Source organism: Hyperolius riggenbachi, chromosome 6 (assembly GCF_040937935.1).
Source record: "Hyperolius riggenbachi isolate aHypRig1 chromosome 6, aHypRig1.pri, whole genome shotgun sequence".
Taxonomy (NCBI): Eukaryota; Metazoa; Chordata; class Amphibia; order Anura; family Hyperoliidae; genus Hyperolius; species Hyperolius riggenbachi.
This window is the reverse complement of record NC_090651.1, coordinates 335912222-335984310: the sequence shown is the minus strand read 5'-3', so window position 1 is coordinate 335984310 and position 72089 is coordinate 335912222. Positions and strand designations below refer to the sequence as shown.

The 72089-nt window shown below is 47.3% G+C and overlaps 3 protein-coding genes across 3 annotated transcripts; all 3 read right to left on the bottom strand.

Moving 5' to 3' along the window:
• Positions 1-3214: 3214 nt before the first annotated feature.
• LOC137522225 (E3 ubiquitin/ISG15 ligase TRIM25-like) lies at positions 3215-4723 on the bottom strand. Its single transcript, XM_068242257.1, has one exon. It carries the CDS (start codon positions 4721-4723, stop codon positions 3215-3217), a length of 1509 nt encoding a protein of 502 aa, XP_068098358.1.
• A 26508-nt stretch (positions 4724-31231) lies between these two features.
• Positions 31232-35489, bottom strand: LOC137522224 (E3 ubiquitin-protein ligase TRIM7-like). Its single transcript, XM_068242256.1, has 2 exons — positions 35444-35489; positions 31232-32268 (listed from the first exon to the last, which is right to left on the bottom strand). Exons 1-2 carry the CDS (start codon positions 35487-35489, stop codon positions 31232-31234), a joined length of 1083 nt encoding a protein of 360 aa, XP_068098357.1.
• A 6462-nt stretch (positions 35490-41951) lies between these two features.
• On the bottom strand, positions 41952-43511 carry LOC137522223 (E3 ubiquitin/ISG15 ligase TRIM25-like). The gene has a single exon (XM_068242255.1). It carries the CDS (start codon positions 43509-43511, stop codon positions 41952-41954), a length of 1560 nt encoding a protein of 519 aa, XP_068098356.1.
• Between the last annotated feature and the right edge of the window lie 28578 nt (positions 43512-72089).

Below are 72089 nucleotides of genomic sequence, written 5' to 3'. Positions count from 1 at the left end.
CCCCCTCAGAAGTACTTAAAGCCATTAAATCTTTAAAAAAAAATAAAGCTCCAGGGCCAGATGGCTTCATAAACGAATACTATACTCTATACTCCCATACTCTGACCCCCCTCATAACAGACCTATTTAACTGTTTCATGACAGGAACCCCCATACCCAAAGAATACCTTCAAGCCACAATAACGGTCATCCCTAAACCCGGGAAAGATCCCCAACACCCCAACAACTATAGGCCAATCTCCCTCCTGAATACGGACACAAAATTATATGCCAAAATGATCGCAAACCGGTTAATGCTCTTGACACCAGAACTCCTCTCACCGGACCAAGTGGGTTTCACAAGAGACAGACAAGCTCCAGATGGCACAAGACGGATGTTAAATATCCTGAGACACATAGAGCTCTGTCAGACGCCTTCTCTGCTCCTTACATTGGATGCGGAGAAGGCGTTTGACAGAGTCCACTGGGGTTTCTTAAAAGCCACTCTCTCCAAATTTGGATTTCAGGGCCCAATACTACAGGCAATTATGTCATTATATTCTAACCCCTCAGCCAAAGTCAATGCAGCAGGTTTCATGTCCGATGCCTTTGACATAACTAATGGCACACGCCAAGGTTGCCCCTTATCACCCATTATTTTCGTGTTACTGATGGAAACCTTGGCACAAAAAATAAGGTCAGACCCAGGAATACAAGGTATCTCTATTAAAAACAGTACACACGTAATAAGCCTCTTTGCAGATGATGTAGCTCTGGTGGTTTCTAAACCCCTCGAGTCACTACAGCATATACTCAAGGTAATAGCAGTATTCTCTGCAGCATCCTATTACAAGCTTAATCAAACCAAATCATATATTCTGGGCCTAAATATTCCTCCAGAATTAAAATCGGAAATACTAAGCAGATTTACCTTCCCTTGGGCAGACAAAGAAGTACAATACTTAGGAATACGTCTGACGTCAAAGGCATCGGATATTTTCAAGTATAATTACATCCCCCTCTTGGCAAACCTCAAAGCTGAATCCCAATCCTTTAGCAAACTCTCACTATCGTGGTCAGGAAGACTGGCATCTTTTAAAATGTTCTTACTCCCAAAAATATTATACCTATTCCGAACTGTGCCAATACCCATCAAGAAGTCGTACTTTCTGGAATTAAGGAAGATCACCACCAACTTAATATGGGCAGGGAACAAATCCAGAATTGCTTATAATACTATGAAATGGCCAAAGAAACTGGGGGGCATAGGCCTTCCAGACTTGGAAACGTACTACTATGCATGTAATCTGGACTTTATCAAAGCTTGGTGGTCCAAACCCAAAGGGAAAAAATGGGTGTCTTTAGAACAAGATATACTATCAATGTGCCCAAGAGACCTACTCTCAAGCATGTTACTAGGACACAAACCACCCAAACACCTATTTCCAACCATTACATCCACACTCCTAGCTTGGGAGCTATTTTTAAAACATCCCCCACATGAAGGAATTTACATCTCTCCTAGAATACCAATGACAACGATACAAGCAATAGTACCAGATATCAATACATTACCTCTGAGATTGGCAGGTCTTACACACCTCAATGACTTATATTATGGTGACACTATCAAACCCCTCGTAGAACTGAAGGGGAAATATAAATTTACTGAAGCTTCCCAATTTACATACCATAGGATTGCTAGTTTCCTAAGATCCAACAAAATGAATATTCCTGAAATGAACAGCCAGATCCTTACAATGCTTAACTCTAAAGTGCCAGTCAAAGGAGGAATAGCATTGTGGTATAATGAGCTGATATTGAGCAGTCACCCTCCCATTGAAAAATATATTAAAGCATGGGCATTTGATCTAGGCATTGACTTATCAATAGCACAAATCATAACATCAATTAAAAAAATATCAGCAATGTCTAAATGCAATAATCACTGGGAACAATATATGAAAATCCTAACTCGTTGGTATATAACACCTAGGAAACTAGCAACCTTTTCAAATAAGCATACACCAATCTGTTGAAAATGCTCACGCTTCATAGGTACAATGCTCCATATGTTATGGGAATGTCCAATTATCGCAGAGATGTGGACATCAGCGGAAGCATATGTTAGAAAACAATGGAATCCAAATTGTTATTTAACACCCCAAATGGCAATATTATGCATAGACATAGAGAAAATTGATATAACATATCGTATGCAACTATGTCACCTCTTGATGGTATCTCAATACCTAATAACCAGTAACTGGAAAGCTACAGATAAAATAGACTTTGCCACTCTCATTGCAATGTATAAACGAAATCTCACAATGGAAAGATATATAAGGCCAGAGTGCCATGTAGAGTTCTGACTTAATAAATACACGTATATTGGTAGACTAACTTACTTATATTTTCTAATGTAATTACTACTCTCAACACACAGAATAAGAGAAACCACAAGTTCTGTTAGTGACCTATGTTTTATGTTTTAAGTTCCAACCCCGTTATCGACCCCAAGAACTATGTCTAATGCGAGGTTCACACCAATTCACCTCGTGTATAATAGATTCATAAGACCGGATGCAACCGTTAGAAAACAAGCACAGCGACTACAGCCATAACAAGTAACGCTACCTTATACTGAACCATCATTACTAGTCTAGTGAAGTAGGACCTAAGGTACAACAAGAATTGGGCTTGTAAGCACCAAACCAAAACATATAACCAATTTCAATTGACAGGTCTATAGACCGCTGGGTCAATTGGAATTCACAGCTGGGGAAATACCCAACGACCAGTCAGCCAGGAATGGTTAGAAATTGACTAGATTGGTTGGCCTATACCCTAGCACCAGTCAAACCAAGGATGTAAACTAACTGCAGTCAACTTTCTATCAATAGACTGAAATGGAACATTTTGATAATGTCTATGTACAATCTAGATATGATTGAACAAATGTATCCTACTACATATATTATGTTACATGTTATGTGCTATGTTTTTCCTCTGCGCATCTAAACAATAAAAATTATTGTTGAAAAAAAAAAATGGATTGGAAAGTGCTCTGCAGTGTGTCTTGGCCCTAAGAGTAGAAGAGAACCATGGTGAAGCCACACACTACCACCATATTGGTACAATTTACTGGAAAATTTCTGCTGATGTTTACTTAATTAGTTAAATGACTTTAGAAAAGGATGGTGGAGTAGTGTTGGGCACTTCTGTCTGGACCTGATTATTCATATAAAGTCCTGAGTCTGGCAAAGCTTCTATATACTAAAAACGCAGCATGAAGGGGCTCAGTGAAGGTGGTGGTGAAGGTGTGGATATGTCTTATGGGATTACACAGCTCATAAAATGATAGTCGCCCAGCCTCATAATCCAGATATACACCAAAACTGGGTCTGTAGGCCGGTGCAGCAACACTGATCTCCTCATTGTTATGGACAACACTGAGCTTGTTTCCAAAGCATCGCAAACACCAAGACTTCTTATTATCCCCAATCATTCTCTGATCTCCTCTTCTGTCTGTGCTTGAATAAGCGACCCCCAATCTCCAATTCCCCGTTTTACCTGTTTCCACTTCCCAGTAATGTCGCCCCGATGAAAAAACAGTTTTACTTAAAACCTGATTATTGTTAAATCGTGCCGGATTTTCTGGATAATTACTAAGCTGCTCTGCATAAGACACCGTTTTCAGATCCTTAGAGATGTTTACAAGGTTTCCAGCTGTATCTCTGTCCAGTACAATGTCTGTATCAGTCTGTGCAAACATATCTATATTAACTTCCCCCATAATACGGGACAGGCCATGCAGCAATGTTATAAAAGTCTCTTCTTGATGGAAATGTCTCACACCAGTTGCTGTCCCCTCTAACTCCAGATGTCCCTCTGTTATAGTGTCATTGTCTTCTCCATGCTCCTGCAATACATTTAATGGATCTGTCATACTGCAAAGTTTCTCAACTTTCATTATCTTCTTGGAGAATGTGTCCACTTCTGTTTCCAGATGTTTGATAAGATCAGATACAGAGCTGGAGACCAGCCCTTCCTGTAGATATATTTCATGAAGGATCCTCTGCTCCAGATCATCCAGCTTTTCCTTAATGTCTTTGAACAAGGTGGTGATTGCCTTTTTTACACTAGCTGTATCCTTTTTCACTTTACTCTCATGGTCAAGAAGTATCTGAATATCACTCTTGGCCTGTGCTTTTTGTGAGGACAACCCCTCGAGCCTGTTTTTCAACCTTTCTCTCTTCTTCTCAAAAGAATCATGTATGGACTCCACTGGATGCCCCTTATGTTCTCCATCCAGCCTGCAGGACACACATATGCACACAGAATCCTTATTGCAGTAATACTCCAAGATCTTCTTGTGGACAGAGCACTTCCTGTTCTCCAGGCAAGTGGTCGGCTCTATCAGTACATGTTCTGCTGCTTTATTGTGGACTTTCACGTGACCCACACACAGAGAAGCTTCACAAAGCACACATGTCTTTACAGCAGGCACTGAAGAGTTAATGCAGTAGTTACACAAGATTCCACTTATCTCCTGCTCTGCAATATTAGGCTGGAGGCTCTCTGCAATGTTCTTTAAAGCGATGTTCCTGTGCAGTGCAGGACGCTCTGCAAACTCTGTACGACATTGAGGACAGGAATAGAAGCCAGATCCTTCTTGTGCATCCAGCACATCTCCTATACAGCTGCTGCAGAAGTTGTGGCCACATCTTAGCACAACAGGCATGGGCGTCCGCACATATGGCAAAACCGGGCATCTGCCCGAGCCTGGCCGCCCGCTGCCCCCCCCTGGCCGCGTGCCCGTGCAGCCAGCAGGAGGGGAACACGCAGAGAAGAGAGAGAGCGCTATGGGCACAGTGGGGAAGGGCGGACGTCTCCCCCCCCTTCCCTCACCTTAGGGGTCTCTCTCTCCCTCGCTGTCCCCTCCGGAATGAAGTGTGCAGCGGCTGGCAGCGGTGGGCGGAACTTACCTCCTCTCGCTCCTGCGCCGGAAGTTCTGGTGCCGCACTCTGGTCTGGATCAGGCCAGAGTAGCGGCTAATCCATCCGGCGCGTGCGACGAGAGGAGGTAAGTTCCGCCCACCGCTGCCAGCCGCTGCACACTTCATTCCGGACTCCGGAGGGGAGAGCGAGAGAGGGAGGGAGAGCCCCCTAAGGTGAGTGCCCATAGCTCTCCCTCTTCTCTCCGCTGCTCCCCTCCTCCTGCACACATGGGACATGGCCACTTTTTCTGGGGACATATCCCCCTGGCTACATATACCGGGACATATACCCCTGCCTACATATACTGGGACATATACCCCTGCCTACATATACTGGGACATATACCCCTGCCTACATATACTGTCTGGGACATATACCCCTGCCTACATATACTGTCTGGGACATATACCCCTGCCTACATATACTGTCTGGGACATATACCCCTGCCTACATATACTGGGACATATACCCCTGCCTACATATACCCCTGCCTACATATACTGTCTGGGACATATACCCCTGCCTACATATACTGTCTGGGACATATACCCCTGCCTACATATACTGGGACATATACCCCTGCCTACATATACTGTCTGGGACATATACCCCTGCCTACATATACTGTCTGGGACATATACCCCTGCCTACATATACTGTCTGGGACATATACCCCTGCCTACATATACTGTCTGGGACATATACCCCTGCCTACATATACTGTCTGGGACATATACCCCTGCCTACATATACTGGGACATATACCCCTGCCTACATATACTGGGACATATACCCCTGCCTACATATACTGGGACATATACACCTGCCTACATATACTGGGACATATACCCCTTGCCTACATATACTGGGACATATACCCCTGCCTACATATACTGGGACATATACCCCCGCCTACATATACTGGGACATATACCCCTGGCTACATATACTGGGACATATACCCCTGCCTACATATACTGGGACATATCCCCCTGGCTACATATACTGGGACATATACCCCCTGCCTACATATACTGGGACATATACCCTTGCCTACATATACTGGGCACATATACCCCTGGCTACCTGTTCTGGGGACATCTCTACCCCTGGCTACCAGTTCTGGTGACATCTATACCGCTGGCCACCTATTCTGGGGACACCTATAGACCTGGGGCTACCTATTTTTGGGGAACCACTGCTGTCAGATTGAGTGTATTTTGGGGAACTGCTGCCAGGTGAGAGGTGTCTACATATTAAGGGGGCATTCTGCCTATTTATGTGAAAAGCTGTCTATTTATGTGCCTCATGACTGCTGAATTTGTCTTGTTGCGGGCCTCATGGTTACTGACTTTGTCTTGTTGGGGGCCTCATGATTTATTGGGGGCCTCAAGATTGCTGAATTTGTCTTGTTGGGGGCCTCATGATTGCTGAATTTGTCTTGTTGGGGGCCTCATGATTGCTGAATTTGTCTTGTTGGGGGCCTCATGATTGCTGAGTTGGTCATGTTGGGGGCCTCATGATTGCTGAATTTGTCTTGATGGGGGGGGCCTCATGATTGCTGAATTTGTCTTGTTGGGGGTCACATGATTGCTAACTGCGAGACTATGGAAAAAGCTGAATCATCATCATATGAGACAATAGCATTAAACCTACTTTTTCTGCTTTTTAAAACAGAAAATGAAACTGGGAGGTTCTAAAAAAAATGAATAATTTTTTTCAGGAGTACGATGGATGAAATTGTTTATCTTCACAGTTTATTTTCAACTTAATTTTCCATAATGTTCATGTATGAGTTAAAACGTTTGTATTTAGTTTAAATTGCTGTTGGCACTTTGTGATAGTAAAGTGACTTTGCAGTTTGGACACTCGACCTCCAAAAGGTTCGCCACCACTGTCCTAATCTAATGTCCCACCATTGCTTAGTTCATGTAAACTTGTCTCCACCCACGACCACACCCACATTCTGGTTCATGACCACACCCATTTTTCGGCGCGGCGCGCTACGCGCGCCGCATGACGTAGCTCCATTTTTTGGCGCGCTACGCGCGCCACACAACACCAGCCCAAATTTTTAACTCCCCACTTTTTGCCCCCCCCTGGAAAATTTTCTGCGGACGCCCATGACAACAGGATCCTGGTAGACATTCAGGCAGATGGAGCAGCTCAGTTCCTCGCTGACATTAGCAAACGCCATTGCCTGGAACCAGGTAGTAGGAAAAAAAAAGAAACAAGCTTTGCCAGCCAGTGTTTGATATGTGAGCTGAAGGGGGCGTGGCCATCTAAGTAAGTTTCAATTCCTGACTTTCTATGATGAGTTTCCAAAACATAACTTCTGTAATAGGCTGGCTTTATTTCTTACAGGCTTTATGATTTAAAAACACTGGTTACTAAAGGAAAATTAAATATTTTTTTTCATAGGAAACAATATTTAGATTCTGAACCAATGACCAGGTCCATTCCTCAGCAACTATACTACCTATACTTGGGGCAACTATACTAACTACCTGTACTGGGGCAACTATACAGGCTACCTATACAGGGTGCAACAATATTGGCTACTTATACTGGGGGGCAACTATGCTAGCTACATATACTGAGGCAACTATACTGGCTACCTACACTGGGTGCAGCTATACCTGGCTACCCTATACAGGGGGTAACTATACCTGGCTACCTACCTACCTATACTGAGGGTGAAAATTGTCGGGTGCTGTGCGACCACTCTAAATGGGGCAGGGGTGCACATCCTCACAAGTTTGCCTCAGGCAGCCACAAGTCTAGAACCAGCCCTGCCAATGACTAAGGCCAAGTTTACACTGCACTAAAAAAATTCAGATTAGCGTAACTGAACGGAACGTATTGGCACAGATGCTATGGAAAACAACAGGGACCATTCACATTAGTCCATTTGAATCAGGACTGCTTGGTCTGTTCCAGAAACAGAACGCAAGTTGGGTACCGCATACATTTTCTGGATTGGCCAGAAAAAAAAGCGGAAGCTGACAAAATCAATAAAACCATTTTTAAAGAGACTCTGAAGCGAGATTAAATTAGTGATTTTATATTGTATTCAGTGATGCTCGGATACCCCCCAATCATGGATCCGCATGCGGCCGTGATTATTGGAGCCGCATCCGTATCAACCCGTGATCGTGTCCCGTATTTTTTTCCGCAACCGGCTCGACCCGTCTTTACCCGTGTTTAGTATTATTGAAATCCGCAATGTCGTGTCATGAGCAGTCGTAACCCGTAATGTTTCATGCGTATCGCCATGCCGCCATGTGTAGAAATGTACGTGTTGAATAGCTGAGATTGCGCATGCGCAGGCGTATCAATAGGCCATGCGGACATACAAATCCGCATGTATGTACGTGTCGTATTGTTCAATGCGTAACAGTGGGTACCCGCAGTGGCGTAGCTACAAACCTCTGGGCCCCGATGCGGAATCTGGATGTGGGCCCCCCCGGCAACAACAGCCCCCCCTCCCCCGGCAACACCCGACGGACGCACACACATATCAAAATCCCTATAGCCAGCTATAGGTCCCCCCAGTATAGGTAGCCAGGCATAGGTAAGCCAGTATAGTTGCCCCCGGTATAGGTGAGATAGGCAGGCGCCGTCGGTATAAGTTAGATAGATAGGTGCCCCCAGTACAGGTTAGCTAGGTGGGTGCCTCTAATATAGGTAGCCAGAATAGTTGCCCCCAGCGTAGGTTAGATAGGTAGGTGCCCCCAGTATAGGTTAGTTAGGTAGGTGCCTCCAATATAGGTAGCCAGTTTAGTTGCCACCTGTATAGGCTAGCTAGGTGCCCCCAATACAGGTTAGATAAGTAAGTGCCCCCAGTATAGGTTAGATAGGTAGGTGCCCCCCAGTATAAATTAGATTAGGTCGGTGCCCCCCAGTATAGGTTAGATTAGGTAGGTGCCCCCCAGTATAGGTTAGATTAGGTAGCTGCCCCCCAGGATAGATTAGGTAGCTGCCCCCAGGATAGATTAGGTAGGTGCCCCCCAGTATAGGTTAGATTAGGTAGCTGCCCCCCAGGATAGATTAGGTAGCTTCCCCCCAGGATAGATTAGGTAGCTGCCCCCCAGGATTAGGTTAGATTAGGTAGCTGCCCCCCAGGATAGATTAGGTAGCTGCCCCCCAGGATAGATTAGGTAGCTGCCCCCCAGGATAGATTAGGTAGCTGCCCCCCAGTATAGGTTAGATTAGGTAGGTGCCCCCCAGGATTAGGTTAGATTAGGTAGCTGCCCCCCAGGATAGATTAGGTAGCTGCCCCCCAGGATAGATTAGGTAGCTGCCCCCAGGATAGATTAGGTAGGTGCCCCCCAGTATAGGTTAGATTAGGTAGCTGCCCCCCAGGATAGATTAGGTAGCTGCCCCCCAGGATTAGGTTAGATTAGGTAGCTGCCCCCCAGGATAGATTAGGTAGGTGCCCCCCAGTATAGGTTAGATTAGGTAGGTGCCCCCCAGGATAGATTAGGTAGCTGCCCCCCAGGATTAGGTTAGATTAGGTAGCTGCCCCCCAGGATAGATTAGGTAGCTGCCCCCCCAGGATAGATTAGGTAGCTGCCCCCCAGGATAGGGCAGGTAGGTAGGTGCCCCGTCCCCATAATGGAGGGAGAGGTCGGGCTGCCCTCCCCGCGGCTGCGGCTCCCCCCTACCAGCGCGCACGGGCCGCATGGCCCTCCAAACGGAGATGGGCCCCCCGGGCCCCTCCCCCGCCTCTTCAGGAGCCGGGCCCGGTCGCCAAGGCGACTGCTGCGACCACGGGCCCTACGCCCTTGGGTACCCGTACTCACTGACTGCGCATGCGCATGCTTATCAGTAGGCCATGCGTGCATAAAAATCCGCATGTAGCCTCCCCTCCTGTGATTGGTTGCTCTAGCCTGCGTCAGGAGCCTCTGATTGGCCCAGTGACATTTATTGGGAAAAATCCGTATCACGGCCGCATCAAGGCCGTGATTACGGGTCATGACCCGTCTTTTTGTACGCATGCCGTGATCCGGATTTGACGCGATGTTGTGATCCATGTGGATCATGGCATCCGGATCACGGCCTTCGTGATGCGGAAAAATGGCCGTGAATCACGCGTACCCGTGATCAAGACCATTTGTGAGAGCACCACTGATTGTATTAATGTTAAGCACTATAGGGAATGCTAAACCACCGCATCCCCACAGCTAAACAAGTGTTTTATACCCTCCAAAATCCCCTCTGCAAAATCCATGACTTTCTTGGTTGTGGATTTTGCTGCTCATGGAGGCAGAGCTATGAGCTGCAGCTCTGCCTCCATGCGCGTCAATCTGCCGGCAGATTTCCGCCTCTCCCCGCCCCTCTCTGTGGAGGCAGACAGAGGGGCGGGGGAGAGGCGGCGATCAGCGGGGATTGATGCGCAAAGAGACAGAGTTACAGCCATAAGCTCTGCCTCAAGCGGGGAGCCCAGGGAATTTGGGGGGTATAAACCCCTCGTTTTGCCACAGGGATACGGCGTTTTAGCACTAGCTATAGTGCTGAACATTAATACAAGGTAAAATAATTGATTTAATCTTGCTTCTTTAGATAGGTTAATGTATTTCCCCTTCCCTTCGACCCACCCAGATAGAATAAAGTAGACTAGTTTAATCCCTGTCCCTTCTTCCCCAGATAGAATTCAGTGGTGGGCAGATAATTTCCGTGATCACGGAATAGCCATGATTCACAAGCATTTTTTCACTATTCGACTGCTGAATCCGAAGCCGTGATCGATTTTCAATCACGGTATTCAACCACGAGGCAGCCGTGTTTACAAATATTCAAGCTGTGATCACGCTCGTGATTGCGGTAGAAAGCCGTGATTAGGTCGTGATTGGGCGGAAGCAACCAATCATAGGAGGGGTGGCTATGCCCTCCCCTCCTGTATATAAAGCGGTGGCCATGTTGAAAAGCTCTGTCCTTGCTAGACTGTGGCACTGAGAGGATCATCTCCAAGGCCATTTGTTGCTTCAGCAAGTGCGTTTTGTCCTAAAAACATAGCGTTTTTACTCCTAACAGTGCTCTTATACTGTAGTATATACTTGTATTCAGCTAGCTAGCCAGTGAGTGATTACTGAAGTTAGTTGTAGTCAGTGTAGTTCAGTGAGAGAGCGTACTGATTGCTGTGCTTAGTGCAGTGCAGGCAGGCAGGTTGACTGATTCTATCTAATACTGCTCTATTACTGACTGTATACTTGTATTTAGCTAGCCAGTGAGTGATTACTTAACTGTCGGGCATAAAATCAAAAATCAATTCTTTATTTTTATCTGGTAAACAAGTAATAAGGGTGCTAACCAGGAATGCAAAAGTTAAAATAACAATTACTTTTCTTGTTGATAAATGATCATTCTCCAGTTTACCTGACTCTTATTATTTTACTGTATATCACTTGTATTCAGCTCATTAGTCAGTGATCAACTTCAGTTAGTTGCATTCACTGCCACTGGTTAGTCACTAAGTTTAGTCATTGACATTGTACTGTGCTGTAAGTGCAAGGAAAACCGCTGTCCACTAATTTTTGTGTTCTATATTTTACTGTATCTGACACTTGTATTCAGCTCATAGCCAGTGATCAACTTCAGTTAGTTGCATTCACTGCCACTGGTCAGTCACTAAGTTTAGTCAGTGACATTGTACTGTGCTAGGAGCGTGCAGCCAGTTACTTTGCTGTGCGCATAGTGCAGTCAGACCGCAACACTGGCCTCAATTCACGGAGCATTATCAAACGTTTATCAAACACTTTATCAAACGTTTGATAATTTACCTCTTGGGTAAAATCTCATTTTAAATTCACTTAGGTGTTATATATTTATCAAATGTTTTACTGCTAAAACGTTCAACAAATATATAACACCTTAGTGAATTCAAAATGAGATTTTACCCATGAGGTAAATTATCAAACGTTTGATAAAGTGTTTGATAAACGTTTGATAATGCTCCGTGAATTGAGGCCACTGTCCAGTGATTTTCATGTTCTATTACTGTATTCAGTATTTGTGCTGTCTGCGCATTTGTTTGTATTTTCTTTTCTGAAAAATCAGTAAAAGCCCTCTGTTATATTCCGTCTTTCCCCAGGCCCACACACATATTGACTGTAAAAAGCAGCACACTTTCTCCACCTTGAAATCTTGTGCATAGTATACAACATGTTTGGCAGGAGTTGTGGGTGTGGCAGGAGAGGGAGTGCCATTGCCTCCGCCAGTTCTGGAACTGGTCCATGGCCAGGGAGAGGGCCCTCATCTGTAGGGGGTGCAGCAGAGAGGCGTCTATCCGCATCACAGCCTGGCCAATTCAGCACACACTGGTGTCAACCATTTTCAGTTCCTTGCCTTGTTGCCATGTAGTCGTTCAGGAGCTTGACTCATAGGTATTGATGGACATGATGACGGAGGAGCAGCCCATCATGAGTTTCTCACAGACCTCCGCTGTGAGCAGCACTCCCAGCAGCAGCCAACGCCCCACGCTTGTGACATCCACCCCAGCAGCCAGAGGTCTGCAGCCCTTCATGGACAAGAGCATTCTGTCCCTCAGTACGGCGTCTGGCCGAATATTGATGGCTGCTGTTGAGGAGATGATGGGGCCTGATGTGGAGGAGGAGGTTGGGCTCGGGCCAGCATCCTAAGTTTATTTAGAGGACGATGAGGGGTCTGTGTCTGGGGATGTGATGAAACGCAGAAAAGCCGCTGTCTCTCAAAGTGAGGCGGCTGTTTCCGCGTCCAGCAGGGCATCACAACGCGGAAAAACCGCCGCATGCTGCTTAGGCAGAGCGGCGGGATCCGGATTGGGAACGGGGGAATCTGCATTGAAAACGGCGGAATCCGCATTGGAAGCGGCCCCCACACGCGGTGCTCAAGATACATTGCAAGACAGTTCTGGTGTGGCTGGGACTGATAGTCCACCAGGATTCAGAGTGACACGCGCGCGCGCACAGAAACAGAGCTTATATAACAGCCAGAAGTAGTCAGCTGACCAGGCTGGTCAGCTGACATTTTCCACAACTTTCATTGGTCCAGCAATTAGGGAGGTCCTGGAAAGGTCCTTGAGTATATATACTGCTGGCTGTTCACTTGTTCCTTGTCTGGCGTGCGATCACACATGTGGGAGCACCCAGATCCGTAGTCAGATCCGTAAGTGTGCCGGGACCAGCTGGAGCTGTAATCCTACACTTAGCTAGATTCTGTTGATAGCTAAAGTACTAGTTTGATTGTGATTATCTGTTATGACTTCCTGCTTGCCTGACTATCCTCCTGAACTCTGATCTTGTACCTCGATATTTCTGATACTCTGTTGCCGAACCCCGGCTCGTCCTTAGACTCTGCTTCTGCCGCCTGATCTTGTACCTCGATATTTCGGATACCCTGTTGCCGAACTCTGCCTGTACCTAGACTCCGCCTCTGCCTTATGATCTTGTACTTTGTCTGTCCGTGTGTGTACGACCTGGCTTGTCCGACCTCGAGAACCGACCTTACGCTTGGAGGCGGTTCCTTGTCCTGTCAGTGACATCTCCTCCTGAGTGTCACTCTCAGACTATCCTTCCTACTGTCAGTCTGACTCCTCCCGTCTTGGAGAGCTCAGGTCTGCAGAAGGAATCTGTGCAGTACTCCTTGCTGCACTGAGGCCTAGTCCTCTAAGTGTTACTGTTACACAAAACACCGCACTCTACTCAGATGAACAGAGGTTAGCTAGTATATCGGTTTATCGGTGATACTGCAGATCACTGATAATCTGGTATACATCTGTATTCCCAGTGATACTGCAGATCACCGGTAATCAGATCCTCTCTGTGCTTCACCGATCGTTACAGAACACCAGACCAAATACAAAATGGACGCAAACACTGATCGTCTGGGTGTACTTGCCGCTTCGGTGGACAACATCAATCAAGTACTGGGCACCCACATAACTCTTATTGATGCCCTATCAGGGTCTGTACAAACCCTCCAGACATCAGTGGATCATGTGCGATCCCCTCCTAGCTCTGACATACGTATGCCTGTACCTGAGAGCTTTTCCGGCCACAGATCTGACTTCCGGAATTTTAGGAGTAGAGTATTGTCCTATTTTGAGTTGAGACCCCAATCTTCGGGTACTGAGACCCAGAGGGTCACGTTTATTAAAACTTTGTTGTCCGGCGACTCCCAGTCATGGGCATATAGCCTGCCCACCGGAGACAAAGCTCTTACCTCTGTAGAGGAATTATTTAAAGCTATGGCAGTAATTTACGACGATCCAGACCTTGCCTCGACTTCTGAGCGGAAGCTCAAGCTGTTGCGTCAAGGCGAAGGTCCGGTCGAAGATTACGCGGCCGAGTTTAGGAGGTGGTCAGTTACGGCCAGGTGGGACACTTATGCCCTGTTAGATAGTTTCTTGTCAGGGCTGTCCGATGAGGTCTCTGACATGATGTTAAGTCAGCCCGAGCCCAGAACAGTCGATGAGGCCATCTCAGCGGCCATCGGGATCCACCGCAGGCTGGGCTACCAAAGACAGACCAGGGGTAGTTCCCGTGTCAGAAGGGTGTCTTACACCACGGCCCCAGTGATTCCACCTCCTACTGTTTCGTCTTCTCCGGTCTTGCTTCCATCCGAGCCGATACAGATTGGTCGGTCAAAATTGACCCAGGTGGAGCGAAGACGGAGAATGACCGAACAGCTGTGTCTGTATTGCGCTGAAGGGGGGCATATAGTACGAAACTGCCCTAATAAGCCGGGAAAACGCTACCGCCTGGGAGTGGTAGGGGGTAACACCCTGGGTGTCCGACTTTTACCCTTAGAAGAAAAACGGTTGCTTCTTCCCTGCACCATTACGTGGGAAGATAAGACCGAGGTCACGGAAGCCTTTATCGATTCAGGCTCCGCGGCAAATTTTATGGATTTTGAGTTTGCTAAGAAATTAGGTATTCCACTCACACCTGTACAACCACCCATCCAGGTTACGGCAGTGGATGACTCTCCTCTGCAAGGGAGTCACCCACTGTCTCAGACACCAGAGGTGGGAGTCACCATAGGAGTTCTACACTGGGAAAAATTACAATTCTTTGTGTTGCATATGTCTACTTCCACCATTATACTCGGCATGCCGTGGTTGCACCTTCATTCTCCACACATCGATTGGGCCACCGGCCAACTAATCTCTTGGTCAGCACACTGCTTTCAGCAATGTTTAGGGAAGGTGACACTGGGCCAAACCAGGGTTCATGTACAGGGGGTACCTGAGCAATATTCAGAATTTTCTGATGTATTCTGTCCCAAGGCAGCAGACAAATTACCCACACATCGCTCTTTTGATTGCCCCATTGATATCCGTTCTGGTTGTATGCCCCCTCGGGGTCATTTGTACAATTTATCTGGGCCAGAAAAGTTGGCCATGCAAGAATATATCCGTGAGAATTTGGCCAAGGGTTTCATTCGTCCGTCCCGATCGCCTGCTGGAGCAGGTTTCTTTTTCGTTAAAAAGAAAGACGGGGGCCTGCGGCCCTGTATCGATTACCGGGGACTAAATAAAATCACGGTAAAGAACCGCTATCCGTTACCCCTGATAGACGATTTATTTACGCAGGTCATGGACGCTAAGATCTTCTCAAAACTGGATTTGCGGGGCGCGTACAACCTGGTACGCATAAGAAAGGGTGATGAGTGGAAAACGGCCTTTAACACGCCAGACGGGCATTACGAGTACCTGGTGATGCCCTTTGGGTTATGTAATGCCCCGGCCGTTTTCCAGGAACTCATCAACGAGGTCTTCAGAGAGGTGTTGGGGAGATTCGTGCTGGTCTATCTAGACGATATACTTGTTTTCTCCAACAACCTCTCTGAGCACAGAACGCATGTGAAATTTGTACTCAACAAACTAAGGCAAAACTCTCTATACGCTAAACTTGAGAAATGTATTTTTGAAGTAACATCTGTCGCCTTTCTGGGTTACATTATTTCCACCACGGGCCTGTGTATGGACCCCGCTAAAGTCTCTGCTGTGTTAGAGTGGCCCCAACCCGTGGGGTTAAAATCTTTACAGCGGTTTTTAGGCTTTGCAAACTATTACAGAAGGTTCATAAAGGGGTATTCCACGGTCATTTCACCCCTCACCTGTCTTACAAAAAAAGGGGCGCATACTAACCACTGGACCCCAGAAGCTCTACGAGCATTCTCCACTCTGAAAGACTTGTTTTGCTCAGCACCCATTCTGAGGCACGTTGACACTTCTTACCCCTTTATTGTTGAGGTGGACGCCTCAGAGGTCGGGGTAGGGGCTGTGCTGTCTCAGCGATCAGGGTTGCAGGGAAGATTACATCCCTGTGCCTATTTCTCTCGTAGGTTCTCTCCGGCAGAAAGAAACTACGATATAGGCAACAGAGAGCTCCTTGCCATTAAATTTGCCTTTGAGGAGTGGCGTCACTGGCTGGAAGGAGCAGAGCATACGATTACAGTATACACTGATCACAAAAACCTGGAATACATCGAGGGGGCTAAGAGGTTAAGTCCCCGTCAGGCTCGATGGTCGTTATTTTTTTCGAGGTTCAGGTTCATGATTACGTACACCCCGGGCAGCAAGAACATTAAGGCAGATGCTCTGTCCAGATGCTTTGAGCCAGAGACAGCCCAGCCTCCTGCCCCAGAGTCCATTATCCCACAGAGGCTAGTGCTAGCGGCAACTGAGACTTGGGAGGACTGGACAGAGACCCTGAGGCCTTTTCAGCAGGATGTCCCCGAAGGGAAACCTGAAGGGGTGATGTTTGTACCCCTACCCTTTCGTCTCCGCACTTTGCAGATGTTTCATTCTCACAAGAATGCGGGACACCCTGGGGCATATAGAACTCAGGATCTGGTGTCCAGGTGTGCTTGGTGGCCTTCCTTAGCAGCAGACTGCAAGGAGTTCGTTAGGGAGTGTGCAGTTTGCGCAAAGAGTAAACCCTCCCGGCTGGCACCTGTGGGTACCTTGCAGCCTTTACCCACCCCGAGTGAGCCATGGACTCATTTGTCCATGGATTTTGTGGGTGAACTTCCCAAGTCAGAAGGTATGTCGGTCATTTGGGTGGTAGTCGACCGCTTCAGTAAAATGGCCCATTTCGTGCCCTTGAAAGGACTCCCCTCGGCCCAGGAATTGGCCGACTTGTTTATTACACATGTGTTCTGGCTGCACGGCATTCCGGAGAACATAGTGTCGGATCGGGGAGTCCAGTTCGTTTCTAGATTCTGGAGGGCATTCTGCCAACAAATGGGCATGAAGCTGTCATTTTCATCGGGCTACCACCCACAGACCAATGGGCAAACGGAGAGAATCAACCAGTCATTGGAGCAATTTTTGAGGTGCTACGTTGCGGAGACGCAGAGCGACTGGGTCAAATTTCTGCCCTTCGCGGAGTTCGCACAAAATAATTTGAAAAGCTCTTCCACCGGATTCTCTCCGTTCCAGGTTGTGTCTGGAAGATTGCCCGAAATTCTCACCATTGCCAGTGGCCTCCACCCCGTTTCCAGCTCTGGAGGTCTGGCAGAGGTCTTTTAAAGACATTTGGCGCACGGTGAGAGATAGTTTACAAAAGGCATTTTTGAGTCAGAAGGGTCAAGCTGACAAAAGACGTTCGGTGGAGTGGAGCGTCCAGCCAGGAGACTTGGTTTGGGTGTCCACACGTCATTTGGCCCTGAAACAGCCCTCAGACAAATTGGGCCCCAGGTTTGTCGGTCCATTTCCGGTAGCGAAAAAGATTAACAACGTCACTTATACCGTTGATCTCCCCGCTAGCATGCGTGGGGTGAGATCGTTTCACGTATCCCTGCTCAAACCAGCAGTCCATGTGGGCCCTACTCCTCCTCCTCCTGTCCTGGTGGATAGTCAACCTGAGTTCGAAATAGAGAAAATTTTGGACTCTCGCATTGTCCAGAACTCGGTACAGTATCTGGTACACTGGAAGGGATATGGCATTGAGGAGAGACAGTGGGTTCCGGGGACTCGCATGCATGCGGATGAGTTGAGGAGAGAGTTTCATGCCTTACACCCCGAGAAACCTGGTAGGAGTTGTCCGGAGTCCACTCCTCTGGGGGGGTAATGTGATGAAACGCGGAAAAGCCGCTGTCTCTCAAAGTGAGGCGGCTGTTTCCGCGTCCAGCAGGGCATCACAACGCGGAAAAACCGCCGCATGCTGCTTAGGCAGAGTGTCGGAATCCGCATTGGGAACGGCGGAATCCGCATTGAAAACGGCGGAATCCGCATTGGAAGCGGCCCCCACACGCGGTGCTCAAGATACATTGCAAGACAGTTCTGGTGTGGCTGGGACTGATAGTCCACCAGGATTCAGAGTGACACGCGCGCGCGCACAGAGACAGAGCTTATATAACAGCCAGAAGTAGTCAGCTGACCAGGCTGGTCAGCTGACATTTTCCACAACTTTCATTGGTCCAGCAATTAGGGAGGTCCTGGAAAGGTCCTTGAGTATATATACTGCTGGCTGTTCACTTGTTCCTTGTCTGGCGTGCGATCACACATGTGGGAGCACCCAGATCCGTAGTCAGATCCGTAAGTGTGCCGGGACCAGCTGGAGCTGTAATCCTACACTTAGCTAGATTCTGTTGATAGCTAAAGTACTAGTTTGATTGTGATTATCTGTTATGACTTCCTGCTTGCCTGACTATCCTCCTGAACTCTGATCTTGTACCTCGGTATTTCTGATACTCTGTTGCCGAACCCCGGCTCGTCCTTAGACTCTGCTTCTGCCGCCTGATCTTGTACCTCGATATTTCGGATACCCTGTTGCCGAACTCTGCCTGTACCTAGACTCCGCCTCTGCCTTATGATCTTGTACTTTGTCTGTCCGTGTGTGTACGACCTGGCTTGTCCGACCTCGAGAACCGACCTTACGCTTGGAGGCGGTTCCTTGTCCTGTCAGTGACATCTCCTCCTGAGTGTCACTCTCAGACTATCCTTCCTACTGTCAGTCTGGCTCCTCCCGTCTTGGAGAGCTCAGGTCTGCGGAAGGAATCTGTGCAGTACTCCTTGCTGCACTGAGGCCTAGTCCTCTAAGTGTTACTGTTACACCAAACACCACACTCTACTCAGGTGAACAGAGGTTAGCTAGTATATCGGTTTATCGGTGATACTGCAGATCACTGATAATCTGGTATACATCTGTATTCCCAGTGATACTGCAGATCACCGGTAATCAGATCCTCTCTGTGCTTCACCGATCGTTACAGGGGATGTTGGGTCGGCAGAGGTGGTGGGGGGGTCAGGAGAAGAGTTCTATTATGATGAAGGTGAGGATGATGATGATGATTGGTACCCTCTGTATGTGCCTGAGGCACCGGAAGACATGTTGTATGTTGTGCTTAAAGTCTGTGTTCTCAACGTCCGGGTCCATGAATACTTACAATTTTTGGGCACAATTCTCGTGCTGTGGTGCCGCCAAAGAGGGTCCATGCCTTTCTGTGCTGCCGCTGCTGCTGAGTCTTTAGTCCTCCTCCTGCTGCTGATGTTGTATTTAACTTCAAAAGTCTGTGGTCCCAACCCCAGGGTCCGCAGATGTATACAATTTTTGGGCACAATTCTCATGCTGTGGTGCCCCCAATGAGGGGCCATGCCTTTCTGTGCTGCTGCTGAATCCTTAGTCCTCCTCCTGCTGCTGATGTTAGAATGTAATACTTTAAGAGACTCTGAGGTCTCTTAAAAATCAGCTTTTTATTTCAAAAACCTCTGTAACATTATTGCCCTAACTAAAACACCGCATCCCTGCGGCTGGACACTAACTAAATCCCCCCAAACTCTCCGGGGCACACTGCGGGGAGCGCTTCTGTGAGAGGCAGAGCTTTCAGCTGCAGCTCTGCCTCTCCACGCGTCTATTAGCGCGGATCGCCGCCTCTCCCCCGCCCCTCTCAGTCTTCCTTCACTGAGAGGGTCGGGGGAGAGGTGGAGATATGTGCTGATTGACGCGTAAGGAGGCAGAGCTGCGGCTGAAAGCTCTGCCTCCTCCAGCAGCAAAATCCATGACCAAGAAAGTGGTGGATTTTGCGGGGAGAGGTAGGGGGGGGGGGGGGTTAGTTAGTGTCCAGTCGTGGAAATGCAGCATTTTAGTTAGGGCAATAATGTTACAGAGGTTTTTGAAATAAAAAGCTGATTTTTAGGAGACTTCAGTGTCTCTTTAAGTCTGTGTTCCCAACGCCAGGGTCCACAGATACTTACAATTTTTGGGCACAATTCTCATGCTGTGGTGCTACCAATGAGGGACCATGTCTTTCTGTGCTGCTGATGAGTCTTTAGTCGTCCTCCTGCTGCTGATGTTGAAATGTAATACTAAAGTCTGTGTTCCCAACGCCAGGGGCAACGGATGCTACAATTTATGGGCTGATTTATTGTGCTGTGGTGCCACCAGTGAGGTGCCATACTCTTCTTCTGTGCTGCTGCAGAGTGCTGCTTAGTCATTCTGCTGCTGCCTCTCATGACAACAGCAGTCTGTGTTCCCAATGCCAGGGTCCACGGATGTTTCAATTTTTGGGCTGATTTATCGGACAACTTTGTTGCCATGTAATTGCTATTGATGCAAGGAAAAAAAAACATTTACAAAAACCTCTCTGGGTGTTTTTCTGGTGTTGCCCACTCATCCTCCTCCAGTGGTACCACCACCCCAGGTGCCATTGGTACTCGCCATCACCTCTGCAATTTATTAAAGTGTATTTCCCTGTTTAAAACCAATTATTACCAATTAATAGCCCTATTTAAAGTGTTGATTTAACTTTAAAATACATTTTCTCAAAAATTAAAAAAAAATCTAAAAGTTCTTTTTGGTATTTTTTTTGTGTGTTTAAGTTGTAGCCCCTTATCACCTTTATAATCCATGCAATTTGGGGGATAGTAGCACGTATGGGGGCTTTAATAATAGCTAACACACTACTCCGTGTTCATGGCCATGATTAGCCATGATTGCCTCATTCACGGAAAAAAATATAATTCCTGAGTCTGTCTCAAATTCGGAAATTAATCACACCGTTTCGGGATTTCTTTTCAATCACGGCCGAATAGTCGAATCCGTGATCAGGGGGGTATCCGAGCACCACTGGTAGAATCCATTGCTACCTAGCAACTATAGGCATCTGTGCAGTAGAGTGGTACCACAGAAGTAATACAAATATTTAAGAAAAGCTTTTGCCTATAAATTAGAGGTTGCATAGGCCCCAGCTTCAGAGGGCCTAGCTAGGAACTTTGAGTAACACTACTAATGAACATTACCAGTTTTGCTTTGAATAGTGTTGATCATTAATAAGATTTTCCCACCCCATGTTCAGGCATTGCTCACCATTCCATTCCGTGGGAAACAAGTTCTGGCAGTAATGATAGCACAGTGTTAGGTTCCTTGTTAACCACTTGAGGACCCAGCCTTTACCCCCCCTTAAGGACCAGCGTTGAATTCTATGATCTGTGCTGGGTGGGCTCTACAGCCCCCAGCACAGATCAAACACCAGGCAGAGAGATCAGATCACCCCCCTTTTTTCCCCACTAGGGGGATGATGTGCTGGGGGGGTCTGATCTCTCCTGCCTGCGTGTGGCTGGCGGGGGGGGGGGCACCTCAAAGCCCCCTCCTCCGCAGGATTCCCCCTCTCCCTCTCCTCCCTCCCTTCCCCGGAGAGATCGGAGGCTGCACAGGACGGATCTGTCCTGTGCAGCCTCTAACAGGCTCTTGCCTGTCATGTGACAGCGATCCCCGGCCGCTGATTGGCCGGGGATCGCTGATCTAATACAACGCTGCTGCTATAGCAGCGTTGTAAAAATGTAAACAAAGCGGATTATTTCCGCTTGTGTTGACATTTAGCCTGCGAGCCGCGATCGGCGGCCCGCAGGCTATTCACGGAGCCCCCCGCCGTGATTTGACAGGAAGCAGCCGCTCGCGCGAGCGGCTGCTTCCTGATTAATTAGCTTGCAGCCGGCGACGCAGATCTGCGTCGCTGGTCCTGCAGCTGCCACTTTGCCGACGCGCGTTATGAGTGCGCGGTCGGCAAGTGGTTAACCAAACAAAAGGTTTTCCAACACTGGCTGATGCTTTAAGCTAGTGTTTGTTCCTATGATCATGAATATCCAGGATCCAACAGATAATCAATAGATCACAGTGTCATTTGTATGTTCCCGAGTATAAGAACTCGATGTGCCAACAGTTCACTAAGCCAATAGCGAGATGATGCATTCTTTATATAGTCACAGGCCGGATACTTGGATACGAGCATCAGCCTCTATGTAGAGTATAGGCGGGTACCTCCAGTCCACAGTAAGGACCCCAATCACAGACCTCATCACTGCAAAGCATGTAGTGTGTGCATTACATTATCAAAGGGTTCAAGTGCCATGATTTTGTCGTGGCAGTTCCGTTTTGGAGCCCCCTTCACGGTATCACGGTGCAGTGTGCATTTATCATGGCACAGGAAACTAGTCTCACCCTCCTGGCAGAGCAGGAGAATCTGACAATAGCAGCAGCAGCACAGCAGCAACCCACCAGCCAATGCAGTTGCTGCTGTGGCCATCTAAGAAGAGGAGGGAGGGGCGTTATTTGAAAGAATCCCCGCACTGTACTCTGCACAGGATACATGTGCAGAGACAGCCAGAATCAGTGCTGATGACCAGTGCAGAGTGTTGCTGAGATCTCCTGGGATTTGTGACACAGGCAACCTGTCTCTACCTGCTGCAGACCAGATGTGAGTGACGCTGTCCAGCTGAGTGAGCTGCCTGAGTGCCTTATCACACACTGGTGAGTCATTTATTTTAGGGAAGCCCACTGTCACTGAATTCAGGGCGGAGGAGGGGGCTTTCAGCCATCCGATGACATGGCTCTGCATGTCATTTCCCTGCTCAGGATGTCATTGCCCCTTTCATTCCACAGTGCATGAAATGATAGTATATAGGGCAATTCTCACCTCCCTTCTATAGTCCTGCCATTAAAAAAAAATAAATACAACTCTTGAAGAATAGATAAAATAAATAGTATGATGCAGGCCCTGTAGAGCATTCAGGGTTACTGCCATTGTGTTGCCTTTTGGATCTTTTCTCACTGGTTTTACAGAGGTCATACGCAGCACAGATAAAATATGTTTAATTGACTTTAAATAAACTTTATTCCAGTCCTCTGAATTTATATATGTCTTATTTTCAAATGCTATATGAAGGAGAATGGACCAGCATGGGAAGGACCAGTGTGGTTTGAATTATAAAACAACATATTTTTCTTATGAACTCTTTATGGTATGTATGACCAGGGGTGTGTTGGGGGCATGATTAGGGGTGTGGCATGGGCGTGGCTTAAGTGTCCCTTTTTCTCATCTCAAAAAGTTGGGAGGTAGGCATTATGCCTGCATTATTACAGACCCACTACACATCTACTATAGTGTGAACATAGCCTTGTGGTAGATTTCTGCAAAGGCCACACAGGCTGTAAGCTAGCAGAGGAGGGAGAGGGAGGAGAGCGGCTGCTGCACATGAATGGCCAAGCCAAAAGCGGGAAATAAAGGTTGTTAAAGGAAATTGGTTTGTGGAAGAGAGGAGGTGCTGCCCACAGGGCGGAGCTGTCTACATAGTAGAATGGGGTCTACATAGTAGAACGGGCTGCCATATATGGAAGAGGGAGCATCACATGTGCGCTGCAAGTATGTGTGTCTCACATGGGAACAATGCTAAATATGCCACTTCAGCTGCTATAAGATTAGAGGTGCAGTGCAGGAAGCTGGCCTTAGGAAAAGTATAAATCCAGCCCTACTAGCACTGCAGGATGGGAAATAGGACTAAAATTAACCATTAAGGGTAGGAACACACTAGGCAGAATCGCATATGGAAAACGCATATGCAATTCTGTCTAGTGTGTTCCTACCCTAACGGTACAATGCTTTCATCGGAGGTGATCTTTTAACACTCTTTTATGATCAAATTGAACAGAAAAGTGTGCAATGTGTGGCAAAAAGCACTGTAAAACTATTCTTTGGTAATTTGGAACAGAAAATGTAATTGATCCAAAAGTTGTAGCTTATGATCATATCGCTCAAGACCAGTCTTATCAGCTGAACGACGGACTGTACACACGCCTGATTTGACTTCCGGACGACTGAACGACAGGACGTCCAAACGACCCGTCGTTTAAAAAAAATCAGAACTGTGTATGGGCCTTTACTGATCCATTTATGGGAACAATCAATAATTACCCTCCGATCACTGATGATTGTGGGAAGTGTGCCAAAATATTGCATCTGATGAAAACATTGTACCATTAATGGGCACCTTTAGAGTTGAAGCTGCTCATGACAGAGCCTCCAACCCCGGGCATATTTGTGGGATTACACCCTCCTCCTTTCATACACATGTGAGGACTTGGCAACATACAGGCACATGCAATGTACACAGTGAGTACCATACTATGGACAAAGATATATAGTTACCCCGGCTGCCACTATAGAAGCAGAGAAGGTAGAAAGCAGTGCATCTGTTACATACTCTGTTGAAGTATCTTTCCTGAAGGGTGTGACTTATTATGTCACTTCCTGTATGGGAGCAGCCTCATGCTGTTCAATAACAGCATAGAAATGCTGAAATACTCACCATGGCTTTCCTGCGGTTCCTATTCCACTGATGTCCCCATTCCCCACACAACACTCACCTCCCACCCCAACCTCTACTGCCTGATATCAGTGTCTGGTGGTCACAGGGGGGAGGAGCTGCCTGATATCAGTGTCTGGTGGTCACAGGGGGGAGGAGCTGCCTGATATCAGTGTCTGATGGTCACACGGGAGAGGAACTGCCTGATATCAGTGTCAGGTGGTTACGGGGGAGGAGCATGGCATATCCTGTGCCAACAAGATATCAGCAGCATATCCTTACCTGTACATTGTGAGGAGGGGCCTCCATCGATAAGATTATTTTTTTCTGACCCCTTTATAAATAGCCACCCCTCGTCCAGCAGTGATGCACAAAGTAAAACTTTTCATACTAAACAAAGTTAGTCAAATCAGTGAATGATTAAATGTTGATTTATTTAATTCAAATATTTGATTTTTTAACAAATAAATCATTGATTATAAAAGTAAAAGACAGAGAAAATCACATGGCGTGTTACAATGGAAGGTTTCTAATGGTGGCCATACATGGTACAATTTTTTCATACAATCTTACCATTTCTATGTAGTATAAGGGACTAAGTGAATATACTGAATGAATAATTTAGGCAGTTCCCTTATATTACATAGAAATGGTTAGATTGTATGAAAACATTGTACCATATATGGCCACCATTAGAATGATCAATTATGGGTATTCTAAACCGCTTTGTTATTCTCTATTGATTCCTTTTAAGACAACAGAAACTCCATTTTTGTCTAAATACTCTGACTACAAATTTACTATATAGAAAAATCTGGTACATCCTGGAATACGCTGACTGGTGATTATAATTCTACAATATCCAAAACTCAAACACAAGGTGCAAACTCATACAATAATGCGCAACCAAAACTGAAAAACGCAGAGAAAATGCAGAAAAGTCATGGCTTACTATTAAAGTTGGGCCGAACGGTTCGCCTGCGAACGGTTCCATGCGAACTTCAGTGGTTCGCGTTCGCGTCCCGCAGGCGAACCTTTGCGGAAGTTCGGTTCGCCCCATAATGCACATGGAGGGTCAACTTTGACCCTCTACATCACAGTCAGCAGGCCCAGTGTAGCCAATTAGGCTACACTAGCCCCTGGAGCCCCACCCCCCCCCTTATATAAGGCAGGCAGCGGCGGCCATTACGGCCACTCGTGTGCCTGCATTAGTCAGAGTAGGGCGAGCTGCTGCAGACTGTCTCTCAGGGAAAGATTAGTTAGGCTTAGCTTGTTCCTGTCTGGCTGCATACCTGTTCTGTGAACCCGCCACTGCATACCTGTGCTGTGAACCCACCACTGCATACCTGTGCTGTGAACCCACCACTGCATACCTGTTCTGTTCAGTGGACCCGCCACTGTATACCTGTTCATTGAACCCACCACTGCATACCTGTGCTGTGAACCCACCACTGCATACCTGTGCTGTGAACCCACCACTGCATACCTGTGCTGTGAACCCACCACTGCATACCTGTTCTGTTCAGTGGACCCGCCACTGCATACCTGTTCTGTTTAGTGAACCGCCACTGCATACCTGTTCTGTTCAGTGGACCCGCCACTGCATACCTGTTCTGTTTAGTGAACCGCCACTGTATACCTGTTCTGTTTAGTGAACCCGCCACTGCATACCTGTTCTGTTCAGTGAACCCACCGCATCAGTGCGCATACCTGTGCAGTTAAGTGAACCCGCCACTGCATACCTGTTCTGTTCAGTGGACCCGCCACTGCATACCTGTTCTGTTTAGTGAACCGCCACTGTATACCTGTTCTGTTTAGTGAACCCGCCACTGCATACCTGTTCTGTTCAGTGAACCCACCGCATCAGTGCGCATACCTGTGCAGTTAAGTGAACCCGCCACTGCATACCTGTTCTGTTCAGTGGACCCGCCACTGCATACCTGTTCTGTTTAGTGAACCGCCACTGTATACCTGTTCTGTTTAGTGAACCCGCCACTGCATACCTGTTCTGTTCAGTGGACCCACCGCATCAGTGCGCATACCTGTGCAGTTAAGTGAACCCGCCACTGCATACCTGTTCTGTTCAGTGGACCCGCCACTGCATACCTGTTCTGTTTAGTGAACCCACCACTGCATACCTGTTCTGTTCAGTGGACCCGCCACTGCATACCTGTTCTGTTTAGTGAACCCGCCACTGCATACCTGTTCTGTTCAGTGGACCCGCCACTGCATACCTGTTCTGTTTAGTGAACCGCCACTGTATACCTGTTCTGTTTAGTGAACCCGCCACTGCATACCTGTTCTGTTCAGTGAACCCACCGCATCAGTGCGCATACCTGTGCAGTTAAGTGAACCCGCCACTGCATACCTGTTCTGTTCAGTGGACCCGCCACTGCATACCTGTTCTGTTTAGTGAACCGCCACTGTATACCTGTTCTGTTTAGTGAACCCGCCACTGCATACCTGTTCTGTTCAGTGGACCCACCGCATCAGTGCGCATACCTGTGCAGTTAAGTGAACCCGCCACTGCATACCTGTTCTGTTCAGTGGACCCGCCACTGCATACCTGTTCTGTTTAGTGAACCGCCACTGTATACCTGTTCTGTTTAGTGAACCCGCCACTGCATACCTGTTCTGTTCAGTGGACCCGCCACTGCATACCTGTTCTGTTTAGTGAACCCACCACTGCATACCTGTTCTGTTCAGTGGACCCGCCACTGCATACCTGTTCTGTTTAGTGAACCCACCACTGCATACCTGTTCTGTTCAGTGGACCCGCCACTGCATACCTGTTCTGTTTAGTGAACCCGCCACTGCATACCTGTTCTGTTCAGTGGACCCGCCACTGCATACCTGTTCTGTTTAGTGAACCGCCACTGTATACCTGTTCTGTTTAGTGAACCCGCCACTGCATACCTGTTCTGTTCAGTGAACCCACCGCATCAGTCCGCATACCTGTGCAGTTAAGTGAACCCGCCACTGCATACCTGTTCTGTTCAGTGGACCCGCCACTGCATACCTGTTCTGTTTAGTGAACCCGCCACTGCATACCTGTTCTGTTCAGTGGACCCGCCACTGCATACCTGTTCTGTTTAGTGAACCCACCACTGCATACCTGTTCTGTTCAGTGGACCCGCCACTGCATACCTGTTCTGTTTAGTGAACCCGCCACTGCATACCTGTTCTGTTCAGTGGACCCGCCACTGCATACCTGTTCTGTTTAGTGAACCGCCACTGTATACCTGTTCTGTTTAGTGAACCCGCCACTGCATACCTGTTCTGTTCAGTGAACCCACCGCATCAGTGCGCATACCTGTGCAGTTAAGTGAACCCGCCACTGCATACCTGTTCTGTTCAGTGGACCCGCCACTGCATACCTGTTCTGTTTAGTGAACCGCCACTGTATACCTGTTCTGTTTAGTGAACCCGCCACTGCATACCTGTTCTGTTCAGTGGACCCACCGCATCAGTGCGCATACCTGTGCAGTTAAGTGAACCCGCCACTGCATACCTGTTCTGTTCAGTGGACCCGCCACTGCATACCTGTTCTGTTTAGTGAACCGCCACTGTATACCTGTTCTGTTTAGTGAACCCGCCACTGCATACCTGTTCTGTTCAGTGGACCCGCCACTGCATACCTGCTCTGTTTAGTGAACCCACCACTGCATACCTGTTCTGTTCAGTGGACTCGCCACTGCATACCTGTTCTGTTTAGTGAACCCGCCACTGCATACCTGTTCTGTTCAGTGGACCCGCCACTGCATACCTGTTCTGTTTAGTGAACCCGCCACTGCATACCTGTTCTGTTCAGTGGACCCACCGCATCAGATGAGTGTCTCGGGGGGCACACCCACGATAATAAGGTCGTTGCCTCATTGTGGTCAGACCAAATTTGATCAGCTGGACAGTCACTGTTCTGTCATTCAGCTACATCAGCCAGGTGACCATATGGGCTGTAAAGCCACCAAAACCTGCACTCTCGCCATGGTGCGCACCAGTAAAGCACGGCCGTCACTACACAAACAGCTGTTTGCGGTGCGTTACACGATGAATTTGGTGTGTCAGTGTGAAGCAGTACCTTAATTACACTACCTGATTGATGTATACACATGCAAGATGTTTGAAAGCACTTTAGGCCTGTCATTTAGCATTCAATGTGATTTCTGCCCTTAAAACGCTGCTTTGCGTCAAATCCAGATTTTTCCCGGGGACTTTTGGCATCTATCCCACTCCGCCATCCCCCCCTCCAGGTGTTAGACCCCTTGAAACATCTTTTCCATCACTTTTGTGGCCAGCATAATTATTTTTTTTTTTCAAAGTTCGCATCCCCATTGAAGTCTATTGCGGTTCGCGAACTTTAACGCGAACCGAACCTTTCGCGAAAGTTCGCGAACCCGGTTCGCGAACCGAAAATCGGAGGTTCGGCCCAACTCTACTTACTATACAGCTAAGTGTCTTCCCAGCCTTACAGTGAAGCTTAGAATGTTATATCACTTACTGTAATGACTCTTGCCAGTCCATTTACCTTTCTTGAAGGACACTTTAAGTGAGAGGGATATGAAAGCTGCCAAATTAATATCCTTTTAAACAATATCAGTTGCCTGGCCTCCAGCTGATCTCTTTGGCTGCAGTAGTGTCTGAATCCCACACCATAAACAAGCAGCAAATCCAATCAGATTTATGACAAACATCTGATCTGCATGCTTGTTTAGGGTCTATGGCTAAATGTATGAGAGGCAGAGATCAGCAGGATAGCCAGGCAGAGCCGGGACAAGGTCCTCCAGCACCAAAGCAGTGTTGCCAACTCAAATACGGAAGCTTTTGAATTATACGTGTCTTGTGGCTAGTTAGATGCAGTTTTGGCACTGATTATGGGCTTGATTCACTAAAGCGTGCTAACACCTAGCACGACAGTGATAAGCCACTTTGCACGTGATATCATGCGCGCTAAGGTTTACGCGCGTAAAGGTATGACTTCGCGCGAACGGCATTACGCTTTGCGCGCAAAGTATCGTTATCACATGCTAAGTATCATTATTGCGTGAAGTCACTGCAGATCACGTGAAGGGTATGTAGATAATGAATTATTACTGTATACAGTACATTACGTGTTAAACTTTCCGCGTGCCGTATTACATTAACTCACATGATAATATAAGCACCATTGCTGATTTCATCGCCAAACTATCTGTTCACGCTTTCGTGAATCAAGCCCTATGTGTGAGAAGCCCCAGAACCTGTATAACTTAGATGTGTCAGTATTTAAAGGGATGAGTTGGCAACCCTGCACCGAAGGCTGAGACACCAAAGTGCGCCCCCCCCCCCCTCCCACCCCAGCCGTCATACAGTGATTGCTATTAGACTAAGAGGTGCCCCAGAGGCCACAACCTCCCCAACACCTTAATCTCTAGTTATCTGTCTTGCAGTCACTGCCATGTATCCCCTTTTCTTATTTCTCTCTGCTTCAAACACAATAAGGGAATAATAGTTGTGAGTTGTGCACCCCCTCCTACACTGCACCCTGAGGCTGGAGCCTCTCTCGCCTCTACCTCGCCCCGGCCCTGCAGCCAGGCAACTGGTATTATTTAAACAGAAATAAATATGTCAGCCTCCATATTTCTTTCACTTTGGGGTTCCCTTTATGATCTGCATTTGAAGATTACCAGCAGCAATTCTGCTTGTAAACACAAGAGGGGGTGATTTACTAAAGGCTGTAGAGGAAATGTAACTTGCTCAAAGTAGATTTTTTTTTTCAGTGTTAGGGCCTTTTTCCACTAGCCTGCGATTTGCGATTTGCTTCTGATCGCAAATCGCAAGGTACATTAAACTAATGGAAACTGCAGCAGCAATTTCCATTAGTGCGATCCGATTGCGATGCGATTTTGGTAAAAGCGCAATCGTTGTCCTGCCGCGTTTTGTATGCGATTGAGCTGTACTATAATGAGTATAGTAGCTCAATCGCATAGTGGAAATTGAAACGCGATCGCGATCGGAATCTAGTGGAAAAGAGCCCTTAGTGTCAGTTTTACCATAAAGTGACAACAGGTAGCATGTGCAGCTCTTGCCTGGATATCAGAACATAGTGGATATTGATGGAAGGTTAGAGATCTAGTGGTTGTGGACCTACAGTCATGTGAAGTTCCACAACAAGAATTTTTTTTTCCTGGTAAAATTAATGTTGTGGGTGCTGCATGGCACTGCCATATTATAAACACCATCATTCCCTAACCTTTCAGACATTTCTACTATTGTGCTGCGATTTTAATGCAAGTCAATGGGTGCGTGTTTTAAAACCTGAAATCAGATTAAATAGCTCCCTGCAGTTTGTCTCTGCCCTAAAAGTAGAGGAACAGTGCGGTGAAGCCATACACTACCATGACATTGGTACAAATGATTAGAAAATTTCTGCTGATGTTTACTTAATTAAATTACTTTAGAACAGAAGGGGGCATAGTGTTGGGCACTTTGGTCTGGACCTAATTATTTATTTAAAGTCTTGATTCTGACAAAGCTTCTGTATATTAAAAATGCAGCATGAAGGGGCTCAGTGAAGGTGGCGGTGAAGGTGTGGATATGTCTGATGGGATCACACAGCTCATAAAACGATAGTCGCCCAGCCTCATAATTCAGATATACACCAAAACTATGTGTGCAGGCTGGTGCAGCAACACTGATCTCCTCATTGTTATGGAGAAGACAGCTTGTTTTCAGGGCATACGAGACACCAAGACTTCTTATTTTTCCCAATAGTTCTCTGATCTCCTCTTCTGTCTATGCTTGAATAAGCGACCCCCAAACAACAACCCCCTGTTTTACCTGTGTCCACTTCCCAGTAATGTCGCCCTGATGAAAAAACTGTTTTACTTAAAACCTGATTAATGCTAAATCGTGCCGGATTCGCTGGAGAATTATTTTGCCGTTCTGCATAAGAGGCAGTTTTCAGATCCTCAGAGATGTTTACGGTATTCCCAGCTGTATCTCTGTCTAGTACAAGGTTTGTGGCAGTTTGGGGAAACATATCTATACTAACTTCCCCCATAATACGGGACAGGCCATGCAACAACGTTATAAAAGTCTCTTCTTGATGGAAATGTTTCACACCAGTTGTTGTTGTCCCCTCTAACTCCTGATGTTCCTCTGTTATAGTGTCATTGTCTTCTCCATGTTCCTGCAATACATTTAATGGATCTGTCATACTGCAAAGCTGCTCAACTTTCGTTATCTTCTTGGAAAATGTTTCCACTTCTGTTTCCAGATGTTTAATAAGATCAGATACAGAGCTGGAGACCAGCCCTTCCTGCAGATATATTTCATTAAGGATCCTTTTCTCCAGACCATCCAGCTTTTCCTTGATCTCTGTAAACAAGGTATTGATTGTCTGCCTTACAAAAGAAGTATCCTTCTTCATTTTATTCTCATGATCAAGAAGCATCTGGATATGACTCTTGGCCTGTGCTTTTTGTGTTGACAACCCCTTAAGTTTGTTTTTTAACTTTTTTCTCTTCTTCTCAAAAGCATCATTTATGGACTCCACCTGGTGCCCCTTATGTTCTCCATCCAGCCTGCAGGACACACAGATGCGCACAGAATCCTCATTGCAGTAATACTCCAAGATCTTCTTGTGGACGGAGCACTTCCTGTTCTCCAGACAACTGGTAGGCTCTATCAGTACATGTTCTGCTGCTTTATTGTGGACTTTCACATGACCCTCACACAGAGAAGCTTCACAATGCACACGTCTTTACAGCAGGCACTGAAGAGTTAATGCAGTAATTACACAAGATTCCACTTATCTTGTGCTCTGGAATATTAGGCTGGAGACTCTCTGCAATGTTCCTTAAAGCGATGTTCCTGTGCAGTGCAGGACGCTCTGCAAACTCCATACGGCATTGAGGACAGGAATAGCCAGATCCTTCTTGTGCATCCAGCACATTTCCTATACAGCTGCTGCAGAAGTTGTGGCCACATCTCAGCACGACAGGGTCCTGGTAGACATTCAGGCAGATGCAGCGGAAACAGTAAATTCGGGCGCCTGAGGCTAGTGGACAAATCGGGCGCCGCCATTCACTTCTATAATAAATATCGTTTAATGGGCGCCCGGTAGGAAAAAAGGGCGCCGGAGAAAACTAACGTTTTAAAAGCGGCGCCCGGAGACTTAATGTTTTATTACTGTTTCTCATGATTACACATTATTTAATGATTTATACATGTTTAAATATTATTTTTAAACGAAAACCAGTACAATATTTTTCCCAAACATTATTTTTAAACGAAAAACATTACTTTTTTTTTTTTTTTTTTTTATACATTATTTTTAAACGAAAACAATTACAGGGGGGTCTTAGGTTTAGGCACCAACAGGGGGGTCTTAGGTTTAGGCACCAACAGGGGGTCTTAGGTTTAGGCACCAACAGGGGGGTCTTAGGTTTAGGCACTAACAGGGGGGTCTTAGGTTTAGGCACCAACAGGGGGTCTTAGGTTTAGGCACCAACAGGGGGGTCTTAGGTTTAGGCACCAACAGGGGGGTCTTAGGTTTAGGCACTAACAGGGGGGTCTTAGGTTTAGGCACCAACAGGGGGGGTCTTAGGTTTAGGCATCAACAGGGGGGTCTAGGGGTTAGGGGTAGGTACAGGGAGGGTTACTTAGTAATTTTTTTTTTAAACGTTATTATGCGTTTCATTATTTAAACGAAAGATTAACGTTTTTACAATTGCCGATTTAATACACATTATTTAATGATTTATAACGTTTAAAACCATTACTTTTAAACGAAATACATTTTTAAACGTAATCCATGTTTATCGTTAAAAACCCGGCGCCCTTTTTTCCCATCGCCCCTTTTTAACGTACGCGATGCAGCAGCTCAGCTCCTCCTCGCTGACATTAGCAAACGCCATTGCTGAGAAGAAGGAAGTAGGAATAAAAGAGAAACAAGCTTTGTCAGGCAGTGTTTGATACGTGAGCTGAAGGAGGTGTGGCCACACTAAGTTTCAATACCTGGCTTCATATAATGAGTTCCTAGAAAATATCTTCTGTAATATTCTTTAGGTTTTAATGAGGGGGGGGACTATAGGAAGTATGAAATATTTTTTGCTTTGTTAACAAATATAATATTTCTGATCTGCAGCAATGACTAGTATCCATCTACATAAGGAGTATTTATAGTGAGTTCAGTCTGTTTGTACGTGGGCAGAATTGCAGTGAAGGTGTGGGGGCTACTGATGGCTACAGATAAGCAGGGGCTTTCCTACCATTGAGCGCAGGGGGGGCATGTAGCACTGGGTGACTGACATTGAGGGGGTGTTGCCACGACCCCCCACAGTGGCAGAGCAGGAGGGGGAAGCAGCGCTAGAAGGAGGGACAGCGACGGGGAGGTGGGCCAGAACCCCTCCTCCCTCACCTGGGTCCCCTCCTTCTGCCTCTCTCCCACTCCATAGACTAGAAGCAAATGCAGGTGTGGCGGGCAGAAAATTACTCACCTCACTTCCGCGTTCCAAGCGCTGGAGTGCAGCATCATTTCATCACAGGTCTCCGTCTTCAATGGCACTCACTGTGCTTCCTAGCGGAAGCACAATGGCTGAAATTGAAGCGGAGACCTGTGATGACATGACACTGCGCTCCAGTGCTTGGGACGTGGAAGTGAGGTGAGTAATTTTCCGCCCGCTACCTGCTGAGCTTGCAGTTGCCACTACCCTATAGAGTGGGAGAGAGGCAGAAGGAGGGGACCCAGGTAAGGGAGGGAAGGTTCTGGTCCCCCTCCCCGCCGCTGTCCCCACTGCCCCTCCTTCTTGAGCTGCTTCCCCCTCCTGGGGCAACTATACTAGCTATACTGGGGGCAACTATACTACCTACCCTGGGGGCAACTATACTAACTACACTGGGGGCAACTGTACTAGAATTTAGGAATGTTCTTATTATCATGCAAAACAGTTCCCCTGCTGGCTGGAACTGTTTAAGAAGAAAAAACAGTATGATTTGATAAATCGGTAAAGCTTTGATAAATCTGGCCCTCAGTCTGGCTCTTTGTCATGAGGGTATGACTAAGGAGCAGACTGAGGCCTGAAACATGCGAGCATTTCTTTCACTTATGTTTTGCGATTTGCACAATAAAAGAAGACATGTTTGGCATTGATGGTGTTGTGGACCTTTTGTTTATAAATACATCTCTCCTGCTTTTGGCACATTCATCTGCACCACCTGCATCTGAACTCTAAGAACTAGGACATTGGTAGAGGTTCACCCATTTGTTTACACCAATAAAAACTGTGTGGGCATATTTGTGGAATTACACCCTCCTACTCCCATACATACGTGAGGACTTGGCAACATACAGTCATATGCAATATACAGCGAGTACAGTACTATGAACAAAAGGTGTATAGCTATCCTGGCTGCCACTATAGAAGCAGAGCCAGCAGAAAGCATTGATGGACTATGGGGGATATTTATCAAGAGTGTCTGAGACAAAATATTAGCAGTTTTTTAGAAATCCATGCAGAACTGTCTTATACATCTTAAGAAATCACTAGATAGTGTAGTTTCCTTCTTAAACTGTTCCAAGGGAGGAAGAGTTAGGAAGGATTCTCATACAGTGCTGTGTGTAAAGAAAACTGCTGTTGCTGAGTTAACCAACACACTTGATGTGTTGATACTGGTAGGCTCTGAGTGAGGCATTCAGCAGGGGGAGGAGCACTTCACAAATCATGCCTAGGCTACACTGCATAATCTGTAGAAGTGCTATTAAGCACTTTTTAGTCTGATGCAGTTTAGGGATGGATTTGCACTTTTATCAATTGTAGCCCATTTCTAGAAATGCACGCTAAACTTCCACTATTAAGTAGGATTTAAAGGATTTCCGAGGCCAAATTTAGAAAAAAAAATAAAAAAAGTTAGATACCTGCATCAGTTTGGAAGACACGGAGGATGCCGTCCGCGCCCTCCATGCCGTTCCGCCGGGTCCCCGCCGCTCAATAGCCTCCCGAACGGCTCACGACCCCACGGCCAGGGTTGTGCTTTCCTGCCTGCATAAAGATGGCCGCCGAAACTGGCCGCGGCTGCGCAGCTCTAGGGAGCGTGGATCGGGGGGCTGGCCATAGAGCTGTGCAGCCGCATTCGCAGATATTCGGACTGCGCAGCCGCGGCCAGCTCCGGCGGCCATCTTTGTAGAGGCAGGAGAGCCCGACCCGGGCCGTGGGGTTGTGAGCCGTTCGGGGTGCTATTGAGCGGCGGGGACCCGACGGAACAGCACGGAGGGTGCGGACGGTGTCCTCCATGTCTTCCAAACTGATGCAGGTATCTAACTTTTTTAATTTTTTTTCTAAATTTGGCCTCGGAAGGCCAAAGAAGTTACTTATTATCATACAGAACAGTTCCCCCTACTGGTTAGAAATGTTTAAGAAGAAAAAAACTGTCGGTAATGCTTTGATAAATCTGGCCCACTGTATCTTCTAAATACTATGCTGAAGTACCACTCCTGAAGAGTGTTTTGATATCAGTGTCTGGTGGTCACGGGGGAAGGAGCTGCCTGATATCAGTGTCTGGTGGTCACAGGAGGGGGAGGGGCTGCCTTATATGTGTCTGGTGGTCACAGGAGGGGGAGGGGCTGCCTTATATGTGTCTGGTGGTCACAGGAGGGGGGGGGGGGGCTGCCTTATATGTGTCTGGAGGTGGTCACAGGAGGGGGAGGAGCTGCCTGATGTCAGTGTCTGGTGGTCACAGGGGGAGGAGCTGCCTGATATCAGTGTCTGGTGGTCACGGGGGTGGGAGCTGCCTGATATCAGTGTCTGGTGGTCACAGGAGGAGGAGGAGCTGCCTTATATCAGTGTCTGGTGGTGTTCACAGGAGGGGGAGGGGCTGCCGTATATCAGTGTCTGGTGGTCACCGGAGGAGGAGGAGCTGCCTTATATCAGTGTCTGGTGGTGTTCACAGGAGGGTGAGGGGCTGCCGTATATCAGTGTCTGGTGGTGTTCACAGAAGGAGGAGGGGCTGCCGTATATCAGTGTCTGGTGGTAGTCACAGGAGGACAAGGAGCTCCCTGATAATATCAGTGTCTGGTGGTCACAGGAGGGGGAGGAGCTGCCCGATATCACTGTCTGGTGGTCATGTGGTAAGAGCTTCCTGATATCAGTGTCAGGTGGTCACAGGGGGGAGGAGCATATCATATCCTGTGCCAACAAGATATTAGCAGCAGATCCTCTCCTGTGCATTGTGAGGAGGGGTCTCCATGGATCAGACTTTTGTTCCTGACCCCTTTACAAATAGCCACCCCTCGTTCAGCAGTGATGTATGAACTACAACCATTCATACTAACCAATCAGAAATTATTTGTCACAGCCAAATCAATGAATGATTGAATGTTTATTAATTTAATCTGAAGACAGAATTATTACAAATAAACAATTGATTATAAAATATCCCCCCCCCCCCCGATAGTATAATTGCCCCCAGTACAGGTAGCCTGGAGGGGTTGGCAGCCAGAAAGGGAGGCAGCAGGCACAGCGGTGGGGAGGGGGGTATCAGAACCCCTCTCCCTCACCTGGGTCCTCCCGGACTGCGCTCCCCCTCCAGCTATGACCACAGTGTACAATTATGGGCAGCAGGTGGGGAAGCAATGACTCACCTCCTTTCCGCATTCCAGCGTGCATTCCACTGCTTGTGCCATCCACTGTACAGTACAGTAGGCGGCATTGCAGGAAGTGACGAGCGGTGGAATGCAGCGCTGGAACGTAAGGAGGGTGAGTTATCGCTTCCCCGACTGCTGCCTGATAATTGTACACTGCGGTGATAGCTGGAGGGGGAGTGCAAACCGGGGGGGGGGGGATCCAGGTGAGGGAGGGGTGGGTCCGACCCCCTCCCCACCACTGTGCCCACTGCCCCCCTTTCTGGCTGCTACCCCCTCCAGCTCGGCGGCCCCACCCACCCACGGCCAGAGGGGCGCCGCCTCCCCACTTCTGCCACCTAAGGAACCTGCCTCACCGGTGGCCCGGGGCTGTGTGAGGCCACCTTTACCCAGATAAGAGGCGAGATTAGGACCCTGCGGCCCAGGTCCGCACATACAGCTAGGAAGAAGGCGCTGCAGCTGGCCGGAGGGCACAGAAAGACTGCAGGGGCTGGAAGAAGCCCCAGGTAAGTTAAACTGCTCTTTATTTTCAGTTTAGGTTTCCTTTAAAACAGTGACAAAACAGATACTTACCTCAGGAGGGGGGATGTCTCTGGATCCTCCGGGGGCTCCCCGTCCTCTTCCATTAAAAGGGACACTGAAGTGAAAACTTATGACAAAATGATTTGTATGTGTAGTACTAATAACTAATAGGACATTAGTAGCAAGGAAAATAGTCTTATATTTTAATTTTTAGATATATAGCTTTTTTTTATAACATTGCATCATTCTGTCATATTTGCAATTACAAGCCACACTCTGTATTTTAAACTATAACAAAAGCAGAGCTAATGACCCTTTGGACTTCCCTGCAGTAAAAATCTTATCGAAAGCTCCAGAAAACAGCAACCCAAGTTGGGTCGGAGAGCTCAGAGAAGCTCTTTTGCATAGATAATAAGTGAAGTTTCTTAACACTTCCTGTACTGGAAACAATATTAGATCCATATCTATGCTAATAATGTTCTATATCTTAGCTGTAGTACACATACAGAGCATTATCTCATAAGATTCTTTTAATTTCAGATTCCCTTTAAGCCACTTGTGAGCAGGGCCCCGCAGTGTGCCTGCACAGTAGCATGGACCTGCTCTGGCTCTGGCTAGTGCGCATATACGAGCCATCGATATTCAGATTTTCGGTGTTCTCAATGCTGGAATGGGACGGTGGAGGAGGACGGGGAAGCTTCTGCAGGATCCAGAGGCTTCCCCCTCCGAGGTGAGTATGCAGTATGGGCACGTTTTCCCTACAGGTACACTTTAAATGGAAATATCCCCTTAGTCACATCACTTATTATAATATTGCTAGACAATTAGCCAAAAAGATAAGGAGGGTTTCAAGGCCCGGGTTTTGTTACATAAGTATAAAATATAACTTTCATTGTAAAGTCAGCTTGTCAGACAGTAAACTAGCAACCGTGTAAAAACACCCAGCATTAAAGAGACACTGAAATGAAAAAAAACAAAAAATGATATAATGAATTGGTTGTGTAGTACAGATAATTAATAGAACATTAGTAGCAAAAAAATTGTTTTATATTTTTATTTTCAGGTATATAGCTTCATTCTCTAATAATTGCAGTTTCCATAATACACTCAGCATTCTAAATGATTTCACAGAGCAGGCTAATAAACCTTTGAACTTTACTCTGCAGAAAAAAACATAAACAAAGAAGAAACAATGAGAGACAGTTGAGATAAGAGCTTCAAAGGACAGTGCTGTCCACAACTTTATAAAGTAGCAGAGCTAACAGAAGCTTTTTTGCATAGATAACAACTGAAGTTTCTTAACTCTTCCTGTACTGGAAACAATAAGAGACTCATTGTAGACTCATATCTGTGCTGCTAATGTTTTATTTCTGAGCTGTACTACACATACAAATCCTTATATCATAAGTTTATTTTCACTTCAGATTCCCTTTAATGTACAATGTGCAGCCAAAGGTGGCCACGAACGGTCCAATTTCTGGCGGAAAAAAAATTGTTCAAGAGATCAGATCATTCTGATCAGATGTGATCGGATTGGTTGTAAATAATCTCCGTTGACGGGCACAATTGATTAAAAAAACAATCATCCGATTGGATTTTCCTTGAACCAAAATTTGGATTTTCTTGTCGTTTTTGCTAGATAGGAAGGAAAGATTGGTTCGTTGATGGTGTCGGGAATGATGTATTATGATATTTACTTCCGATCAGAATTATCTGATCGCTTAAATGATTTTTCGCTAGAAAGTGGATTGTTAGTGGCCATCTTTACACGTCTTGTGACACTATGGGCCTGATTCACAAAGCGGTGCAAACTTTTTCGCGGACTTTTTCGCGCGCAATTTGCCGCGATTCGCGCGATCGCGGACTTTTGCGCGCGCAATCTGCCGCAAATTGTGCGCGCAAAAGTCCGCGATCGCGCGAATCGTGGCAAATTGCGCGCGCAAAAGTCCGCGAAAAAGTTTGCACCGCTTTGTGAATCAGGCCCTATGACTGCCGCTTCTTCAAACGCAAAAACTGTAGTTCTATGTTCATCATGATGATAGGTAATAAAAGCAGTGTCAAAAAGATTGATCATATCTACATATAAATGCTCAAAGTATCAATTTCAGTATATAGTCAACCAACTGGGTCAGTAATAGAAATCAACATATGTGTGTCAGCATAGGGAAACAAATCACCTATCTAGGATATGAACAGGGCCGAATTTTTGTAAACGTCTCAATGGCCCAGGCCTTGGGCAGATAAATTCCAAGGGAGCACTTGGATGTGAAAGAGGGGTTTCCAGGGCTGGTTCTAGACTTTTTACTGCCTGAGGCAACTTGTGAGCTCCCCCCCCCCCCACACACACACACAAATTGGAGTGATCACACAGCACCCGACAATTTGCACGTTATAGGTGCGGTGGGCCCCCCAAAAAACACCCTAATTATAGGTAGGTAGCCAGTTATAGGTGCCCCCAGTGTTGGTAGCTAGGTACAGTTGCCCCCAGTATAGGTTAGCCAGGTACAGTTGCCCCCAGAATAGGTTGGCCAGGCACTCTCTTCATTTCCTGTTTCTGCCTGGTGCTGACCCCAGACTTCTGCCGCCTGAGGAAGTTGTCTCACTTGGCATCATGGGCGGACCGGGCCTGGGGGTTTCTACATATGAAAGAGGAGGTTGAAAATGGAAAAAGGGAAGCTGATGGAGTGGCAGTACCAGCTATTGTGGATCACTACATCTCCTATAGACAGCCGTGCGGTTCATAAAATGTTTTGTTCAGGGGGTCTGAGGCTGCATAGACAGCAGGACGACACATTCAGTGTGGTTGGAGGCATGTCATAGGCAAGAGAGGGTGTGACTTGGTCAGAAGGAGGCATGGCTAATCATAAAACTTAAAAAAAAAATAGCATAAAATGTTCCTCCTTTAGGTCACACCAAGCCCTAATAGTGACAGCAGGTATAGTTTACTGAATGGGTAAGGCAGTCTTACTACCAGGTAACTGATTCAATTATTTACTACATTCTTTACCTACAGCAGGGTATTTATCAACAGCAGGGGTGGGGTTTGCTCCTAGAGTAATGGTGCCCATACATCACTCGACTTAGCGGAGAATCGAGCATCTGATTCAATAATTCTTATCAATGTGGAGGCAAATCAGAGCCACCACAAGCATGCCCGATCGACGAGTCGACCAATTTCAGCCCAAAATTTGTTTAATGTTTCATTCAGACATGCTGCAAGATGTCGGGCGGACGTGGTTGATCAGGTGCGTGGGGGTAAAGGCATACGTTATCAGGACAAGCGATGAACATGACGGAAATCCTGGTGCTGTTTACCCTAACGTGAATGTGCCCCTGCATTTAATACTTTTCCGCTGTCTCCCTATCTGCAGTCCCCATCCATGCCCACATCGACGCAGAGGCGTGTGTGACATGACACACTGGCCACATGCTTAATGTCGAAAGACAACCCACAATGCGGAATGCGGAAGATGAATGGGGACCAGGTCTGGAGACAGAGGACAGGTAAAGTATTAAATGCACGGGCGGGGTCACATTCACATTAGGGGTCAGCGACGGAAGCGGGGAAGGGTCAGATACACGTCACAAGGTCAATTCCTGAGAGATTTAAAGTAAACCAGAGACGAGTATTTGCCCCAGTTTTATACATACCTTGGGCTTCCTCCAGCCCCATTGGCATGGACCGCTTCTACACCGCCTTCCTCAGTCTTCTCCCTCTTCGGTAACGGGTCCCATAACTTTGGCCAGTCATGGCCAGTCTGAGCATGTGCAGTGCACTCCTCCATCTCTCTCCAGCCACTGGAGAGAGATAGAGGAGCACACCGCGCATGCTTGGACTGGCCGCGACTGGCCGACGTTACGGGACCCGTTACCGAAAAGTGAGAAGATTGAGGACGGCGGCGTAGGAGCGATCCGTGTCAATGTGACTGGAAGCCCTGAGTATGCATAAAACTGGGGCAAATACTCGTCTCGGGTACACTTTAATGCTGAAATATCTCAGGAATCGGTCTGCTGGTGTATGGGCAGGCAACAGATCTCTCTCCAATCAGATTCCATCAGTGAGAGATCCACCTATTGGTCGATCTGCCCATACATGTCTTATGTATGGGAACCTTAACAGAGTGGTGAAGCCACACATTGCCACCACATTGATAGGAACTACTACAAAATAATAGCTGACGTTAGTTATATTATTTTAGAACCAGTTGGAGGATTAGTGGTGGGCGCTTTGGCCTGGAATGACTAATGACTTTATTTTGTGTCTTTAAAAGACCTTGATTCTGGCAAAGCTTTTGTATACAAATAGCGCAGCATGAAGGGGCTCAGTGAAGGTGGTGGTGATGGTGTGGATATGTCTGACGGGATCACACAGCTCATAAAATGACAGTCGCCCAGCCTCATAATCCAGATATACACCAAAACTGGGTCTACAGGATGGTGCAGCAACACTGATCTCCTCATTGTTATGGACAACTTTGACCTTGTTTTCAACGCATTTCAAACACCAAGCCTTATTATTATCTCCAAACGCTCCCTCATATTTTCTGTCTATGCTTGAATAAGTGACGCCCACCCTCCAATTCCCTGTTTTACTTGTTTCCACTTCCCAGTAATGTCGCCCTGATGAAAAAACAGTTTTACTTAAAACCTGATTAATACTAAATCGTGTTGGATTCTTTGGATAATTATTCACCTGTTCTGCATAAGAGACAGTTTTCAGATCCTCAGAGATGTTTACATAGTTTCCAGCTGTATCTCTGTCTAGTACGATGTTTGTGTCAGTCTGTGCAAACATATCTATATTAACTTCCCTCATAATACGGGACAGGCCATGCAGCAATGTTATAAAAGTCTCTTCTTGATGGAAATGTTTCACACTAGTTGCTGTCCCCTCTAACTCCTGATGTTCCTCTGTTATAGTGTCATTGTCTTCTCCATGTTCCTGCAATACATTTAATGGATCTGTCATACTGCAAAGCGTCTCAACTTTCATTATCTTCTTGGAGAATTTGTCCACTTCTGTTTCCAGATGTTTGATAAGATCAGCTACAGAGCTGGAGACCAGCCCTTCCTGTAGATAAATTTCATCAAGGATCTTCTGCTCCAGAGCATCCAACTTTTTCTTGAGCTCTACGAACAAGGTGGTGATTGTCTTTTTTATAGAAGTTGTATCCTTCTTCACTTTACTCTCATGATCGAGAAGCATCTGGATATGACTCTTGGCCTGTACTTTTTGTGTTGACAACCCATCAAGACTGTTTTTCAACCTTTCTCTCATCTTTTCAAAACCAGTGTTTATTGAGTCCACCTGATGCTGCTTATGTTCTCCATCCAGCCTGCAGGACACACAGATGCACATAGAATCCTCATTGCAGTAATACTCCAAGATCTTCTTGTGGATGGAGCATTTCCTGTTCTCCAGGCAAGTGGTAGGTTCAATCAGTACATGTTCTGCTGCTTTATTGTGGACTTTCACATGACCCTCACACAGAGAAGCTTCACAATGCACACATGTCTTTACAGCAGTTGCTGAAGAGTTAATGCAGTAGTTACACAGGATTCCACTTATCTTCTGCTCTGGAATATTAGGCTGGAAACTCTCTGCAATGTTCCTTAGAGCGATGTTCCTGTGCAGTGCAGGTCGCTCTGCAAACTCTGTACGGCATTGAGGACAGGAATAGATGCCAGATCCTTCTTGTGCATCCAGCACATCTCCTATACAGCTGCTGCAGAAGTTGTGGCCACATCTCAGCAGGACAGGGTCCTGGTAGACATTCAGGCAAATGGAGCAGCTCAGCTCCTCGCTGACAATAGCAAATGCCATTGCTGAGAAGAAGGAAGTAGGAATAACAGAAACTTGCTTTGTCAGCCAGTGTTTGTTACGTGAGCTGAAGGGGGTGTGGCCAGACTGAGTAAGTTTCAATTCCTGGCTTCATACAATGAGTTCCTGGAACATAACTTCTGTTAAAGGGCATTAGGCTTTAAAGAGGAACTGTAACGACAAAACGTCCCCTGGGGGGTACTCACCTCGGGTGGGGAAAGCCTCCGGATCCTAATGAGGCTTCCCACGCCGTCCTCCATCCGTCAGGGGTCTCGCTGCAGCCCTCCGTGCAGCGGTGACGTAATATTTACCTTCCTGGCTCCTGCGCAGGCGCTCTGACGGCTGTCGGCTCTGAAGTAGGCGGAAATACCCGATCGCCGTCGGGTCTGCTCTACTGGGCAGGCGCAAGTTTCCGGCGCCTGCGCAGTAGAGCGGACCCGACGGAGATCGGGTATTTCCGTCTATTTCCGTGCCGAAAGCAGCCACAGCGCCCCTGCTGGAGCCAGCAAAGGTAAATATTGAAGCTACAGTCGGCTCTGTCGCCAGCTGTTCGGAGGGCTGCAGCGAGACCCCCGTGGGACAGAGGACGGCGTGGGAAGCCTCATTAGGATCCGGAGGCTTCCCCCACCGGAGGTGAGTACCCCCCAGGGGAGGTTTTTGTTGTTACAGAGTCTCTTTAAAGGGAACGTCCAGGATGAATACAAAGTAAAAATCTACTTTCCCGGGGCCTCCTCCAGCCCCTGGTAGCCATCCTGCAGCCCCCTCGCCGCAGCTCCACTCTCTGCTGGTAGCCTGGAGTCCTCTCCGGTACAAGAGGTCTACTTGCATTCCAGCGTGCGGCTCACGTAGTCGCGCTGACGTCATCTGGACTGTACTTGCACAGGTGCAGTAGTTCTGCGCCTGCACAGTACAGTGCAGATGATGTCAGTGCGACTCAGTGAGCCACATGGCGAAGCGCAAGTCGGCATCTGCACTGGAGGGGATCGGGAACCACCGGAGCTGCGGCGGGGGCACAGGACGGCTGCTAGAGACTGGAGGAAGCCCCATGTAAGTAAGATTTTTACTTTTTATTTACCCTGGACCTTCCCTTTAATGCAGGGGTCTCAAACTCAATTTACCTGGGGGGCCGCAGGAGGCAAAGTCAGGATGAGGCTGGGCCGCATAAGGATTTTCACAATCGCGGCGCATCGCTGCCTCTGCCCGCCCCTCTCACTCTTCCTTCACAGAGAGGGGCGGGGAGAGGCGGCAATCCGTGCGGCGATTGACGTCAGGAGGGGCAGAGCTTCCAGGAAATGCCGGCGGGTTGCCCCCCGGTCGATTTGGGGGCTCTGCAGCCCTCGTTTAGCGGCGGAGATGCGGCGGATTACTTGGGAGCACTGAAGCGAACTATAAGGAAGCTTTTGCCGGCGAGGGCCACAAAATATTGTATCGAGGGCCGCAAATGGCCCGCGGGCCGCGAGTTTGAGACCCCTGCTTTAATGAACACTGACCAGGGGGGGGGGGGTTACTTTAGGAGTCATAAAATATTTTTTGTTTTGTTAGCAAATATAATATTAGCAAATAGCAAATATAATATTTCTGCAGCAATGACTAGTATCCATGCACATAAGGAGCATTTATAGTGTGGTCAGTCAGATTATACCTGGGCAGAATTGCAGTGAAGGTGTGAGAACCAGGGTTGCTCGCCAGAGATTGCAAATTCGAATTTACCCGTGATCACAGGTAGATTTTCATGATTGCAGAACTCGAATTCGAAGAGCGATACTGCTCCCGAATTCGAAGTCAAATGTACCCGAATAGTCACTCTCGAATTAGGCCGTGATCACAGGTGTGAACGCGTGATCACGAATTTGACTTCGGTATCCAGGGGATGACGTCATTGGGCCAATCAGAAGGCCCCCAGCCAAGGCTCTAGCAACCAATCAGAGGAGAGGAGCCTGGCCCTCCCCTCCCCTCCTCTATATAAGGCAGCAGCCATCTTAGGGAGCGCGTCCTTGCTTGTGACTCTGCGGTCCTGAGAGCATCTTCAGTGCTGCTGCGTGTCTTTGTAAGTGCTTTGCACCTTGTAAACACAGAGTTTTACCTCCTAAACACATTCTGAACACATGTATTGTACTCATTTATAGATAGAGATTTGATTGTTATAGTTTAGTCAGCTAGTGTAGTGTATATACTGTATACCGTGCTAGGCTAGTGTTAGGTATGTGTGCAGGCTAGGCCTGCTAGCCTAGTCAGCCTTAGCCTACTACTAGCTTAGGTAGGTTAGGGATTATAATTAGTTGTGTACTAGTACTAGTTTACTTAATTTGTACTGTTACATACCTCCCAACATTTTGAGATGAGAAAGAGGGACAATTAAGCCACGCCCCTACCACACCCCTTATCACGCCCCCGTCACACCCCCTAGTCACGCATACCATAAAGATTTCCTAAGAAAAATATGTGGTTTTATAATTCAAACCACACTGGTCCTTTCTATCCTGGTTCATTTTCCTTCATATTAACAATTTAAAATTAGTAATATATCAATTTAAAGTATCTCCACAGTATATGCAGCCAGGTGTATAGGTGCCCCCAATATATGTAGCCAGGTGTATAGGTGCCCCCAGTATATGTAGCCAGGTGTATAGGTGTCCCCAGTAGATGTAGCCAGGTGTATAGGTCTCCCCAGTATATGCAGCCAGATGTATAGGTCTCCCCAGTATATATAGCTAGGTGTATAGGTCTCCCCAGTATATGCAGCCAGGTGTATAGGTGTCCCCAGTATATGCAGCCAGGTGTATAGGTGTCCCCAGTATATGCAGCCAGGTGTATAGGTCTCCCCAGTATATGCAGCCAGATGTATAGGTCTCCCCAGTATATATAGCTAGGTGTATAGGTCTCCCCAGTATATGCAGCCAGGCAGAGCCGGATTTACAGCTCAGGAGCCTATAGGCACATAAGGTGTAGCGCCCTAAACCCCGCCCCTTAACACAGGCCACACCCCTCAAACCACTCACATTTTTATTACATAAAACCACACAAGGCAATGTAGATATTACCAAAGACAAGTAGAGAATACCAACAATGCAGATCTCACCAACGGAATGTATAATTTACCAGAGTCTGATATTACTAGCAACAAGCAGATAATGAGGGCTGGAGATGCTATTAGCTTGCCTGTGTAATGTGACAAGAAGAACATGGCTGCTATCATTGCATCACAGGAAGAATCAATCATATACAGTTTAAGCTTTTTGCAGCTTGATTTGCTGTGCAAACTATCTAAATTTTAGATAAGAAATATAGACAAGTTACTTGTTATAGTTAGTTTTTCACCACGGATCCACTTTAAATGCAGAGTATTACCAAAGCAGAGCAGTCTCACTCGCCTCTCCTCTGTGCTGTCATCTCCCGCTGCATGGAGTGACCCCATGAACTGGTGGGGTAAGTAAGTGCATACATGCTGCTAGGTCAGTAGAAGACAGCAGCTCACAGGAAGGAGCAAGCAGGCAGGACAGGTGAGCAAAGTGCTCAACTGCGCTAATACTCTGCAGAAGATTATGCACTGAACAACATAATGATGAAAATAATATGTAGGGCATTAGACTATGACTGTGGTAGGATAGGAGTGTGAGTTCCTCTGAGGACAGTCAGTGACATGACTATGTACTCTGTAATGTGCTGCAGAAGATGTCTGTGCTATATAAATACGTAATAATAATATGGTAGGACATTAGGCTATGACTATGGTAGGGATTAGATTGTGATCTCCTCTGAGGACAGTCAGTGATATGACTATGTACTCTGTAATGTGCTGCAGAAGATGTCAGTGCTATATAAATACATAATAATAATATGGTAGGACATTAGACTATGACTATGGTAGGATTAGATTGTGAGCTCCTCTGAGGACAGTCAGTGATATGACTATGTACTCTGTAATGTGCTGCAGAAGATGTCAGTGCTATATAAATACATAATAATAATATGGTAGGACATTAGACTATGACTATGGTAGGATTAGATTGTGAGCTCCTCTGAGGACAGTCAGTGACATGACTATGTACTCTGTAATGTGCTGCAGGACATGTCAGTGCTATATAAATACATAATAATAATATGTAGGACATTAGACTATGACTGTGGTAGGATAGGAGTGTGAGTTCCTCTGAGGACAGTCAGTGACATGACTATGTACTCTGTAATGTGCTGCAGAAGATGTCTGTGCTATATAAATACGTAATAATAATATGGTAGGACATTAGACTATGACTATGGTAGGATTAGATTGTGATCTCCTCTGAGGACAGTCAGTGATATGACTATGTACTCTGTAATGTGCTGCAGAAGATGTCAGTGCTATATAAATACATAATAATAATATGGTAGGACATTAGACTATGACTATGGTAGGATTAGATTGTGAGCTCCTCTGAGGACAGTCAGTGACATGACTATGTACTCTGTAAAGTGCTGCAGATGATGTCAGTGCTATATAAATACATAGTAATATTATGGTAGGACATTAGATTATGACTATGGTAGGATTAGATTAGATTGTGAGCTTCCCTGAGGACAGTGACATGACTATGTACTCTGTAAAGTGCTGGAAAAGATGTCAGTGCTATATAAAAGAATATGGTAGTACATGATTAGACTATGGTAGGATTAGTTTGTGAGCTCGACTGAGGGTATTATCATAGTGTGTGTGTGTGTGTGAGAGAGAGACAGTTTGTTGGTCTATTTTCAGGCACCCTGGTCTCTGGTCCCCTGTCCATCTGGTTTTTAGTACCTCTCGCTGTCCTTCTAGCTGTCCTCCTCTCAGTGTGTTATGGTCAGCTACATGATGATTGATGATGGCTCCCTGGCCCTTGCACAGTAGCACAGTGGTCTGGCAGCTGGCCTGGCTCCGGACAGAGTACAGACCTCTCTCTGGCTAAGTGCAGGCAGACTGTCACACAGCGCATTGTGATTCACACAAGCAGCAGAGTCTGTGGAACTCCTCTCCTACTCTCCCCCTTTCCCGCCACAGATAGTGAAGTTAGTAGAGAGACGTCAGTCGTGACATGATGCGTGTAACTTTACTGAGCTGAAGGAAAGATAATTGTTTCAAATACCTGCATTGTGCACATTCTGAGCCAGCCTGCTCTTCCTATCCTCGCATGCACCGCACAGTCAGACTAGTGTTGTCCGGATCATGAACGATTCGGATCTTTGATCCGAATCTATTTTATGAGTCGATCATCCGAATCATCAAAATGAGTGATTCGGATCGCAAAAAGGGGCGGGGCCAGAAGCGACACGCCCCCTCTCAGCGGGCAGCGGGGTCCTGGAAGCAGAGCTGAGATGGATCGCTCTGTTGGATGGGAGGCAGCCTTGCAGGGAGACAGGTAGATTAGAGAGAGGGGACATGGGTGCCACTGCCAGATATGTGTAGAGCACACATACTGGCTATAATGTGCTGCCCATTATAGGCTGTCTATTCCGTAGTTGTGCACAGTGATCACATGGGAAGCTTATGGCTCAGCTCAGCACAGCTCAGTAACTTTGCAGGCACTGTTTGCTATGTAATATGATCCTCCCAGACTCTGCTCTAAACAGCTGCACTTATCTTCGGGGAATGCTTTCTTTCACTGTGCGACATTTGCATTCAGAGTATACAGATGAGCATATAGGTGAAATACATGTAAAGCATATGATTGCAGCATGTGGGTATTGTGTGCAAACATTTCTGCTCTCTGCTCGTCACTCCTCCCTTCTCTGTCCACTCCCTGCCCTCTGTCCATCTTCTCCCCTTCTCTGCGTGTCCACCCCCCTCCCCTTCTCCTGTTTTGCTAGTCATTTCACCCCCGAATGCTTCGGTAGTAAAATGATCCGAGATTCGGATCAAAGATCCGGATCTTTTCAATGATCCGATTCGAATCATCCGGATCATTGAAAAGATCCGAACTTCCCATCTCTAAGTCAGACTCCTCCAATAGCAGGAAGCCGGGTTCTTCTCTCTCCCATGAGGCGCTGGCTTCCTGCAGCGTTGCCTAGCAACGCTAGCAACACAGACGGCCCACGCTGGTCATCTCTTTGATGACAGCGGGGGCTGCGGCATGTGACAGGAGGGCGCCGCTGTCGGGGACTGTCACTTCAGGATGATCAGAGGGCGATCAGAGCAGCGAGGAATGCGCCCCACAGAGCTGCACCTCTCCAGCCGCTACTTCTGGCTATATTAACGGCGCTCTGCTCTCCTCAGAGAGAGAGAGCGACAAGGGGACACTTTGGGAGGCTACTGGCCCGCCTTTTAGTAACGGGCCGCCTATAGGCACGCGCCTAGTGTGCCTTATGGTAAATCCGGCCCTGCAGCCAGGTGTATAGGTCTCCCCAGTATATGCAGCCAGATGTATAGGTCTCCCCAGTATATGCAGCCAGGTGTATAGGTCTCCCCAGTATATGCAGCCAGATGTATAGGTCTCCCCAGTAGATGTAGCCAGGTGTATAGGTCTCCCCAGTATATGCAGCCAGGTGTATAGGTCTCCCCAGTATATGCAGCCAGGTGTATAGGTGTCCCCAGTATATGCAGCCAGATGTATAGGTGTCCCCAGTATATGCAGCCAGGTGTATAGGTGCCCTCAGTATATGCAGCCAGGTGTATAGGTGCCCCCAGTATATGCAGCCAGGTGTATAGGTGCCCCCAGTATATGCAGCCAGGTGTATAGGTGCTCCCAGTATATGCATCCAGGTGTATAGGTGCCCCCAGTATATGCAGCCAGGTGTATAGGTGCCCCCAGTATATGCAGCCAGGTGTATAGGTGCCCCCAGTATATGCAGCCAGGTGTATAGGTGCCCCCAGTATATGCAGCCAGGTGTATAGGTCTCCCCAGTATATGCAGCCAGGTGTATAGGTGCCCCCAGTATATGCAGCCAGGTGTATAGGTGCCCCCAGTATATGCAGCCAGGTGTATAGGTGCCCCCAGTATATGCAGCCAGGTGTATAGGTCTCCCCAGTATATGCAGCCAGGTGTATAGGTCTCCCCAGTATAGTCAGGCGTATAGGTCTCCCCAGTATATGCAGCCAGGTGTATAGGTGCCCCCAGTATATGCAGCCAGGTGTATAGGTGCCCCCAGTATATGCAACCAGGTGTATAGGTGCCCCCAGTATATGTAGCCAGGTGTATAGGTCTCCCCAGTATATGCAGCCAGATGTATAGGTCTCCCCAGTATATATAGCTAGGTGTATAGGTCTCCCCAGTATATGCAGCCAGGCAGAGCCGGATTTACAGCTCAGGAGCCTATAGGCACATAAGGTGTAGCGCCCTAAACCCCGCCCCTTAACACAGGCCACACCCCTCAAACCACTCACATTTTTATTACATAAAACCACACAAGGCAATGTAGATATTACCAAAGACAAGTAGAGAATACCAACAATGCAGATCTCACCAACGGAATGTATAATTTACCAGAGTCTGATATTACTAGCAACAAGCAGATAATGAGGGCTGGAGATGCTATTAGCTTGCCTGTGTAATGTGACAAGAAGAACATGGCTGCTATCATTGCATCACAGGAAGAATCAATCATATACAGTTTAAGCTTTTTGCAGCTTGATTTGCTGTGCAAACTATCTAAATTTTAGATAAGAAATATAGACAAGTTACTTGTTATAGTTAGTTTTTCACCACGGATCCACTTTAAATGCAGAGTATTACCAAAGCAGAGCAGTCTCACTCGCCTCTCCTCTGTGCTGTCATCTCCCGCTGCATGGAGTGACCCCATGAACTGGTGGGGTAAGTAAGTGCATACATGCTGCTAGGTCAGTAGAAGACAGCAGCTCACAGGAAGGAGCAAGCAGGCAGGACAGGTGAGCAAAGTGCTCAACTGCGCTAATACTCTGCAGAAGATTATGCACTGAACAACATAATGATGAAAATAATATGTAGGGCATTAGACTATGACTGTGGTAGGATAGGAGTGTGAGTTCCTCTGAGGACAGTCAGTGACATGACTATGTACTCTGTAATGTGCTGCAGAAGATGTCTGTGCTATATAAATACGTAATAATAATATGGTAGGACATTAGGCTATGACTATGGTAGGGATTAGATTGTGATCTCCTCTGAGGACAGTCAGTGATATGACTATGTACTCTGTAATGTGCTGCAGAAGATGTCAGTGCTATATAAATACATAATAATAATATGGTAGGACATTAGACTATGACTATGGTAGGATTAGATTGTGAGCTCCTCTGAGGACAGTCAGTGATATGACTATGTACTCTGTAATGTGCTGCAGAAGATGTCAGTGCTATATAAATACATAATAATAATATGGTAGGACATTAGACTATGACTATGGTAGGATTAGATTGTGAGCTCCTCTGAGGACAGTCAGTGACATGACTATGTACTCTGTAATGTGCTGCAGGACATGTCAGTGCTATATAAATACATAATAATAATATGTAGGACATTAGACTATGACTGTGGTAGGATAGGAGTGTGAGTTCCTCTGAGGACAGTCAGTGACATGACTATGTACTCTGTAATGTGCTGCAGAAGATGTCTGTGCTATATAAATACGTAATAATAATATGGTAGGACATTAGACTATGACTATGGTAGGATTAGATTGTGATCTCCTCTGAGGACAGTCAGTGATATGACTATGTACTCTGTAATGTGCTGCAGAAGATGTCAGTGCTATATAAATACATAATAATAATATGGTAGGACATTAGACTATGACTATGGTAGGATTAGATTGTGAGCTCCTCTGAGGACAGTCAGTGACATGACTATGTACTCTGTAAAGTGCTGCAGATGATGTCAGTGCTATATAAATACATAGTAATATTATGGTAGGACATTAGATTATGACTATGGTAGGATTAGATTAGATTGTGAGCTTCCCTGAGGACAGTGACATGACTATGTACTCTGTAAAGTGCTGGAAAAGATGTCAGTGCTATATAAAAGAATATGGTAGTACATGATTAGACTATGGTAGGATTAGTTTGTGAGCTCGACTGAGGGTATTATCATAGTGTGTGTGTGTGTGTGAGAGAGAGACAGTTTGTTGGTCTATTTTCAGGCACCCTGGTCTCTGGTCCCCTGTCCATCTGGTTTTTAGTACCTCTCGCTGTCCTTCTAGCTGTCCTCCTCTCAGTGTGTTATGGTCAGCTACATGATGATTGATGATGGCTCCCTGGCCCTTGCACAGTAGCACAGTGGTCTGGCAGCTGGCCTGGCTCCGGACAGAGTACAGACCTCTCTCTGGCTAAGTGCAGGCAGACTGTCACACAGCGCATTGTGATTCACACAAGCAGCAGAGTCTGTGGAACTCCTCTCCTACTCTCCCCCTTTCCCGCCACAGATAGTGAAGTTAGTAGAGAGACGTCAGTCGTGACATGATGCGTGTAACTTTACTGAGCTGAAGGAAAGATAATTGTTTCAAATACCTGCATTGTGCACATTCTGAGCCAGCCTGCTCTTCCTATCCTCGCATGCACCGCACAGTCAGACTAGTGTTGTCCGGATCATGAACGATTCGGATCTTTGATCCGAATCTATTTTATGAGTCGATCATCCGAATCATCAAAATGAGTGATTCGGATCGCAAAAAGGGGCGGGGCCAGAAGCGACACGCCCCCTCTCAGCGGGCAGCGGGGTCCTGGAAGCAGAGCTGAGATGGATCGCTCTGTTGGATGGGAGCCAGCCTTGCAGGGAGACAGGTAGATTAGAGAGAGGGGACATGGGTGCCACTGCCAGATATGTGTAGAGCACACATACTGGCTATAATGTGCTGCCCATTATAGGCTGTCTATTCCGTAGTTGTGCACAGTGATCACATGGGAAGCTTATGGCTCAGCTCAGCACAGCTCAGTAACTTTGCAGGCACTGTTTGCTATGTAATATGATCCTCCCAGACTCTGCTCTAAACAGCTGCACTTATCTTCTGGGAATGCTTTCTTTCACTGTGCGACATTTGCATTCAGAGTATACAGATGAGCATATAGGTGAAATACATGTAAAGCATATGATTGCAGCATGTGGGTATTGTGTGCAAACATTTCTGCTCTCTGCTCGTCACTCCTCCCTTCTCTGTCCACTCCCTGCCCTCTGTCCATCTTCTCCCCTTCTCTGCGTGTCCACCCCCCTCCCCTTCTCCTGTTTTGCTAGTCATTTCACCCCCGAATGCTTCGGTAGTAAAATGATCCGAGATTCGGATCAAAGATCCGGATCTTTTCAATGATCCGATTCGAATCATCCGGATCATTGAAAAGATCCGAACTTCCCATCTCTAAGTCAGACTCCTCCAATAGCAGGAAGCCGGGTTCTTCTCTCTCCCATGAGGCGCTGGCTTCCTGCAGCGTTGCCTAGCAACGCTAGCAACACAGACGGCCCACGCTGGTCATCTCTTTGATGACAGCGGGGGCTGCGGCATGTGACAGGAGGGCGCCGCTGTCGGGGACTGTCACTTCAGGATGATCAGAGGGCGATCAGAGCAGCGAGGAATGCGCCCCACAGAGCTGCACCTCTCCAGCCGCTACTTCTGGCTATATTAACGGCGCTCTGCTCTCCTCAGAGAGAGAGAGCGACAAGGGGACACTTTGGGAGGCTACTGGCCCGCCTTTTAGTAACGGGCCGCCTATAGGCACGCGCCTAGTGTGCCTTATGGTAAATCCGGCCCTGCAGCCAGGTGTATAGGTCTCCCCAGTATATGCAGCCAGATGTATAGGTCTCCCCAGTATATGCAGCCAGGTGTATAGGTCTCCCCAGTATATGCAGCCAGATGTATAGGTCTCCCCAGTAGATGTAGCCAGGTGTATAGGTCTCCCCAGTATATGCAGCCAGGTGTATAGGTCTCCCCAGTATATGCAGCCAGGTGTATAGGTGTCCCCAGTATATGCAGCCAGATGTATAGGTGTCCCCAGTATATGCAGCCAGGTGTATAGGTGCCCTCAGTATATGCAGCCAGGTGTATAGGTGCCCCCAGTATATGCAGCCAGGTGTATAGGTGCCCCCAGTATATGCAGCCAGGTGTATAGGTGCTCCCAGTATATGCATCCAGGTGTATAGGTGCCCCCAGTATATGCAGCCAGGTGTATAGGTGCCCCCAGTATATGCAGCCAGGTGTATAGGTGCCCCCAGTATATGCAGCCAGGTGTATAGGTGCCCCCAGTATATGCAGCCAGGTGTATAGGTCTCCCCAGTATATGCAGCCAGGTGTATAGGTGCCCCCAGTATATGCAGCCAGGTGTATAGGTGCCCCCAGTATATGCAGCCAGGTGTATAGGTGCCCCCAGTATATGCAGCCAGGTGTATAGGTCTCCCCAGTATATGCAGCCAGGTGTATAGGTCTCCCCAGTATAGTCAGGCGTATAGGTCTCCCCAGTATATGCAGCCAGGTGTATAGGTGCCCCCAGTATATGCAGCCAGGTGTATAGGTGCCCCCAGTATATGCAACCAGGTGTATAGGTGCCCCCAGTATATGTAGCCAGGTGTATAGGTGCTCCCAGGAAAGGAGGCAGCCAGTGAAAGGGAGCTAGTGGCAAAGCGGCGGAGAAGGGGGGAAGTCTCCCCCCCCCTTCTCTCACCTTGGTGCTCCCTTTCCTGGCTCTCCCTTCCGGATTAATGTGTCCCCTCCGATGGCTCAGCGGCAGAGTGATAGCGGGCGGAGAGGACTTACCGATGTCCTTCCAGCCGGCAGAGGGAGCTGTGATCTGTGCGCCGCTAGTCTGGTCTTGAGTAGACCAGACTTGCGGCGCACAGATCACAGCTCTCTCCGGCGGCTGCGTAACAGCGGTAAGTCCTCCCCGCCCGCTGTCAGCCGCTGCGCCATCAGAGGGGACACATTAATCCGGAAGGGAGAGCCAGGAAAGGGAGCACCAAGGTGAGAGAAGGGGGGGGGGAGACTTCCCCCCTTCTCTGCCGCTTTGCCACCAGCTCCCTTTCACTGGCTGCCTCCCTTCCTGCGCAAACAGTCCGCCCCTGCGTCTGACCCCCCAGCCAGCCGGGACACTTTGGGGTCATAGCGGGATAGCGGGAGAGCCCTCCCAAATCGTGCCAGTCCCGACGAAAACGGGACGGTTGGGGACTATGCTGTTAGTCTGTGAGTTTATTTGCTTCAGTACTGTGTTAGTTACTGTACAGGCCACCATCTGTTTTAATCTATGACTGGCTGTGTGTCATCTGCCCGACCCTATTGATTGCGTGCGTGTGTGACAGACTTTTATTGTCACTCACTGTCTGTCACACGAGTTAGTTATCGACTACTACACTACTATTAGGGGTTATAGTTAGTTGTTACCTTCGTACTAGTTTACTTAATTTGTACTGCTATTGCTATAGTCTGTGAGTTTATTTAGTGCCGCAGGCTTCACTACTACTGTGTAATAGTTACTTCACAGGCCAGGCCAGCATCTGTTGTGATCTGTGACAGTCATCTGCCGGACCATATTGATTGTGTGCGTGTGTGACAGACTTTTATTGTCACTGTTTGTCATACGCGTTAGTTATAGCAATAGTTACTTCACAGGCCAGTGGCCACTAGGCCAGGCCAGCATCTGTTGTGACCTGTGATTGTCATCTGCCCGACCCTATTGATTGCGTCCGTGTGTGACAGACTTTTATTGTCACTGTCTGACTGTCACACAAGTTAGTTATCAACTACTAAACTACTACTAGGGATTATAGTTAGTTGTTACCTATGTACTAGTTTACTTAATTTGTACTGCTAGTCTGTGAGTTTATTTAGTGCCGCAGGCTTCACTACTACTGTGTAATAATTACTTCACAGGCCACTAGGCCAGACCAGCATCTGTTGTGGTCTATGACTGTCATCTGCCTGACCCTATTGATTGCGTCCGTGTGTGACAGACTTTTGTTTGTCACCACCAACCAAGACTCTTTATTAAAGTTTACTTCCTTTCCCGCCCAGCTATATATATATATATATATATATATATATATATATATATATATATATATATATATATATATATATATATATATATATATTAGTTTTTCTTATTGTGATTGTATATTATTGCGCAATGACTGGCAGAGGTAGAGGGCGAGGCACCACCAGGAGAGGCAGCGCCATTGCTGCAGCCACTGGCAGCACCAGCAGGTCTGTGACTGGTCCACCGCCAGCCACTGACCGCAGAGTTGTGGAGGAGGGAGCAGAGGCGCAGAAGCAGCGTGTTGCGCCCATCTTTGCCGTGGGTCATCGCCCCCGGCCCATTGCGGAGAGTCAGGCACAGGCTGTCGTGGAAATGATGGCGGAGAAGCAAGCCACCGTTTTCAGCCAGACCTCCAGCACCAGCGAGACCAGTGCCACCACCACCAGCACTCCAGTCCGCAGCAGGCCTCCACCACCGCTTGAGGTCATGTCGACCCCAGCGACCAGCCTGCCCTCACTGAGCTCGCTCTTCACCCCAGGGACTGCAAGCGTTTTGAGAGATGTTGTGGAACATTTTGAGGAGGAGATGATGGGGGTATGCAAGGAGGAGGAGGAGGAGTATGAGGTGGAGGAGTTTGTTGTTGGCGCACAACAACCAACATTTCATGAGGAGGAGGGGCCTGATGTAGGGGACGTTAGGGCAGAGAAGTTGGTTGAGTGCTCAGAGGAGATGTTTGGGGATGATGATGATGATGATGAGGTGGGGGACCGTCCCTATGTGCCACCACAAGCACAGTTGGTTGAAACCAGCTCGTCATTAGTTAATGAGGCGTCTCTGGCACAGAGGTGCGGTAGCAGCATGTCGGCCAGCACAAGGCGTGGAAGGCAGGAGCCACAGCCTGCTGCTTCAGCTGCTACCACCACCACCCGCAACAAAGCTCCTCCAAAAAACAAAACAGCCCTCCAAAGGCAAAAAATCTCCTCAGCTCTCAAGCTTGAAGGGCAAGTTCAAATCCCCAGTCTGGCGGTACTTCACTGTGTGCATTGACGTCAAGACCCGTTCCATTTGCCACAGATGCGGTGCCAGCCTGAGCAGAGGTCGCGATCTGAACAAGTTGGGTACCTCGTGCCTGCAGACCCACTTGGAGACCAAACATTTTCAGGACTACAGTGAGTTTCTGAAGCTGAAGGACAGTGGCCCAGGCAGTGGTCAGAGCCAGACAGCCACTGCACAGACTTCAGCAGCATCAGCAGCAGTAGCATCCCACCCTCCTGCTTATCCAGCATCAGCAGCAGGAGCAGAAACTCACTGCTCCCCCCCCCCCCCCCCCGGGCAGCCAGTCCTCAGTGGCCTCATCTGCTCCCTCCACATCCTCCCGTGCAGGCAAACGCCGCCAGACCCTGCTCAGCGAGTCATTTACCGGTGTGACCAAGGTTCTGCCTCCCACCAATAGGCGCATCCGGCTGCTGGACGGTTTGCTTGCCCGGGCCATGTGCTCCCAGCTCCTACCATACTCCTTTGTGCAAGAGGGGAGTGACATGAGAACGCTCCTACAGTACGGGATCCCGGAGTGGCAAATCCCAAGCCGCCACTACTTCTCCCACACGGCGATCCCAGCACTGCACCGCTTTGCTATGGCGAACGTGGGCTGCTCGCTCGATCATGCCGTGAGTGAGCGGATCCACGTCACCATGGATTCATGGAGCAGCCTTTTTGGGACAGACTGCTACCTGTCCTTCACGGCCCACTGGGTCAGCCTGGTGGAATGCGCCATTGTCAAGCGCTGCCATTGTCAAGCTCTGCTGGAGATGAGAAGCCTGGGGAAGAACAGTCTGACAGTAGCCAACATGCTCCGCTACCTGAGGGAGCAGGAGAAGACGTGGCTGGCCCCCAGAAGCCTCCGAGTCGGATTGGTGGTGTCCAACAATGCGGCCAACCTGCTGGCTGCCATCAACAGGGGATACTTGACCCACGTCTCCTGCTTGGCCCACATCCTGAACCTGGTGGTGCAGAAATTCCTGCGCACCTACCAGGGGATCAGCATGATCCTGGACCCATGGCTGAAGGGGAAGGTGGGTCAGTTCCTGACTGCTGGAGACCCTGAGCAGCAAACAAGGGAGTTGCAGGAGATCCTTGTTTGGTGATTGGAGGAAGCCTTCCCCCAGCCTTTCACCCCCTCTCTCCCTGTCCAGCCAGAACAGCAGCTGGTGCCTGCAGCCAGCAGCAGCAGCAGCATCAGGCGCCCAGGAGACCTGCTGTCCTTGACAAAGGCACTCTACATGACGGTAGAGCAGTGGAGAGAGGAGGTGCGTGCAGCAGCATCATCCTCTGAAAGTCACAGCCAGCACCTGACCCGGATGGTGGCCAACTACATGGGGTCCTTCAGTGGGCTTGACACCGGCGAGGAGCCTGTGGACCCCTTGGAGTACTGGGTCGAGCGCTTGCAGATCTGGAGTAAGCTGGCGCAGTACGCCCTGGAGGTCCTGTCTTGCCCCCCTACCAGCGTGCTGTCCGAGAGGTGCTTCAGTGTGGCCGGTGGCGTGGTCACGGAGAAGCGCTTCCGTCTGTCCCCAGAGTCCGTGGACAGACTCACATTTTTGAAGATCAACCAGGCCTGGATTGAAGGCACGTTCCAGGCACCTGTTGTTGGCGAGAAGAGGACATGAGGTGCCTGGGAATTATTTTTTCACAACTTAAACCTTCAGTCCCCTGCTAATTTGGCCTGTTTTTTCTGTAGGTGCTGTGGTACAACTGCTAGGTACCATGGCCCGTTACATTGCCTGCTGCCAAACGTCACTCCTCCTCCTGCTGCTGCTGCTGTATTTAACCTCCTCCTGTCTGTGTTCTCACGGCCAGGGTCCACAGAATTATGCGCTGCTGCCATGTGCCACTAGCTATTACGCCACTACAATAGCTACATTTTTTTTGTCTAAAAAAATATTCTGAGTGTGTCTGGGTTGAAAACTGTGCCACAGAAGTGCTTCTGCCATGCACCACTAGCTATTACGCCACTACAACAGCTACATTTTGTTGTTAAAAAAAATTTATATATATATATATATATATATATATATATATATATATATATATATATACATATATATTTCTGAGGTGTCTGGGTTGATCCAGGGATTTTATCTGATTGCCATCTGGAGTCGGGAAGGAATTTTTCCCTTTTGGGGCTAATTGGACCATGCCTTGTAAGGGTTTTTCCGCCTTCCTCTGGATCAACAGGGATATGTGAGGGAGCAGGCTGAAGTTGTACTTTGTACTGGTTGAACTCGATGGACGTATGTCTTTTTTCAACCAAAATAACTATGTAACTATGAAAACTGTGCTGTCCCAGTTGTGTATTGGACACAATGTGGGCTTCACGACTGCTGTCTGGAACCTCCTGCTGTTGGTGTTTATTTACAGCCGTGGTACCAATGCTAGGTACCATGGCCCGTTACATTGACTGCTGCCCCACGTCACTCCTCCTCCTCCTGCTGCTGTATTTAACCTCCTGCTGTCTGTGTTCCCACCATCAGGGTCCACATAATTATGTGCTGCTGCCATGCGCCACTAGCTATTACACCACTACAATAGCTACATTTTGTTGTAAAAAATATATATATATATTTCTGAGGGGTCTGGGTTGAAAACTGTGCTGTCCCAGTCGTGTATTGGACACAATGTGGGTTTCACAACTGCTGCCTGGAACCACCTACTGTTGGTGTTTATTTACAGTCATGGTACCACCACTAGGTACCATGGCCCGTTCCATTGCCTTCTGCCACACGTCACTCCTCCTCCTCCTGCTGCTGTATTTAACCTCCTGCTGTCTGTGTTCCCACTGACAGGGTCCACAGAATTATGCGCTGCTGCCATGCGCCACTAGCTACCGTATTTCGCAAATTTAGCTATGCTGTCAGTGGCGTAGCTAGAAACCTCTGGGACCCGATGCGGAATCTGGATGAGGTCCCCCCCCCCCCACCTCCTGGCAACAACAGCCCCCCCCCCTCGCAAAAACCCGAAGCACACACATATCCAAATCCCCATAGCTGTGCATGGCATGGCTATATCAATTCCGCTCTCCAGCAGCATGGCTGCCACGTTCAATTTGCAAACATACGCAGCACCCAGAGGAAATAGGGCAAGATGCCAGTCTGAAGGAAAATAATCGTTATGTGCGCAGCATTCACCCGATAATAATTATTATGTGCGCAGCATTTAGCAGAAAATCGTTATGTGCGCAGCATTTACCAGAAAATAATTATGTGCGCAGCATTCACCAGAAAATTGTTATGTGCGCAGCATTCACCAGAAAATAATAGTTATGTGCGCAGCATTCACCAGAAAATAATTGTTATGTGCGCAGCATTCACCAGATAATAATTGTTATGTGCGCAGCATTCACCAGATAATAATTATGTGCGCAGCATTCACCAGAAAATTGATGTGCGCAGCATTCACCAGAAAATAATAGTTATGTGCGCAGCGTTCACCAGATAATAATTGTTATGAGCGCAGCATTCACCAGATAATAATTATGTGCGCAGCATTCACCAGAAAATTGTTATGTGCGCAGCATTCACCAGAAAATAATGGTTATGTGCGCAGCATTCACCAGAAAATAAACGCAATGTGGGAGCATTCACCAGAAAATAATCGCAATGTGGGAGCTTTCACCAGAAAATAAACGCAATGTGGGAGCTTTCACCAGAAAATAAACACAATGTGGGAGCTTTCACCAGAAAATAAACGCAATGTGGGAGCTTTTACCAGAAAATAAACGCAATGTGGGGGCATTCACCAGAAAATATACGCAATGTGGGGGCATTCACCAGAAAATAAACGCAATGTGGGGGCATTCACCAGAAAATAATCGTTATGTGGGGACAGTCACCAGAAAATAATCGTTATGTGGGGGCAGTCACCAGAAAATAATCGTTATGTGGGGGCAGTCACCAGAAAATAATCGTTATGTGGGGACAGTCACCAGAAAATAATCGTTATGTGGGGGCAGTCACCAGAAAATAATCGTTACGTGGGGACAGTCACCAGAAAATAATCGTTATATGGGGACAGTCACCAGAAAATAATCGCTATGTGGGGACAGTCACCAGAAAATAATCGTTATGTGGGGAGCAGTCTACTGAGAAGTACTACAATGGAGAGCAATGCACATGCGGTTTATTCCTGTAAACTGAAGGGCCACCGAACTGAACAGCGCCTAATTAGGTAGCATGGTGGCTCCCACTCTCTTCCCCCCATGTTAGAATGAGGGATGACTGGTGCAACCCCCTCCTTCAAACTCCCATCCCCCCACCACCACCACCACATATATAAAATTAGGCAGCATGGTAAATCATGGCTCCGGTTGCTTTTTCTGTTGTCTTTCTTTTTTTTTTAAGGGATATCAATCTTTATCGCATTACCTATTAAGGCCCGGTTCACATTGGATTTTAAAACCAAATGGATCCGGTAATGAGGATCCGGTTTCTGCTTCACTGGATCCATAAGACTTTGTACACACTAGCTAAAGGAACCATGAAAACTTCCATCCGTGCACCTGAGCAGGTGGGTGGGGAGGGTTAACTTACCAGGGTTTTGTCTTCCTCCTTGCGTCTCACATCGCGTCACATGACTACCATACTTCCTTCTTCAACCCGGAAGGAGAAAGTTTGGTAGTCATATGATGCGACGTGGGGCAATAGGGGAAGAAGATGGAAGCCTGGTAAGAAACCCTCCCTCCCTCACCTGCCCACTCAGGTACAGTTAGCGTCCCCAGTCCCCACATCCCCCCAGACCCCCAGTGGAGCGTCCACACATCTCCCCAGGCCCCCAACCCCAGTGGATTATCACTCAGAGTGGTCCGTTTCTTCACTAGTGTGAAGAAACGTTCTGTTCTCCCATTCACCCCAATGCAGTGTTTCATCTTCCATTCCGCTGGGCTAAGGTCAAAATAGGTGCCGCTGCAAAGATGCGTTCCATTCAGCGGAAAGTATGCAATGGATCCATATGAACGGACACTTGTGAATGGTTCCATAGGTTAATATTGGATCCGTTCTGTTTCGTTTACAGTCCACATTTTAATGCTAATGGGAACCGGGCCTGAAACTATTATTTGTAGCACACATTTATCAAATACATGTATTTGGGAAAGGTCTTGTGGAATATCTATATTGGTATTCAGGTCTGGAAACAGAACTGTTTGCAAGGTCTTCTTTTCAAAACTTCCATATGCCTGGAACTTCTTTGTGGACTACACACTGCTTTTTTACTTGCGTTTTTTTTTCTTTTCGGTTTCCTTTTTTAAGCTTTATGGATGACCCTCCTACGGACTAACCTTGCCACTGGCCATTATCTGATTCTGCTTTACCCTATTAACTGCATTTCGATTATGTACTGATTGTTAGTTGTGTACCTTGTACAGGGCTTGGCTGAGGCCGAGGTGAGATAGGCTCCAGTTTCAGGGCACAGTGTAGGAGGGGGCGCACAACAGCTATCATTCCCCTATTGTGTTTGAAGCAGAGATAAATAAAGAAAAGGGGATACATGGCGGTGACTGCAAGCCAGATAACTAGAAATTAAGGTGTTGAGGGCCCTGGGGTGCCTCTCAGTCTAATAGCAATCAGTGTGGTACAGCTGGGGTGGGAGGGATGGGGGGCGCACTGTGGTGTCTCAGCCTTGGGTGCTGGAGGACATTGTCCCAGCACTGACCTTGTACCTTTGTATGCTCTCTTTTGGGAAAACACAGAAAGGCCCAGTTCACACTGGCAATTAGTGGCAAACGGATCTGAGAAAACAGATCTGATTATCGGTCGATCAGATCCATTTTCACGCCATTTGCCTTCAGCTGCTTCCGTTCCGTTTCCCCACATATACCCCCCCCCCCCCCCCCCCCCAGACACCCAGCACCAAAGTGGATTTTGCTGGCTTAAATGGTCTGTTTCTTCACTGATGTGAAGAAATGTTCCGTTTTCTCATTACCCCCAATGCAGCACTTCGGCTTCTGTTTCCGTTCCGCTGGGCTCAGCGGTCCAAAATTTTTTTTACAGAACCAAATTTGCAGTCCGTTCAGCAAATCATGCAGAACGGATCCGTTCTAACAGACCAATGTAAATGGATCCATAGGTTAACATTGCATCCGGTCGCATCCGTTAGGATCCGTTCCGCGAATGGACTGTTTTTTACCGCCTGTGTGAACCGGGCTAACATAATGAAAACCAGTAATGCCGAAAATGTCTTCTTTTATTGTGTAATTGCTAAACATTGGTGACAGAAAGCCTTCCATGTTACAGGTCTCAGTCTGGCTCTTTGTCATGAGGGTATGACTAAGGAGCAGCCTGAGGCCTGAAACATGTGAGCGTTTCTGTCACTGATGTTGTGCAATTTACACAATAAAAGACATTTTTGGCATTGATGGTGTGTTGTGGACCTTTTGTTTATTCATACATCTCTCCTGCTTTTGGCACATTCATCTGCACCACCTGCATCTGAGCTCTGTGAACTAGGAGGCTGGTAGCGGTTCACCAATTTGTTTACACCAATAAAAACAGTGCTATAAAAAATGTGATAGAGGCTCCAATCCTGGGCACATTTGTGGAATAACACCCTCCCCCTCCCATACATACATGAGGACTTGGCAACATACAGTCACATGTAATGTACAGGGAGTACCGTACTATGGACAAAGATGTATAGCTAGCACTATGCCACTATAGAAGCAGAGCTGGTAGAAAGCAGTGATGGACTGTGTATCTTCTAATTACTATGCTGAAGTACCACTACTGAAGAGTGTTTTGACTCGTCATGTCACTTCCTGTATGGGAAGAGCCTCATGTTGTTCAATATCAGCATAAAAGATGCTGAAATACCCATCATGGCTTCCTGCAGGTTCCTATTTTACTGATGTCCCCATTCCTCACATTATACTCATCTCCAATCTCTGCTGCCTGATATCAATGTCTGGTGGTCAAAGGGGGGAGGAGCTGCCTGATATCAGTGTCTGGTGGTCACAGGGGGGAGGAGCTGCCTGATATCAGTGTCTGGTGGTCACTGGGGGGAGGAGCTGCCTGATATCAGTGTCTGGTAGTCACAGGGGAGGAGCTGCTTGATATCAGTGTCTGGTGGTCACAGGGGGAGAAGCTGCCTGATATCAGTGTCTGGTGGTCACAGGGGGAGAAGCTGCCTGATATCAGTGTCAGGTGATCACAGGGGGAGAAGCTGCCTGATATCAGTGTCAGATGATCACATTGGGAGAAGCTGCCTGATATCAGTGTCAGATGGTCACAGGGGGAGGAGCTGCCTGATATCAGCAGTGTCTGGTAGTCACAGGGGAGGAGCATGGCATATCCTGCACCAGCAAGATTTCAGCAGCAGATCCTTTCCTGCATATTGTGAGCAGGGTCCTCGATGGATCAGACTTCCTTTCTGACTCCTTTATAAACAGCCACCCCTCATCCAACAGGGATACACAAAGTAATCTGTCAGTCAAATCAATGAATTATTGAATGTTTATTCATTTAATGATAGAATTATTACAAATAATTGATTATGAGAGAAAAAGACAAAAACACAACGTGTTGCAATGGAATGGTTTCTTAAAATGATCAATTGTGGGTGTTCTAAGCTTTGTTATTCTTTTTTGGTTCCAGTAAAAACATCAGACTCCATTTTTGTCTGCGTTTGAATTTCCACTTAGGCTACAAATTTTCTATATAGAAAAATCAGGTAATTAGGTGATTTCATAAGTCCAGAATTTAGATGAATACACAATATCATACAATTCCAAACTTAGCCACACTTTCCATGCATAGCATTAGGCTATATCAGATCCTAAATGCATCCTTCCTCAAGCACATGATCAGGAGCCGCACATACAGCAGTGTGCTGCAGCTGACCAGAGGATCACAGAAAGACGGCAAGAGAATTGAAAGACTGCAGGGGGCTGGAAGAAGTCCCAGGTAAGTTAAACAGCTATTTTTTTCAATTTAGGTTAAAGCAGTGACAAAACAGATACTTACCTCGGGAGGGTAAAGTCTCTGGTTCCTCTAGAGGCTCCTCCTGTCCTCTTCCATTAAGCCCTTCATGAGCAGAGACTAGAAGTGTGCCTGCACAGTAGCATGGACCTGCTTGGGCTTGACAGATAAAGCCGAGCCTGACCAGGTCTGTCCTACTGCGCAGGTGCAGAAGGCTTGCTCATGTCAATGGTGTACCTAGGTGTCACGGACGATTGCGGGGACGCAGGCGCGTCCTGGAACCGCCCGTGAAGAAAAGAATGATCGCACTTGATTCCTGCCTCGAGTGCGCCTCAGATCAATAGAACCAAGATTTGACGTGTAGTATCCCTCTGCTTAAAACAGCTGGGGAATCTGTCTTAGCTAAGTGACGGCCTGGGGGGAAGGTGTTAATTAGCTTGGACATATTCCCTGTGGAAGGCACAATTTCCCTTTTGGCTCTGGGAACCAGGTGACACTTAGCTGATCTCATGGAGATGTTAATTAACCAAAGGATGCCTAGGTGCAGCCAAGCAGGCTACGAATCCACGGGAGGTCTTGACACTTTGCTCCCTAGTAAAGATCAAAGGAAAGTCAGCTGTTAGCAGCTAGAACACAACCTCAGTCTCATGGCATAATCCATAACTTCCCAGATCTGTCATATTTCTGGGGTTCCTGAGATGGCAGCTTCGCCAAACGTGGGGGAAGTGTAGCATGAGCCCCGGTGCTGGTTCTGAGGAAGTTTCAGAACATTCTGAGGTAAGGACTGCCAGTTAGGCAGTTTCAAAGTGCCCTGATGATACCACAGGGGTCCCACCCCTCATGTCTGGTATCAGGGCGCTGGGTAAATCGAGACAGACCTGAAAATGTTAATAAATCTGCCCTGACCTGTACGGTTCTGTGAGATAGAGCCCATATATGGGTAGATATGATTTCTAGCCCCAGGATAAGGGGAGGGCTCATCTCATCTTCTAAGGGGGTGTATGGCTCCCCGCCCTCACTCCCTCCTCTGACCGCAGGGATGAGACCTTTCAGCCGCTGGCCTCGTGTGACATGAGCCAGTTGGCTGAAACTGACAGCGCCATATTCTCAGCCGCACTACAAAGTGACCCAAGCCTGGAGGTGCTCAGGCAGCAAGCCGCTGAGCCCCTCGCAGACGGGGCCGCTTTCAAGGTGTACTGGGAAGGTGGGAGACTGTACAGTCAGTCTGTACAGCCCCCTACAGGTAGATCCCACGCGAATACCAAGTGGCTTGTGGTCCCGAGTGCGTTCAGGGGACATGTGCTGAAATCCGCACATGGTAATCCTCTGACAGGGCACTCGGGTGTCCGCAAGACACTCGCCGGTATTCGGAACCAGTTTTATTGGCCCCGGATGAACAGGGATGTAGCAAACTACTGCAGGGCATGTGCCGTCTGTCAGGAGCTGGGAAGGTCCAGGGATTCCCGCGGGGTTCCCTTAGGTCCACAGCCACTCAGCAGGGGAACCCTGCGTGGGCTGGCTGTTGACCTAACCAACCCACTGCCCGTTGTCAGCAGTCCCGGCAGACACCACGTCCGACTGCAGTGGCGCAAACGCCCTGTCCAGAACGGTCCATGTTGGGTCAACCCTGAGGGTAGCAGACCGCGACCGGTCCAGGGGAACCGAGCCACAGGCTCCAATAGGTTTTCCCGCCGTACCGGCAACTCGAGGCCCGTCAGCCAGGTTAGCGGCGCCGCCACACATCGTGCGGATGAGTGGCTAAGCCGCGGACAAGGGGGAGGGCTGTCACGGACGATTGCGGGGACGCAGGCGCGTCCTGGAACCGCCCGTGAAGAAAAGAATGATCGCACTCAATTCCTGCCTCGAGTGCGCCTCAGATCAATAGAACCAAGATTTGACGTGTAGTATCCCTCTGCTTAAAACAGCTGGGGAATCTGTCTTAGCTAAGTGACGGCCTGGGGGGAAGGTGTTAATTAGCTTGGACATATTCCCTGTGGAAGGCACAATTTCCCTTTTGGCTCTGGGAACCAGGTGACACTTAGCTGATCTCATGGAGATGTTAATTAACCAAAGGATGCCTAGGTGCAGCCAAGCAGGCTACGAATCCACGGGAGGTCTTGACACTTTGCTCCCTAGTAAAGATCAAAGGAAAGTCAGCTGTTAGCAGCTAGAACACAACCTCAGTCTCATGGCATAATCCATAACTTCCCAGATCTGTCATATTTCTGGGGTTCCTGAGATGGCAGCTTCGCCAAACGTGGGGGAAGTGTAGCATGAGCCCCGGTGCTGGTTCTGAGGAAGTTTCAGAACATTCTGAGGTAAGGACTGCCAGTTAGGCAGTTTCAAAGTGCCCTGACGATACCACAGGGGTCCCACCCCTCATGTCTGGTATCAGGGCGCTGGGTAAATCGAGACAGACCTGAAAATGTTAATAAATCTGCCCTGACCTGTACGGTTCTGTGAGATAGAGCCCATATATGGGTAGATATGATTTCTAGCCCCAGGATAAGGGGAGGGCTCATCTCATCTTCTAAGGGGGTGTATGGCTCCCCGCCCTCACTCCCTCCTACTGAAGCAGGGGCATAAGAGTGGCTGAGGACCCAAACTCAGTGTCCTCCACACTGAAACATCTTGACTTCATCAGATGCCAGCTTGAGGATATGCTGGCATCCACCTGGTCTGAACTCTGAACTCAAATTGAAACCCAGAACTCTGCTTTCCCACAAAAAAGGACATCTTTCCAGGAACTAAGTATTTTTCTCCCTTCTTTTATTTTTTATACTGGCTATTACTGTCTTAATAATTGTGATTTTAACATTTGTCTGTATATATTAATTATTTATATTGCGTGAATAAACGACTTTCTCCAAGTCATTCACTATCCACTACCCTGCTTATCAGCACACACAGAACTGATCCCGGGTTTCTGAAGATACACTACTGTTTGTTGTTGTTGGCTAGACAGAATATCGTGTGTTTAACCGTTTTATTCGCAGGATTAGTCAGTCAGTTAGTGGGCTCCACGGTCCCATGATAACCGCGGTGGTGGCAGTTTACTCTGAACCAGTGGGTGAAGTTGTAATCACCCGTGTCTCACAGGCTCCCTTCTGAGTTGTCTGCGGCCAATTCTTAACGGTTCCTGCGCATTGACTGCGACCAGAGTTCGCACGATCTGTGTGCGCTGGCACCGTTTAGAAGGCTAAGTGCGGTCAGCCACTAGGGCTCCTGTGACACTAGGGCATTTGACACCCGGTGCTGGTTATTATAAGACACCCCCCCTCCGAACTCCCCCCCCCCCAAAAAAAGGAGCAAGTGTGGCATAATAAGCAGCACGCCACGGTGGGTAATGCCAGGTATAGGTGCTCCCTGTATAGTAAAGTGGGCAGCATTTCACCAGAAATAGTAAGTGGGCAGCATTTCACCAGAAAATAATTGTAAAGTGGGCAGCATTTCACCAGAAATTAATCGTAAAGTGGGCAGCATTTCACCATAAAATAATCGTAAAGAGAGCAGCAATTCACCAGAAATTGTAAAGTGGGCAGCATTTCACCATAAAATAATCGTAAAGTGGGCAGCATTTCACCATAAAATAATCATAAAGAGAGCAGCAATTCACTAGAAATTGTAAAGTGGGCAGCATTTCACCATAAAATAATCGTAAAGTGGGCAGCATTTCACCATAAAATAATCGTAAAGTGGGCAGCATTTCACCAGAAAATAATCGTAAAGTGGGCAGCATTTCACCATAAAATAATCGTAAAGTGCGCAGCATTTCACCATAAAATAATCGTAAAGAGAACAGCATTTCACCAGAAATCGTAAAGTGGAAAGCATTTCACCAGAAAATAATCATTATGTGGGCAGCATTCACCAGAAAATAATCGTTATGCGGGCAGCATTCACCAGAAAATAATCGTGATGTGGGCAACAGTCACCAGAAAATAATTGTTATGTGGGCAGCATTCACCAGAAAATAATCACTATGTTGGGAGCATTCACCAGAAAATAATCGTTATGTAAGGAGCATTCACCAGAATATAATCATTATGTGGGCAGCATTCACCAGAAAATAATCGTTATGCGGGCAGCATTCACCAGAAAATAATCGTTATGTGGGCAGCATTCACCAGAAAATAATCGTAATATGGGCAGCATTCACCAGAAAATAATCGTTATGTGGGCAGCATTCACCAGAAAATAATCGTTGTGTGGGCAGCATTCATCAGAAAATAATCGTTATGTGGGCAGCATTCACCAGAAAATAATTGTTATGTGGGCAGCATTCACCAGAAAATAATCATTATGTGGGGAGCATTCGCCAGAAAATAATCGCTATGTGGGCAGCATTCACCAGAAAATAATCGCTATGTGGGGAGCATTCACCAGAAAATAATCGTTATGTGGGAAGAATTCACCAGAAAATAAACCTGTAAAAAAAAATCACTCACCTGGCCGGCCTATGACGCGCAGATCCCCGACGATCCTCCAGTGACGATCCTCCTGCAGCCAGTGTAAATCTCCCGCGCTGACAGGCAAAGAGCAGGGCTACGGGAAGATGGCGCCCGAAGCCCTGTACTGGAGACACAAATAGTCTCCAGTGCAGGGCTTTGGCAGCCATCTTCTCATAGCCCTGCTCTGCTGCGGGGACTTCAACATCTGGGGGGTCCTGGGCGGGCAGTGTGGAAGAGAGGCAGAAGGAGGGGACCCAGGTGAAGGGGGGAATCTGTGCCCCTCCCCGCCGCTGTCCCCTACTACTACTCCTTCTAGCGCTGCTCTTCCCCTACCATGGTGGGTCGCGGCGACACCCCCTTGAGTGTCAGTCACCCGGGGAGCCACGCCCCTCTGCGCTCAATGGTAGGGACGCCACTGACTCATGTTCAGTAACACCGACCCGATCATGCTCGGCTTTTAGAACTGGAGCCAGAGCAGGTCCATGCTAGTGCGCATATGCAAGCCGTTGACAAGTGGATTGGTGGGGTTCCCAGTGCTGGAATGGGCCAGTGGAGGAGGACAGGGAAGCTTCTGGAGGATCCGGAGGCTTCACCCTCCGAGGTGAGAACCCCATATGGGCACTTTATCCCTACAGGTACATTTTAAATGAAAATATCCCCTTAGTCACATCATCTTACTGTAATATTGATAGACAATTCACACAAAAAAAGATAAGGAGGGTTTCAAGGCCCAGGTTTAGTTATATGAGTATAAAACATAACTTTTTTTCTAAATTCAGCTTGTCAGACAGGTAAACAAACGGCCAACCATGTAAAAGCACCCAGCATTATTTTACAATGTGCAGCCTAACGCACATTTCACAACTATAACTGTCGCTTCTTCAAATGCAAAAACTGTAGTGATGAGCTCAAATGTCACATAATCGTAATTTTACATCGTAATCATGATGCATAATTGTAATGCGAAATTTTGGGAAAATTCATAATTAATTTTGTATGTAAACGTAATCCATCTGTAATAATTACTCTCAATTTCACATACTTTCGTACCAATTTTGGTGGGTAATAGAAATGCACATGCTATGATCACCAAAATTGCTATGTATTTTTTTTCAAAAAGATCTTGTAGTTTCTGAGAAAATCAATTTTAAAAATGCAAAGAAATAAATGGTTCTAAAGTAAAAAACATTTTTCTTTGTATTTTTAAAATGCATTTTTGCAAAAGCTACGAGGTCTTTTTGAAAAAAAAATGTTTTTGACTTGTTCCCACATTTATCCTTAACATATGTAGCAATTTTGGTGACAGCTGCATGTATGGGAGCTTTGCTATTCACTGCTAAAGTTGGCACAAAATGACGCTAAAATTACGTGAAAAGTTACACAAAATTACGAATGCTGATATAAAATCAATTGGATTTACAAGTTGTAATTATGTATAGGTATTATTGTGAAAATGTAGGTGAAATTTTGCTTAATCATTATCTAATTATGATCATCACAAAAAAAAAAACTGTAGTTCTTGTCACAGGAGGCCCTAGTGGTCAGACCGCAAATGGCCTTCCAAACGGTGCCAGCGCACGGATCGTGCGAACTCTGGTCGCAGTCAATGCGTAGGAACCGTTGGGAATTGGCCGCAGACAAACCAGAAGGGAGCCTGTGAGGTACGGTAATTACAACTTACACACGATTCCAGGGTATAACTGCCACCACCACTGATATGGGCCAGTGGACCCGACTGCCTGACTGATCCTGCGAATAAAAACAGTTAAAACACACTGTATTCTGTCTAGCCAACAACAAACAATAGTAGCGTCTCTTCAGAGACCCGGGATCAGTTCTGTGTGTGCTGAATAATAGGGTAGCTAGAACAACAACTGACGATAGCGTCGGTTTATTGAAAGCAATATAAATAATTAATATATACAGACGATTCTGGTTGGATGTGAGGGAAATAATGCATGTGCTGACGGAATATCTCCCCCCAGGTTCTCCAGCTTTCTTTCTCCTACATCATAACCAATGGTCCATAAAGAGATATAAAAAGACGCTCACTAGACACTTAATGCAGCCAGAATATTAATAGCTAGAAAATAGAAGATGACTGAACCTCCCACCATACAGGACTGGTTTAGAGAGCTTGACTGGGTGGAGAAAATGGAGGACTTAACCGCTAGTATGCAAGAGAGGCGGGAGCAATACTGGAAGACCTGGTTCGGGTGGTTTGAATTTAAAGAGACCCCCAGATACGCTTCCCTCACATCCAATTAAGATCGACCCTCCATAT

Bases quoted from the DNA above. Each gene is read 5' to 3' on its own strand.
- LOC137522225 (XM_068242257.1), bottom strand. From the start codon at position 4,723: ATGCCTGTTGTGCTAAGATGTGGCCACAACTTCTGCAGCAGCTGTATA.
- LOC137522224 (XM_068242256.1), bottom strand. From the start codon at position 35,489: ATGGAGGGCGCGGACGGCATCCTCCGTGTCTTCCAAACTGATGCAG. The intron at 32,269-35,443 runs GTATCTAACTTT...TGCATTGTGAAG, and splicing joins TGTCTTCCAAACTGATGCAG to CTTCTCTGTGTGAGGGTCAT.
- LOC137522223 (XM_068242255.1), bottom strand. From the start codon at position 43,511: ATGGCATTTGCTATTGTCAGCGAGGAGCTGAGCTGCTCCATTTGCCTG.